The sequence below is a fragment of the Lepisma saccharinum genome, chromosome 23, assembly GCF_977018435.1.
Source record: "Lepisma saccharinum chromosome 23, izLepSacc3.1, whole genome shotgun sequence".
Taxonomy (NCBI): domain Eukaryota; kingdom Metazoa; phylum Arthropoda; class Insecta; order Zygentoma; family Lepismatidae; genus Lepisma; species Lepisma saccharinum.
Genome location: NC_139251.1, coordinates 27,427,818 through 27,499,906, shown reverse-complemented (window position 1 = coordinate 27,499,906; position 72,089 = coordinate 27,427,818). Strand labels below are relative to the sequence as shown.

General features: G+C 38.0%; 1 protein-coding gene across 1 annotated transcript; it reads left to right on the top strand.

Moving 5' to 3' along the window:
* The first annotated feature begins 33,876 nt into the window (after positions 1-33,876).
* Positions 33,877-69,341, top strand: mr (anaphase promoting complex subunit morula). Its single transcript, XM_083110048.1, has 15 exons — positions 33,877-33,958; positions 40,109-40,259; positions 41,676-42,120; positions 45,777-45,888; positions 47,696-47,834; positions 52,056-52,230; positions 53,022-53,247; positions 54,058-54,245; positions 55,128-55,302; positions 59,130-59,241; positions 61,176-61,304; positions 62,823-62,952; positions 63,741-63,826; positions 68,507-68,662; positions 69,059-69,341. Exons 2-15 carry the CDS (start codon positions 40,167-40,169, stop codon positions 69,263-69,265), a joined length of 2,373 nt encoding a protein of 790 aa, XP_082966174.1. The 5' UTR covers positions 33,877-33,958; positions 40,109-40,166; the 3' UTR covers positions 69,266-69,341.
* The last annotated feature ends 2,748 nt before the right edge of the window (positions 69,342-72,089 follow it).

Below are 72,089 nucleotides of genomic sequence, written 5' to 3'. Positions count from 1 at the left end.
TGTTACCATTTCTACATGACGAGCATATTTTGATAGATTTTTGGTCATATTCAGCATATTTTTCCTTTTTCAAGGAATATACAGCCATTTTTTAAGTGGATTCGCCCTTACTCCCATGTTCACTCAAGTTGTTATACTTCTCACAATTTTATTATCTTAAAAATAGTGGGGAAAAAATCTCTTGGAACTACAGAACTTGAGCCAAATAACATTTTTACTTTAAATATGCTCTTCTTGTGTCAGCCGAAGAGAAAGAAGCTTTTCTTAGTACAAGGCTCTTTGCTGGCTGACAATAGGCAATCAATTTTATTTGAAAATTTACAAAAAGTATTCATTGTACATTGCAACTTAGGGCTCATAAAGTGAAGTGAAAATATCGGAGCAAACGTTAAATATATTGATGTTTGAAACAGTTCAGTTGTAAGGTTATATTTTTCAAATTGTGCACTTTTTTTAAATTGTAGGTTGTAAGATCATTTCTTATTTTGCATATTTTTGTGATTTTTGTCTCAGAAAAATCCTATCCCTATGTATTAACATATTTGTACAAAGACAAATTGCCCTTTTCAGATTAGTGGTCTGTGCCTTTGGGAGCCAGAAATTCAGTTTGGTAAAAATGGACGATCCTGGGATGCTCGACATTGCTGGGTTGCTACTCCTAACACCGCAGTGTTGCCATACCAAAAACAAATGCTATGAACTTAGGCATCAACCCAATACGTACATCTCTAACATGAACCATCTGGATAACTTTATACACATGAGGTTGTCACATTCAGGGATCAAGTGTTAACGGAATTCACACCTCTGCACCTGGTCATTGTGGAGTGGTCACCATCAGACAATGTGTTGCACAAGTGTTTCTATTATAACTGTGCCTCCTAATATTTATTTGTACGGAGCATGTGTTCAAAATATTGATATATATTTACTATTAAATGGCTCTGTTAGCAATTATTTTATGTATTTAGCATGGAGCTTTTAAATTGCATGCATTTCATATTAGACTTCTTTTATTGTCTGTTATCAAAATAATGCAGTAGAAATTGTAGTCTGTGTATGAATGAGACAAACTGTGTGGCCTAGGATTAGCATAATATTATCTTGTGTCATAATCATGCATACTGAAATAATAATTCACAATTAAACTGATTTAAAGATATTTGACATTAAATGTACTATAGTTGTAATAATATTCTACATAATGCTATAGAAGAAACTGTGTTACATTTGATGACTGTTATTGTATGCATACAACAATAACTGAAAATATTTTTTTTTTACCACAGTCTATCTCTTTTAAGACTACAGTACTTTGTTTCTTTTATAACATAATGCAAAAATTACTGACTACATACTTTTTGTTTTGTCGCTCCAAAAGGCCTACTTTTTTAAGATTTTGCAATACACAAAACACTTTTAAGATTTAGAATATTTATATTTTTTGCTGTGGTTTTATACTATTGGGTCCATTGGGTATATTTCCTATGTGCAGTAATTTATTTTTAATATTCATTTACATATTTAATGTTGTAGAATGTTTTCATTCTATGATGAACTGGGTTAATATATTGTTTGATGATGTTTTCACTTTCACACATGGGCATATTTAAGGGGGGGTTCAATGGGTCCAAGCCCCCCCTTTATGGTTCAGAAAAATTGCCAGATTACCTTTATCCGCTTGTTTATAAAAATTTCTTCGGACTTATTGTATTCTCCTAAATTCGAGACGTATAGGACGGGATACGATGGGAAGAAAATTACGTAATTCCACACACCAGATGGGACTGCAGACCAAATGTCTCCAATTTCCTGATAGTTTCGGAATTTCTGCGACAAGAAACTGCCTTGGGACGGTCAAATCAGTTGTAATTTTTCACCTCCAGTCTTTGGAAAGAAATTTGGTTTTTAAAAATGCAGTGCAAGAAAACCAGGGATACACCGTAACATTCTCAAGTTGTTTGACACGAGATGAACAGAAAAGTATCAATACTAAGTAGTGTGACTTTTGGTAACCTGTGCGGAGTTTGAAACATCTCCACTTGTTCTAACCAAATTATTTTCATGCAGTGCAAGATTATGTTGGGCACCTCAAAAGGTGGACTGTTCTGTTCAGTAAAAAAAAAACACTAAGAGAGAGTTCTGAGAACTTTAATGAAATTTAATGCAAAGCAGAGAAACTTCTCAGACACTATGATGAAGAAACTAAGACCTAGAACAACAAAGCCATTAAATCTGAGGGAATAATGCACCAGCTGAGAGCACAAAAGAATATTACAAGGTAAACCTTTCCTTGTCCATTGTTGGACCATTTTGTAGTAGAATTGAACTCACGTTTCTCTGAACACAGCAAACACATTGCAAAATTGCAACAACTTATTCCAAAAATGTAAAATGGCTATCCCTCATTCATTGGAACAGTGTGTCAAAATGTTTTTTTACGGCCTGGTTGATAGATTGGACCTGATCATACTTAGGCCTGCTATACGTCCCGAATTTTCCATGACAATCCCGAAATGATATAATTTGCCCTGATGTTCCGAATAGTTTCTTCGGGATACACAAATGTCCTCAAATCGAGTAGGAAAGAAGAAATGATTAAAACTATACTTTCCTCAACTTTATTTATATTTAAATGCGTAATATTAAAATTCTCATTTTATGAGGCTCAGCCAATAAATAACAAGGCAGAGGATATTTCACAGTACTTACGTAATGAACCTCAGAAGTATTGTCCATCACTGTTTAGGCATTTATCCCATTGTGACACCAGTTGCAAAATGACATGCTCGTAGAACTCCTTTGGCTGCTGTTGGAACCAATTGCGCACGTACTCCTTGACGTCATTGTCCGATTGAAACCACAGTGCTTTTTTGCGCTCACCGAAGATGTGGAAGTCACATGGGGACAGATCTGGAATATATGGGAAGTGGCTCAGGACTTCCCACTTGATGTTTTCAGACATTCCATTGTTGTGTTGGCTGTGTGTGGTTTAGCGTTGTTGTGCAATAGGATGACACCACGAGAAAGGTGACCGGCACGTTTTCATTTGATTACTTTCCTGAGGGTCGTTAATGTTTCAGAATTCCGCTGGGCATTGACCGGAGCTCCATGCTCCAGGAAGTCGGCGAGGAGCGGTCCCTTGCGATCGAAGAAGAATGGAAGCATGACCTTGCCGACACTAGTGTGGAGAGTCTTGAACTTTTTTGGTGGAGGGGAATCTGCGTGCTTCCAAACACAGAATGACTGGACACGGATGCTGCTCTGTTAGCAGCCTTTGTGCATACCTTTCCCGACACATAACGCCATCTAGCAGGAAATGGCGCACAAATCAGTTTCGTCACACCTGCACCTCCATTTTGGGCCCGTTGACCCATTTCTAACTAACATAGTTTTGGTGTAATATTCTCTGCCTCGTTATTTATTGACCCAGCCTAATACTAAACAATCTAAATGTACATTGAACTTCTCCCTCTCAATAATACAAGAGTTATCGAGATACAAGAAGATGCTGCAAAGATATTTGACTTCACGATAGCGCCGCCGTCTGCTAGCAGCACTGAATTTTCAGTTGCAAATCTCTTCCATTGCATAGTAAGCTGTTTACTGCAAACAGGCAGTGCTTGAGTGTCCACACTGCTCAATCCGCAGTTCTCAAATAAAGTTTCGACATTGTGAGATAGCAGTTCATTATGGCACAGAAAAGGAATTGCAAGATTAATGATATACATCAAAGTAGATTTCTGTTTCTTTTTAAGAAGTGTAAAGAATATGATAATAGACATGTACATACACACAACTTTGTCGGGTCCAGCACTGCCCCCCCCCCCCCTGCTCCCCAACAAGCTACCAGTCAGCAGTGTCCTGAAATATAGCAACCCTTTTCGTACCAAAAGTTGAACCCCCCCCCAAGTGAACTATATATACACCCATGCTTGCACACATACCAAAATGAACAATGTATTTACACAGGGAATTCCATCATATATATGTATATGTGTGTGCGTGCACGCCCCCCATTCTCATCACCTCTCTCACCCTCCAGGTGCACAAGGCCACTGGCAAATTCACCCTCCACCCCAAAGGAACCTGCCACACCTCAAACCTGATTTACATTCTCATCTGCAACACCTGTGGTGACTTTTACTTGAGAGAAACATCAACTGTCAACAACCACAGCTCCTCCACCCACAACCTGGACTTCACTGTCACCATCCATACCAACCACCACAATATCCCTTTTAACAACTGCTTCCGGGTTGTGATCCTCAATCTCTTACCCCAATCAGCCAACACCTCAGTTTGCAAGAGATGGGCGAGGGCCTACATATCAGCCATGAGTGCAAGCACACCACCTGGCCTGAAGAAGGCCACCCAGTGATTTCCCCACCACATCCCCACCCCTGCCCAATCTTCACCCTACCCCCACCTCGTTCCCCCAGTCACAGTATTCGACGAGAAGAAAATTACACTGCCTAATACTCATACAGCACAAATCTCCAAGGAATATCTATAGGATATCCACAAATGTCCAGATCAGATTCATGGATCTTACGGATATCTATTAGACATCTACCGGATAGCCTGTCATGTTTATCTTACACAAGTACCGACTTGGATTGGTTGTGGTGGAATGATTCCATGGCCACTTCGTCGACGTTGATGGGAAGAGGGGGAACAAACACACATTCTTTAACCCCCAGATAGAGAAATCCATGGATCCAATCAGGTGAACAAGGTGGCCACAGAATCGTTCCACCACGACCAATCCAAGTGTAAGATAAACAAACGCTCACGCCTCCTGTGGCAGAATCTGAAACCAACAACGTTACAATAAACTTGAAGATCTGCTGGATTCATTGATATATATATATATCATGGTGTATGCTACGAAAATCAGAGATCTGGCCCATTTGCGCACACGCATTGTGGATGCCTGTACTGCAATAACTCCTGAGGTTCTTCAGAATGTGGTAAGGTCATGGGAGAGACGATTACACGTGTGTGTTGCGCAAGAGGAACGTCATATTGAGCATGTGTTATAACTTTGTGGTATTGTTAACTCTGCAACAATTAAAGTTAGGTGAAAAAACAAATGTCACAGTTGTTTTCCTGGTGAAATTCTAGCCCATTTTGATATGTCGCACGACCCCCTTCCCATTTAAATTTCTGAAGTTGAATTCAAGATGGCGGACATCAAGATGGCTGCCAACCATGCGGGTGACGTCAATGTGGTTCCCCCTTGGCCTGATAATGATTGGTCATCGCCATTTTCACGTTCCATGCTGCAGTGGCCTTGTACTGGGGGTGTTAGGTGACTTATTGAGCCATAATTTTGTGGTATTGTTAACTCTGCAACAATTAAAGTTAGGTGAAAACAAATGTCACAGATTCCCTGATAAGAATATCATGTGATCTTCATGTCAGCCACGGTGCTCAAAAAAAGTAGCTGAGGAGGTAAGAGAGGGTGGAGAGATGCAGCCAATATAATGTAACGTGTAAAATGTACACTCGTGGCAAGAGCTGGTCTATGTGGGCTGGAGCCAGTGATTGCATCATAGGGCAGGGGCCACAGTTCACATCCAAATGAATGCATGAAAGAGCTAAGTCTCCAACAGTACTCTGCAGCTGCCATGAGGAAGATCCTCGTAGAAACTATTCCTCATGTCCTTAAAATGACTTGACAACAGGGTGTCTACCAAAATAACAAATCCAAAATTCTTGACTTTTCATGACTTTCTCTTAACCCTTTTTACCTTTTTCTTAACATTTCTTTACTTGCCCCTTACTTAGATACAGTTGGAAATTAAAAATATATATATATTTTCATTGAATGAAAACCTCCTACTTCAAGGCTGGTTAAGTTGAAAACTGAAGCTGTACTTTAACATTATTAACACATTCACTGCCGGTCCTTTTTGCATTGCATATGGCACAGGCCGTTACCTGGATGTATTATGCACGTCAAAATCCATCTCCTTGATTTTGTTTATATCACAAGTGTTTGTTATATTTTGTCAATGTACAATTAATTTTTGTAATTTTGGAGGAAGTCACACGGTGTGTGTCACCGGCCTTTCATATATTTTCCGTGTGCTATGGTATTATATCACTTCTAACTGCAAATCGTCTGACAAGAATATATCGCTAATGATAAACAAGAAACTTTACTGAAAAATTATATATCTTCTATGAAATAAACTTGCTTTTGTAAATTCAGACAAAACTTTCATTTCTTGCACACATAAGAGTGCAAAGAGAGTGAAGAAGACTTCCAGAGCAATGAACGTGAAAAACCACTTTACAAATGGTAACCATATACACCTACTCACAACACTGCATAGGCAATAGCACAACTCTTCAATTGTTGTGGAATTGTGCAAGACAGTTTTCAAAACAGATACACAACATATAATACTCGAATGTTCAAAATATAAGAGAGATAAATATCTTGTATAAAACTTTAAATAATCTAAATGTTCAGTTTCCAACAAATTTGTTATGTTTAGTTGTTAATCCAGATGTGCGGATTGGTTATAGTTTGTTATCATTTTTAAGGAAGTGTAACATAACAAATGATAATTGTTCTTTAAAAAAAAACTAATATCTGTAAAATAGGGGAGAAAGACTGATAATTTTAATGTAAAACAATTGTGTACATTTTATATGTGTATTGTTATGGACAAAAAACGGCATAAAAGCTGTTAGGTTCCAAATAAAGGAATGAATGAATGAATAGGTTGATCTTTAGAGTCGGCGCAGTAATATTGTGTTGTCTTCTGAATTGTTTTTTTGTTGCAAACCCTGCATCTTCTTCTGTATGTTCTGTAAAGCTTAGATGAAAGCTGATCCATAAGCCTCGGCATTGCTACAGCAGGTAAAGCTTTTTTTGATAATACCATCATCACTAGAAACATTTCCAGTATCACCGACACCATCATTATCTTGACCATCTGAGTCATTTGTCATATCCAATACATCATACGTTCTATGCCAAGAGTCGCTGATCAATCAAGGGATTCCTATTTGTTTGTCAGGTGTCAAACACATGTATTTCAACAACACAATATTTTGCAAAATGGTTAATGTAGGCAAAGATTGTCTGAAGTGATGCAAGAGTCTTTCATTTGAAGCAAATAGAATCCATGGTGGAGTAAGGGACCCATGTTTTAATGTTTTAGCAAGTAGGCCTAAAAAAATATTATAAATGTTTACACAATTCATCAAAGTGTAGATAATATGTAACCATTATTATTTAATTAATTCTATTTTTCTTGCCTAACACAACACAATGGTGTTCTTGGATTCTCGTTAGATTCCTTTGTGCGTAAAAATCTTGCATACTGGAAACTAGAGGGAAAAATTATGAAGCACGATTTATAAACGTCTTCCTTAATCAGTTCTGCAGAGAAGCCCAAAGCTGTTGGTACATATTAATCGTCTATTAACATTATTGACCTGTAAATATAACGTAGATACTGTCCCGATTAGCCTATTTATGTTAAACTTTATCTTTGTATTCTTTGGTAGTCCGGAAAGGTCATTATCGAAATATTGTTATTTGATGTTGCTCAAACTTTTTTTGTTCGTTGGAGTTTCAAGTATCATCCCTTTCCTGTTACTTATCACTTTTGGAGGAGGGGGCATCTTCCAATGCAACACAATATATTAAAAATTTGCCCCCTCTAGGATAGACTTTGCCCCCCTACTAAAAATTCCTGGCTCTGCAGGGTTGTAAACACGAGAGCTAGAAAAAAAAAGCCTGTAGGACCTTCAAAAGCGGGCCAAACCTGAATCAGATCCACGAGCAGTTTGGGCATCGGGGTAATGGTTGTGGTCGTAAACTTGGGAACATTATGATAGTGAGTGAGTCCTAACTCAAGATTACCCCCCCCCCTCCTCCTCGAAGCCAATGCGTCGCTATTTTTCCACAGAAGATTTGAAACTGAAACCTGCGAAGATTGACATAACAGCTACTGAAGTGAGCCACGAAAGCTCAATTGATCATGATAATTAGAGACAGTGGCGTAGTGGCCGCCCAGCAATGCAGGGTGTGGCGAGGTGTAGAACCAGCCCTGCAATATTATTTCTCTCTCTCTGCTTCTCAAATTTTATATAGCTTAGAAATTCAACAGGAAGTGTCGCTTATGAAATAATTTAATTTACGAGACAGAAATCTGGTTACCAGTAATATATGATACGACATCTTCGATAATAAGCAGGGGCATTCTGGTTCGGCCAGAGGGGCCCGGCTAACTTAACATGTGTGTCCCCTCCGAAATGCAGAATTAACTTCCTTGCTCGCAGATGGACATCTATAGGAAAAATCCCATATCTCATAACTAGACCTCGGATTTTTAGGTTCTAAAAATTGTGATTTTAGGTTCCTAAAATAGGCTCTAAAAATCCTAAAATAGGTTTGAAAAACTGTAAAATAGGTTCTAAAAAAATCCTGAAATAGGTTCTAAAAATCTTAAGTTAGGCTCGAAAAATCCTGAAGTAGGTTAAAAAAAACTTAAAATAGTTCAAAATTTCTGAATACTGCTGATTAGGTATAGTCACCGGCAATGAAAATGGGACACACATATCCTGAAATATGCACTATCTTGCATAATGTTATGTGTGTTGCCTAACCCTACGGCGATGGCAGAACTTAACATTGGAAATTTGCTATTAAAATCCACTCATCGCCGTATAGTTAGGCACCAATCTGTTTTCATATTATCCACAGTCAAACTGCACAATTTTGTCTGTGAGGATCATCTTATATTCTGAAAATCTTTCAACAAAAATATAGTGAGTGGTGCAAACTTCAATGCTGAAATGGTAGTTTGAAAGGTGTGAATGCCACAAATCATGGAAGTGACGCGAAAGATCAGACCACTTTGTATTGCACAGGTAACAGTGGAACCAGAAATTTTGCTTTGTTTATAGTTATGAAAAATCACCATGGACTTGGAGGAAGGGAAATTGACAGAGAGTATGTTTCAAACACGTTTGTCATTGAATTTTCTCGTGACGAAACAAAGCAAATGCCTCTGTGTGACATAAAAAGTCTGTAAAACCTTTAATAATACATAAAAACCTAAAAAAGGTTTCATTTAACCTAAAATAGGTTCTAACAAGCAAAATAGGTTTTTTAGGCACTATAAAACTTCAGTTGAGTTTTTTTAATGAAACGCTGACATAACTTATTATTTCTTGCATACCTGTGAAGGAAAAATAGGTTAAAAACCTAAAATCCGAGGTCTACTCATAACTTTGTAGCTACTCAGTTTGTGGTGAGCGTATGCATAAAATGTCTACAGTTATGAATCCAGTATAGAAAGATTCAGTTACTCAACCAGTCGTTGCTTTGTTGCTGCACAATATAAAGAATTAAATTTGATAAATCATGAACTTTTATCACTAATTTTAATTTTACGTGTGGTATTTGAATGTAACTTCACATCAAATATTTTCAAGATGGCTAAACTCATTCCCATGTACTCGCATGTATTATTACTGGGTGATCTGAACTTTCATTTAGAAACTGACAAACCTGAAGTAAATAAATTCCACGCTGCTATCTCTTCTTACAATCTAAATATTTTGAAGCTCGATCCTACCTTCCACACGGCCACCTTGCATTCTTGGCTAGATAATCTTAACAGGAGACTGCTCTCGAATCATCAAACATGGACAAACGAGCGCCTGCAGTCTCTCGTTCCACGACCTTATTTACGTTGCTTACCCGCTCAATGTTCCGAAATCCAAGCCAAACATAATTGAATACCGCCATTTAAAGAAAATTTAGCTCGCTTCTCTAAACGAAGATGCTACAAGAACCCAATGGAATTCAATATACAGCTTCACTAATATTAACGATAAGCTTAATGAATTAAATAGTCTAATCTTACACCTTTTCGACAAACATGCTCCACTAAAGAAAAAACGCGTCACGCGGCCTGCTTCTCCATGGATGACCGACAGCATTCTCGCACTTATGGCGGAGCGCGATTCGGCTCACCGCAGGTTTAAATCTGACAAGTGTCCCAAATGTCCAAATACTTTAAATAGTTTTAATAACTACCGCGTGTTGAGGAATTAATGTAATCAGGCCGTTGCAACGTCCACCCACGCAGTGCTCAGCACCATGGCGCAGGAGTACTGGTACTGGCTGCGTTCAACATGCTAAACACTGCAGTTGGGTGGTCGGCGAAAGTTTACCCATATGTGCTAACTGATTTAGTCGTAGTACAAAGACTCAGAAATATCTCAGGGCTTGCTGGGTGTAATGAAAGACTAAACCAGGTTTATATATTGATGTAACAGTTTATTATAATCCTATCACAAGAATGTCCGTTAGCACACTTACACACATGACTTTACCTTTACCCTTACCACTCACGTGCATTTACCTGTACCACCTTTAGACTCGAAGAGATAAGGGGGGAGCTGGGAACATCCAATTCATTCCTTGCAGTGAGGTGCCAATGGGGAGTATGGGGACCTAATTTTATTTAGGGCCTGGTCGCCGCAGTCGTCATGGGTTCCCCTGAAAGAGAGAGTAGGTTGTCTGGAAACCCAACACCACACTACCCTGGCGGGGTGCCGCAGGTTGATATGGGAAGGAAACCTCTCGCAGCGGAGCGGAGCGGGTCCTCTCACTCTAAAGTGGAGTTGTTCTCTCTCGCCAATAAGCGGAGTGAGGTATCTCTCACTCGAAAGTGGAGTGGGTTCTATTGCCAAAGGCAGAGTTCAACCTCTCTTGGTGGAAAGCGGAGTGCGGCTTCTCTCGGGTGCTTGGCCTCTCGCAAGAGCAGAGTGCAACTTCCTTCCTTCCTTCCTTAGGATGCTTGGACTCTCGCAAGAGCGGAGTGATCCTTCTTCCAGGTCCGTTGGTAAGAGAGATCTTATCGTTAGCCGACCTGAAAGCCAACTGAACTCCGGGCCTCGCTGCGCTAGCTTTATACTCGCGGTGGTGCATGGGTGGTGAAAATTTTAACTACAAGTACGCGTTGCTAACTCATTTTTTTACATATAGCAAACTTTGTACTGTGAAACATCCATGAAGTAACATTAATAAAACACTAGTGGGAAAATCACTAGTTGCACGTGTCAATATAAACTAAAACTGTGTGCATTCAGGCAATACAATTGATATTGAGCCTCGCAGGACTCTTCAACGAATTGAACAGTATAAATGACAACAAATGATAACATTCACCGAATACAGTGACCACGTGGGGTCGAAGCTATTAAACGTAGAGGTGGATCCATTAGCGTTTACAGAATACAGCGACCACACAGGGTCAAATAATATGTAGAGGTGGATCCATTAACACATTTAAACTAAAAGCATACGCTTTGCAGGGACTTTTAGCATGCACTCTTTATCCAAACCTTCTTAACAAAATATAATATTGCGACCGCGCAGGGTCGTTAAATGTGGCGACCACCCAGGGTCGTTACATACGCCCCTCCCTGGGGCAAAAATTTTGGTAGAAATTTAAAACTTACAATTTCTGGAAAAGATTAAACTAATGAGAGTCTCTGTCTCTTCTACACTTCAATCACTTGGTCCACTTCTTCCCCTACTTCTTCGTTCTTCCTTCTGGGATGGTTGCTTGGCTATGGAAAATGGGGGAGACAGTTGGTTTGGCAACTTTGTGACCTCTGGTTACTGGTAAACTCTTGAACTGTCCCCAGAGGGTCTAGTTGCTCCACAGTCTGCACTTCTCCAGGATCAGGGGGTTCACTACTGCGATCTGAGTTTCTAGAAAAGTACCTTCTGGACCTATGTTGGACTGGACTTCCTTCTCTTCCGACCGAGGATCTCCAATTTCTGTCTTGGTCTCTGGAAATTTCCCCTGGGAAAGTCTCTTCTTGAACGCCCTTGATTTGGTTGATAAGGTTCCCATCGACCATTCGGGTTACGGTTCAGTCCTCTGTTACCTCCACCTCTATTAACATTTTGAGTTCTCCAAGAGTTTTCTTGTTTAGTGTCACCCTTGGTCTCAATGCTTCGCACTTTGAAATTCTTATTGGGAAGTTCTTTACCTTTGAAGTCCTCTTTATTTCTCCAGAAGTCGGGGTCATCGTATATTTCAAATTCCTTGAGGAAGCTGGTCAATTCATCGACTGTTCTGGGAGAGTGCGCAAGGCAGAGATTTCGAGTTCTATAAGGTAACTGACCTATGATTAAATTCAGCACCTCGCTCTCGCTGAAGTTGTCCATATTTTCATGTACGGGATGGGAATATCTTCTATTTCTTATTGCAGCTAATTGTCTCTGCTTAGCCTTCTCGGAGGCAAACTCTTCTTTAAACTTTATGCAGAAATCAGCATAGCTAGCAAAACTGTCTATGTTAGCTGCCAGCCAATGTTCAGCTTTACCTGTGAATACTCTAGGTAGCAATTCGAGTCTGTAATTGTCAGGTACTTGCATGAGCTCGAAGCTTACATTGAGCTCACGAAGATATTTCTCGGCTGACTGAGCTTCGATATCGCCCTTGAACTTGGGGATGTGTGTGATGTCAGCCATTCTAGGCATCTTAAATTCGGTTCTTCGCCGAGGAAATGTCCCATCCGAACTATCTGCTTCTCTAGGCCGCTTACGTTTATCTGATTGAATGGTTTCCAGATAGAAAGGATTCTGCACCACTCTAGGAGGTTCATAAGAGGCTGCTTCAGGTTTCAAACTTCTATCCCGTTCAATGGAATCTGGGAGAACATCAGAAGGCACTCCCAGTTGTAGCTGCAACCGTTCAATTTTATCTTGCAGTTCACCTACTCTTCTGACTATAGACCCAGTCTGCTCATGTATTTCTTGCCGAAGAGATACTTCCAATTTCTGTGTCTCTCCGCGAAGAGAGTTCACCTTTTCGCCAGTTGCTTTGGCCATCGTTTCTGCAGCTACTTTTTGTTCTTGGACCGCCTTCTGCATAACTACGGCCTGCTCACTCAGAGTCTTTACTGCTGCTTCAATCTGCTTTACTCTCTCTGGTTCTTCACTTCCACTTTCAGTCGTAAAATGGGCTACCAATTGCAGACAGACATCTAAATTTTTCTTCATTTGTTCCTGCTCTTGCTCCATTTCACCACGCCAGACAGCTAAAGGTTCTAATTGTTCTTCCACTACTTTCACTACTTCCAGCTGACAAGAGATTCTAATTTTCTCTAATTCCTCCCTAAGACTTTCTAACTGGTCTGTCTTATGTTGGGAGAAAAGAGTCTGTAATTCTGCTCTGCTTCTTTCAGCTTCTTGCTGTCTTCTCTCATTTTCCTCTTCTTTTTCTTTCATTCTCTTTTCTTCCTGACTTTCAACCAACGCACCGTATCGTACCCAAGGTATTGGGTAAGAAGTATAAAGTCTTAGCATAGCAGGTATCAGAGAAATGAATGCTGAATAAGTAATCAGGCAAAGGTCGGGTGATTGACTTGGAAGGCGTATGTGGCATGAGTGTTGGAATTGTCAGGAGGTGTGATCAGTTGGCGAGAATACGAGAGAGAGTAAGGACTACGCATTGTGAGAGAGGAGCAAAGTGGGGAACGACTATTGGACGATGGTGTGTGACAAGAGACAAGTGATAGTTGAGAGGACAAGCGTGGGAACAATCTTCATATATTTGTAAGGCAAATAATATCCTTTTCTTAACCAATCCATATCGGTTCAGTCATGGAGAGTATAAAACCCATATCTAATCTAAGCTAATTTCTATCGCCATTCCTTTAAAAGGTAACCTCTTGCATTTGTCACGTTTAGGCCAAGCGAGTGATAACCATCTGAGAGATGAATGAGGAATAGCTACATCACCCAATTAAATCTAGAGGTTCTTGGTTCGATCCCAAACGCAGCATGGGAGTTGCGTTACGTGGTGGAGTCTACTTAGGGCTTCTCATCAATTTTTTTGCAAATGTGATGAGAAAACACTGCAGTACGTGAAATACTGCGATTTTCATCTATTTCATTCCGAAATATGATGAAAATAATAGAGCCTTCTAGCTTTTCAAATTACGTACGGGAGATATGGTGCCGGAATTTTCACTTGTTAGCGCTTCACGTTGTGTTAATTATCAATTGTTACCGAAGATCAAGAAAATAAAGCAAAAGGTGGGCCTAGCAATATGCTACGCGGTAAGGCGCAAATAAATAAGAGTAGAGTTTTAACTAGGTTATTCGGCGATTGGCTTGTGAAAAGATGAGAATTAACATTAGGATGTTGCATAAAGGTTGGTTAAATATTTTAAAGATGTGTTCGGTACTGTCGTCACTCTGTTACGCGATTTTTGAACCTAACTTATCAAATTTCCGGGAGAGTAAACAATTGAATTGCTGATAATGTCCTGTCAAAGCCAGGGGGGATGAGAAAAGAAAACAAGCAACTTAGTGCTACTTTTAAGCTAATCAAGCATTTTTCCTGCACATAGGCTATTCATAGAATCATGGCGCAATCTAGATTTATCCACCCCAACATTCTCGAAACTATCCAGTTTCAAGGTAACATTCACGAGAATGTATTAAAATTCATTGACAAATTTGAAAGTTTAGCTATTCTTAATGAGTGGAATGACTCAAGGAAAAGGCAAATGCTACCGGCATTTTTGGCTGATTCAGCATTGGAATGGTTCAATACTTGGAGTCGAACTCAGGAAGCACAGGATATAGATTTTGTAACTTTAAAAACTAAAATTGTGGAAGAATTTACGGAACCGGGTGATACTTTTCAATTAGAAGAACAAATCAGATTACGCTTCCATCAGGAAAATGAACCTGTTTCAAAATATGTGAGAGAAAAACAGTTATTGTTATTAAAATTAGATCCTGCCATGGACATTAGTAAGCAAATAAGCGGGGGTTTACAACCTAACTTTATGAAGGAAGTTTATAACAGGGAATATGATTCAGTGCATGAAATGTTACGAGACCTGAAAAATGTTGAACAATTCAAATATCTTGTGCAAAAACGGCAAATTCTACAAACTGAATGTGAGACAATGAAAGCTCTGTCGTATTCTGAATCGAGTCGAGCCTACATGCCGACTCAGCAAGCTATCACGTTGCAGCGCACGGTCAATGGTCATGTTGACATAAGTTATTCTCAGTCTAATCGAGAGATCGAGGAAAGATTAAATGCACTGCAACAAGACTTTGATCAATTACAGTCGAACACGGGACTCCAATCTCATGAGTCAGATTTAGTTTCGCAATTTCAGAATCTTGAGGCTAAAGTAAATGCACTTGCAGAACATCGGAAAAAACATTCATTCACTGAGTCATCATTCTCATATACAGTTAGAGAAAATGAACATAGAGATAGAAACAATAGGAGAACCTATTATCATAATAGTAATCATAGAGCTCAGAATAGAAATACTTGGCATAACAACCACAATAATAATCTCGACACACAGTCGCAAAGCTCGCATAGGGGGCGATGGCGCAATGGCGGTAACCCTCGATTTCAGCGTTAAAATTTTTCATCTTCATCGCCGCGAACATTTTTGGAGCAACAACAGGGGCGCGAAGATCCAAATAACCATACTAATCAGGTTCTTAATGCAACTTACTCTACTTTTCGTAAGAACAGAAGCAATTTTAAACGAGTAAGACCTGCATATGACGGGGACCTAGGTGTAGGACCTACGGGGAAAACTCTAACGGTCTCTACTTTTCCTTCTGAAGATCTGATTTACATCAATGTGAAAGTAGATGGGGAAATTCGACAGTTCATCCTGGATAGTGGAAGTCAAATTTCGGTAACTGGAGATAAGAACATACCAGTCAATGCCAAGCGATTTAATATAAATACTGCGATTAGAGGGGTCACTAATAGTCAACTGACAGTTAAGGAAATTGTGTTGCTACCATTTTTTATACATAATCAAACATTTGTTCATCCATTTAGAATCGTTAAGGATTTTAATCAAGTTACCATATTAGGAAATGATTTCTTGAAGGAACAAAAGGCTAAGTTAGATTTTGAGGAAAATAAGCTTACCTTGCATAGATTTGGCACACCTCCTAGAAACCAAATTAAAAATGAGAATAAGAAAGCTTTTGACGTGTCAATCAAAGTTTCCCATTTGTTACAGCATGTTTTGCAACCAGAATTTGTAGCTGCTAAAAAGATAAAAGTGAAACCTAGGACGCATTTGTGCATTCCATTGGAATTGGCTAATTCATATGACAAAGATAGGACACTCTTGGAACCGGACCTACAGTTTCAAGAGAAAACGGGATTGATGGTTGCCAGAGCAATTATTAATCCGGATTCGAATCTTATTTGGGTCACAAATCCTTTAAATTATAATGTTACAATTAAGAAAGGCACTATTATCGGGAAAGCTGAAACATGGGATAGGCCAATCATGAGTAACAATAATGATGAGAATAAAAATGAGATTGGTGAACAGGCACAGGTTTTTGCGACGGAAGAGTCAGGGAACGTCAGTGACGCACGGGCGGACCCTAGTCGGTTTGATGTGAATCCGAATTTAGAACCCCAGCAAAAGGAGTAACTTTTGGCTGTTTTAATGAAATATCCACATGTTTTTGCGTGGTCAAAGGATGATATAGGTAGAGCCACGAATTATAAACATAGAATTCAACTAAAAGATGACACAGAATTTCACTTAAAATCCTACCCGATTCCAGTTCACCTTCGTGATGAAATTAAAGATCAGATTGAGACTTTATTAAAGCAAGGTGTTATTTCTCCTACAAAATCACCCTTTAACTCTCCAGTTATCCTTGTAAAGAAGGCAAAGGGGGGTTATAGATTATGCCAGGATTATCGCAGATTGAATGTATCGTCTGTATTTGACGCTCTGGGTGTGAATAACATCAATGAAATATTATACAATATTGGGGGGCAAGAAATATTACTGTACGGCAGACTTGAAGAGCGGATTCTTTAATATTCCTCTCACCGAGGACAGTAAAAAATATACAGCATTTACAATACCAGGAACGTCACAGTATCAAATGAACGTCGTGCCACAGGGCCACGTCAGTTCATCAAGTGCAATGACTCGTTGCATTCACCTAGCGTGCTCAAATTTAGATCCCAATCACTTTGCCCATTATGTGGACGATTTATTTTGCTTTGGAAATACCTTTGAAGAAATGCTCGTAACTCTGGAGAAAATGTTACAATGTTTACAGGCCGCGGGATTGAAACTTGCAATAGAAAAATGTCACTTCGGCTACACTGAGATAATTGCTTTAGGACATAAAATTTCAAAATTTGGCTATCGGATCAATGATAAAATCATTGATTCTATCAAGAAATATAAGACACCGACAACTGTGAAACAAGTTCGCACATTTCTCGGATTAACATCTTATGTCAGGAAGTTTTTAAAATCATATTCCGAGATGGCACTTCCCTTGCAAAAATTGGAAGGAAAAAAGAAGAAATTTCTCTGGGGGGAAGAACAGCAAACTGCGTTTGAGAGGTTGAAGGAAGCTTTCCTTACAGCTCCTGTATTAATGGCATATGATCCATCAAAAGAAGTAAGGGTATATACGGATGCAAGCAGTAAGGCTATTGGCGCGGTGATTTTACAACCGAATGCGAACGGTGATTTTCAGCCTATTTCCTATTGCAGTAGAGTTTTAAAAGACCATGAAACTCGACTTTCAACCATCGAGCAAGAATTGTTGGTAATCATATACGCATTTAAGTCATTTAGATTCTTTTTACTTGGGAGACATTTCGAATTATTTACCGACAACCAAGCAATCACATTCATTCGCTCCTCAACGCAACTTTCAAACAAATTATTTAGATGGTACACGTTGATGGCCGAGTTCGATTTTACGCCAATTCACTGCAAAAGTACACAAAATATGGCGGATGCTATCAGCAGAGAAACAGAACATGATCCAAAGGATGAAGACGAGGAGCTTCCAGAGCCACGTACATTGTTATTGTTAGATGAGACAATTGATGTTGCTATACACCAACGAGAGGATTCTTATTTTGGAAATATCATAAATATTTTGGAAGGAAAAGAAGACGAGGGGGGCAACAACCCACCCAACCCCTCCCTGCAAAGGCAAGCTTGCTATTATGTTATGGAAAATGGATTTCTTTATAGACAACATAAACTGGGGGCTACGACTAAGAAATTATTATGCATACCGAAGTCACTTCGCAACACTCTCATTGAGACATTGCATAGTTTACCAGCTGGAGGAGCACATTATGGCTTCACTAAAACATACAAGAATGCGTTGGATAGGATTTACTTTCCATTCATGAAGAACCATATTCAGAAAATGGTCAAGGAGTGTGTAATTTGTCAGCAGAATAAGCGCATAAAAGGAGCGCCATATGGAGAACTTTTAACGTTCAACTCACAGAAACCATTCGATAGAATCGCTTTAGATTTTAGCGGACCGTATCCACCAAGTGGTTTGCTTCGCCATAAATATATACTTAGTGCAATCGATCATGGTACTCGATTTTTAATTGCTCAATCAGTAGCAGATACTTCAAGTGAGACAGCAGCTAACTTCCTTTTTGAAAATGTAATTTTACGCTTTGGACGTCCTTCTCATATAGATACGGACAGAGGTACTTCATTCACAGCTAGTTTATTTAAAGAACTATCGGAGAAATGTGGAATCCAACTTAAATTCGCACCAGCAGCTAATCACAATTTAATTGGATTATTGGAAAGATCACATGCTATTTTACAGGGACTTATGAAAAACTTCGTGAACTCAAAACACGCAGATTGGCTTTTATACTTGCAATCGGCCGTGTGGTCATACAATGTTAATTACCAGGAGAATTTGAAGAACAGTCCATTTTTTCTTCTTCATGGATTTACGCCTAGATTAGTCTGGGAGAGCGGACTACATTTAACGCCCAGTGTGAATGTAAACAACGAGATGAGATTCAAGATTCTCGAAAAAGCACGAGCAGCAGCTTATGAGTCTCTACCTCTACACATACCGACATATTAAGTTCTCTCACATACAACATTACACTAACGATCAGGAGGAAATGCCTGTTCGGTATATGATGCAAATTTCCTTCCCAAAACCTACCTGAATTGCCTCACAGATAATTCAAATTTTAACGGTGAAATGAACATGTTAACAATATTATGAAACCATGTTAACAGTCCTCAGTTCAGCTTTTTCACAGATGTCAACGTCTAGAGATGGTCACCAGCTAAAATCTTGGAGAAATAAGAAATCAACACGATTTACACCTGAAGGACGCAGATAAATTATTTGTCCTACGATTTTTTTGAGAATTTCTCAAGATTTTTATTTCTGAGATTTTTCTTTTATTTTTTCGACACGTGGAAACATGAATTACAATTAGACCTTTCATCAATTTTAATTACGCAGTTCAGCGAAATCACCAAATCGTTTAACACGGATCTCCTTCATTCTATTCTGATTAACTCCTACTGAAGTCAAGTAGTAGTAAGACCTGATATTCAACGCTGATAATACAAACATTGATTTGAAGGAATATTTACATACAACTAAATACTTCACATTCACAATTCGACGATATGCAGTTCTCTACTGTACGTTTTTCATCAATGACAATATTTGATGCTGCAAAGTTAATGCATCAAAGTGAAAAATATTTTTCACGGCCACAAGGAACTAATATATAGCCTTCATATATACATGGTTTGGTTCAAGAAGAAACTTCATTGCTATACGCAGAGACTATTAAGTGATGATAACAAGAGTAAAATTATGGTATTTTACTTGAACTCTTTATGAGAATCAGGATAACTCAAGGATTATTTTATGGACAAATGTTAGTGCTGTGATTTTATCTATCGAACACTATTATATTCTTATTTTCAAATACATAAATTCATGTACATATATTATTATTCAAGGACAGTTATTGATACAGTATATATATTTTGATTAACTTCAAATTTTCTAATTAAATATTTATTGTGATAGTTGACATATATTATAAATAAAAACGACAGCGATATTTAAATGATACAATAAAGTAAGAGACGGTGAAATTTACATCGATAATGACATATGTGTGCAAGTGTAACTCGGATGAGTATCACAAACGTTGCGGATTTTGTAAATATTAACTTCCAAATACATAACAGTGTTGTACAGTGTCAGTGCTTGCAGGATCGATTACACTACTTCGCTAGTGTGTCATTGAGACATATATTTTGACAAGATCCATTCTTGTGGTACAATGCTTTTATAATTTTCTCACGTGGTGTCAGAGTGTTGGATGCTTATGCACGGACTTCGCTACTTCATCATGTAGTATTGGAACTCAGATGTATAGCGTAAGCCTCTCAATAAATACGCGCACGAGCACATTGTCAAGTTAGCATAACAAACTCACGTGCCAGTGTTTACCTTTTATATGCTTTACGCAGACATGTATTTTTTTCTTCTCTTTTTTTTTTCTATCGAGACTTGTGATATATCTATATTTTCAGGACCTATATTATTCCATTTACATATATTTTTGGTTATGGTATGTTAATTCAATAATTTTGGGACTATATTTTATAATAAAAAAAATCTCTCCATAGAAAGGATCGATATGGAATACAACTTTAAATCTTTCATCTTTAGGTGAAAATCAAAAGATTTTCTTTAGGGGGTAGAGGAGCGTATCGTACCCAAGGTATTGGGTAAGAAGTATAAAGTCTTAGCATAGCAGGTATCAGAGAAAGGAATGCTGAATAAGTAATCAGGCAAAGGTCGGGTGATTGACTTGGAAGGCGTATGTGGCATGAGTGTTGGAATTGTCAGGAGGTGTGATCAGTTGGCGAGAATACGAGAGAGAGTAAGGACTACGCATTGTGAGAGAGGAGCAAAGTGGGGAACGACTATTGGACGATGGTGTGTGACAAGAGACAAGTGATAGTTGAGAGGACAAGCGTGGGAACAATCTTCATATATTTGTAAGGCAAGTAATATCCTTTTCTTAACCAATCCATATCGGTTCAGTCATGGAGAGTATAAAACCCATATCTAATCTAAGCTAATTTCTATCGCCATTCCTTTAAAAGGTAACCTCTTGCATTTGTCACGTTTAGGCCAAGCGAGTGATAACCATCTGAGAGATGAATGAGGAATAGCTACATCACCCAATTAAATCTAGAGGTTCTTGGTTCGATCCCAAACGCAGCATGGGAGTTGCGTTACGGCACGGAGAATTTCTAGCTCCCTTTCTCTCTTTTGCTCTGCTTCTAGTTTTTCAATTTCTCTTTTCTCTTCTGCTTCTCGTTTTTCAATTTCTCTTTTCCTTTCAAGAGACTCTATTAGCGACCTCAATTCTTGTGTCTCTAGTTTTCTTTTAGCTTCTTCTTCTGCTTTTTCAAGTGCCTTTTTAGCTTCTTCTTCAGCTTTTTCATGAAACCTTTTCTCCTCCATGGACTCCACTACTTGTCTTAGCTCCATTACCTCTTTCTTTCTAGCTCTCTCTATTTGAGCCATATCTTTCTTTCTCTGCTTCTCTTCCTCTGCTTTCTCTTTCTTTCTTTCTTCTTTATCTTTCATCAGCCATTCTAATAACCAATGGTCTGATGGGGTCTTACTAGGAGCACTTGGTTCTTGCCCGGAAATCATCAAGGGTACTGATGACAGGGTGGCTACAAACAAGCAGAAATGAAATTCCCTGACTTTTCCAGGTTTTCCAGGACAAAATTTACATTTTTCCCTGACAATTACAACCTAAACTAAATCGATGTTTTTGCAAATGGAAATAATAAACTCATACAGATCCATGTATGGTTCTGTTAAGTACCAATATTATCTTCTATGAAATTGACTTAATTTCTCTATTCTCTACGATTTGAATTCAAACTTCAAAATAGTGAATTTGTAAAATTATTACAATTCACAAGCTAGGGAAGGATTACGGAATTTTGTCATACGCAGTAAGTTTAAACTAAAATACTTGATTATTTTTAAAGTTACGACTAAATGAGATATGAGTGAAGAGTGACTAATTAAGAAATACAATTTGTAATTTATCAATCTCCTTATACATTCTCGGTATTATATGTTGATATTTCCACTGAGGTTTGGAACTCTGCTTGCAAGAACCATGAGTGCGGACTCATTTTTCAATGCATAAAGCTACTTCTCTCTTCTCTGTAAAGCAAACAACCTAACTCTTGCATATAAGTAAAACAATTGAATCGAACAAAATAAAGTGTCATATTTCCTTACATTATCAATGGGATTTCTGCTTCAGTACAGTATATCCAAATGAAGTACTGTGAAACTGACAACATGCAGTTATACCATTAATGCTGACAAAAATGGTATGTAAATATTAGAAATTTCACGCAAGGAATTTATAGAATTGCATTGTATAGGTACCTGATTTAGCTAACCACACATTAAAACAGGAATACTCTAATAATAAAAGCTTCTGAAAGTTCATATACGAGGGGCATCCTGAAAAAAGCTCCAATGATACGCAGCACTAGTGGTCGGAGAGCGACACACACACATGCAGGCAGGAAGAAGTGCCATGTAGCTGTAATCTGGTACAGTTGCAATGCAGCCGTTTTAGGACAGTTCTAGTTTAAAGATTGCAGCTCTCACACAGTCTCCCACCGACTGCGATGTAGCCTTCATTGCACGCTTAGAATTTGGCACAGAGCCACCAGCAATCGTGTGAGGTGTGCAGACCGGACGTCGCGAGTGATAGTATGGTCAGACGATGGTGCAGACAATTCACGGATGACCAATCGAATGTGCACAACCCCATACAGCTGAGTACACACGGGCCCTTTGCATCACTTCAGGTGAGAGATCTTGGACTACTCCCTGTACAGCCCTGGCCTTGAATGTACCGACTTTCATATCTTTGTTTAACTGAAGAGGTTTCTGGCAGGGCACGAATTTGACCGCTACACTGCGGTAGAGATACTTCCAGTCTTTGCTGTCAGACACATATACCATGGGCATACAAAATTTAGTGCCATGCTACGACAAATGCCAGAACAACGGTGGTGATTATGCCAAAAATTAGGTTAGGACTCTCTATTACTAATGCAACAAATTACATCTGATATTCTTGTTTTATTTATGCCTAATCAGTAGGGACCTCGATATTTTGTTATTTTTTTTCAAATTGGTGTATTTTATTTTTTTTATTTTTTACTATACTGTGTCATTTTCCCCAAAATTCACAATTTCATTTTAGCGCATTTTCTGGCAAATATCTGAAATTATACCTTCATTGTGTTTTTAAACTACTGTTTCAAATTGTAAGTCACATGGCTTACGCCTCTTCGTGACAGTTTAATATCTTGAAAGTTATTTTCCATAACCCTTTTTTAATTTTAAGGTAAGGATTTTAGATAATGGAATTTTCCTCGTATATACTGAAGGGTGCATAATGACCATAAGTGGCGACGCACCCAAAAAATTTAAATCAATCAATCTCACGTGACAGATACTGATATATTATGGCACCAAAAATTGGCATTATCTTTTACTTTTTATCCTTACTCAGATATGACCATCTCTCACGAGTTTAAACAGACAGGACAGAGAGTGGCGTTAATTTCATTGCAATACTAGTGTTGCAGTAAATTTGAGGTTGGGAGCATGCACTTGCCAATTTTTATAACGTTCACCAATGCAATTTATGTTTCACTTTTTCGTGATAGTATTGAATATATATCCCGTTTGGTTGGATTCTTCTTGATATCTAAGAATAGTGCAATTTCATTGTAAACGTATGTTAACTTGTGCGAAACAAGTAATACATCAGAGTGATGAAAGAAAACCTTTGTAAGCACTGCACATTAAATAAGGTGAAGTGAGCCAGAAGAGTAATAAATTACCAGCAGTATATTTGCAGTCTAAAGCTCTTCTTGTTTATGCATTCGATTTTTGTTGGATGTTGCAGTCCATGCAATTTCTGTCGCATGTTGTAGTGAGATACTTTGTCGGGTGGCGATATTCGACAAAAATCGTATGCATCAATGGAACCTATTTGTTTCCATGTTCCTTCAGTTTGTCCAACAAAATGCCTTACTATGACGTCTGACAACTATCGGACGGCGCAATCCGCTTTTATCCCCTCCATCTGTTGACAAGTCCCCTTACTACTCCCATATGGATAAGAAAAAATGATAATTCAATGCATTTTCCACTTAATATTTAGAGGATTAACCTTTACTCCCCCCGATGATACCATATGGTATTATCAGAGTACGGTCGTACTGGCCCGATGATACCATATAGTATCATGGTGCTGATTACGAAATTAATGTGCTTTTCGGACCTTTATACTCTTATGTTTGGGTGGAAACTCTGACACAGATCTGGAGCAAGCCTGGGAAATTCATATTGATGACCAACCTTTCCCCTCTCAGCAATCCATGGCACATTTCCGAACAGAGTTTCACATTTTCGTTCATTATTCAACTTGTATGGCACCCACGAACATGAAACATGTTTCAATCTCTTTGGAAACGTCCATTCCTTGAAGAGAATACTAAGGTTTGAGCCTTCTCCCCAAAATAGTGGGAGAAGAGGGCGCAAACTCCAGATTTTTATGTTGTTTCCTTTCATTGAAATTTGGTGGTCGCTCCCCCAGACCCCCCTTCCTCGGTTCGGCTTTCTGAATTGTACACGTATGCATGCTCTGATGTTCTAGCTGCAAAACAAAAATTATCCGAAGTAGATTGCTCCCATAGTGCCAGAGTTATAACTATTTTCCTCCAAAAATGCAAATTAACTATTTTTCGTTTAAAAAAATCACATTTTGGCTTATTATTCAACTTGTATGGCACCCAAAAACATGAAACATGTTTCATTCTCTTTGGAAACGTCCATTCTTTGAAGGAAATACTAAGGTTTGCGAATTCTCCACAAAGTAGCAGGAGAAGAGAGGGCAAACTCCAGATTTTTGTTTTTTCTTTCATTGAAATTCGGGGGTCGCACCCCCAAGCCCCTCTTCCTCGCTCCGGCGTTCTGAACTGTACACGGTTGCATGCTCTGATGTTCTAGCTGCAAAACAAAACTTATCCGAAGTAGATTGCTTCCATAGTGCCCGAGTTATAACAATTTACCTCCAAAAATGCAAATCACAGATTTTTCGTAAAAAAAAAATCACATTTTGGCTTATTATTCAACTTGTATGGCACACAAGAACATGAAACATGTTTCATTCTCTTGAGAAATGTCCATTCTTTAAAAAGAATACTAAAGTTTGCGCCTTCTCCCAAAATAGTGGCAGAAGAGGGGACAAATTCCAGATTTTTATGTTCCTTTCCATTAAAATTCGTGGGTCGCGCCCCCAAAAACCCCCTTCCTCGGTTCGGCGTTCTGAATTGTACACGGTTGCATGCTCTGATGCTCTAGCTGCACAACAAAACTTATCCGAAGTAGATTGCTCCCATAGTGCCAGAGTTTTAACAATTTTCTGAGCAATATGCAAATTACCTATTTTTCGTAAAAAAACAGGACAGAGTTTAACATTTTGGCTTATTATTCAACTTGCATGGCACACAAGAACATGAAACATATTTAATTCTCTTGAGAAATGTCCATTCTTTGAAAAGAATACTAAAGTTCGCGCCTTCTCCCCAACATAGCGGGAGAAGAGGGGGCAAACTCCAGAGTTTTATGTTTTTTCCATTGAAATTCGGGGGACTTGCCTCCAAGCCCCCCTTCCTCGGTCCGGTGTTCTAAATAGTACACGGTTGCATGCGCTGATATTTTAGCTGCAAAACAAAACTTATCCGAAGTAGATTGCTCCCATAGTGCTCGAGTTATAACAATATTCTTCCCAAGAGTGTTAGAATTTAAAATTCCCGCTGAGAAGCCCGGGCGAGAGAAATCTCTCCCTCTCTCCTCCTCCTGCCATACTGGTTTCTGGTGGCGTGGTTGTGTTGCGCATAAAAGGGGCCTAAAAGTTGAGGCCGAAACTTACGAACGAGATTTCCTGTTCCCGTGCAGAGTTCCATAAAGATATCTTTAAATAAATAAATAATTAAAAAAAAAAAAAAAGTCAATGAAGACGAAATTACCTGACATTTCCCTGACTTTTTTGACACCTCAAATTACCTGACTTTTCCCGGTTTTCCAGGTCTGTCGCCACCCTGGATGAGCAAGTCTTGCATCTGGACTCTGCAGCGGACACTGAGGTCTCTTACTGCCCCTCACATCTCCAATGGAACTTCTGGAGACATTGGCAACACTGGAAATACTCCATCTCTCCTCCGGTATCCTCACAGCATCCGAACCCAGTCTCTTCATCTACGGTTTTCCTCCCTCTGCTTCTTAAGTTCATACTTGACGCGTCCCTTTACATTTTGGCACACCGTCTATGGTTTCTTCCACTACACAACACTATATCTTCTCCTTCGTGAATTCTTTGGACGAACACTAACACTGACACTTATGAGCCCTTTCTAGTCCTTGTAGCTAGTAGGCCCCCCTCTGGCTTGCTGGTTTCAGTCTTTACAATCGGGCCCCACGTTAAGGCGCCAAAAACGTTATGCAACGTCCACTCACGCAGTGCTCAGCACCACGGTGCAGGAGTACTGGTACTGGCTGTGTTCAACACGCTAAACACTGCAGTTGGGTGGTTGGCGAAAGTTTACCCATATGTGCTAACTGATTCAGTCGTAGTACAAAGACTCAGAATATCTCAATGCTTGCTGGGTGTAAAGAAAGATTAAACCAGGTTTATATATTGATGTAACAGTTTATTATAATCCTATCACAAGAATGTCCGTTAGCACACTTACACACATGACTTTACCTTTACCCTTACCACTCACGTGCATTTACCTGTACCACCTTTAGACTCGAAGAGATAAGGGGGGAGCTGGGAACATCCAATTCATTCCTCGCAGTGAGGCGCCAATGGGGAGAATGGGGACCTAATTTTATTTAGGGCCTGGTCGCCGCAGTCATCACGGCTTCCCCTGAAAGAGAGAGTAGGTTGTCTGGAAACCCAACGCCACACTACCCTGGCGGGGTGCTGCAGGTTGATATGGGAAGGAAACCTCTCGCAGCGGAGCAGAGTGGGTCCTCTCACTCTAAAGTGGAGTTGTTCTCTCTCGGCAATAAGCGGAGTGAGGTATCTCTCACTCGAAAGTGGAGTGGGTTCTCTTGCCAAAGGCAGAGTTCAACCTCTCTTGCTGGAAAGTGGAGTGCCGCTTCTCTCAGGTGCTTCCTTCCTTCCTTCCTTAGGATGCTTGGCCTCTCGCAAGAGCGGAGTGCAACTTCCTTCCTTCCTTCCTTAGGATGCTTGGACTCTCGCAAGAGCGGAGTGATCCTTCTTCCAGGTCCGTTGGTAAGAGAGATCTTATCGTGAGCCGACCTGAAAGCCAACTGAACTCCGGGCCTCGCTGCGCTGGCTTTATACACGCGGTGGTGCATGGGTGGTGAAAATTTTAACTACAAGTACGCGTTGCTAACTCATTTTTTTACATATAGCAAAGTTCGTACTGTGAAACATCCAAGAAGTAACATTAAGAAAACAGTAGTGGGAAAATCACTAGTTGCACGTGTCAATATAAACTAAAACTGTGTGCATTCAGGCAATACAATTGATATTGAGCCTCGCAGGACTCTTCAACGAATTGAACAGTATAAATGACAACAAATGATAACATTCACCGAATACAGTGACCACGCGGGGTCGAAGCTAATAAATGTAGAGGTGGATCCGTTAGCGTTTACATAATACAGCGACCACACAGAGTCGAATAATATGTAGAGGTGGATCCGTTAACACATTTAAACTAAAAGCGTACGCTTTGCAGGGACTTTTAGCATGCACTCTTTATCCAAACCTTCTTAACAAAATATAATATTGCGACCGCGCAGGGTCGTTAAATGTGGCGACCATGCAGGGTCGTTACACCGTGCGCAACGCAAAGAGGAGGCTTTCTTACGAATTATTAAATATGCAAGGCAACACCCGAATGTTGTGGAATAACTTAAGAAATCTAGGGCTAGGAGTGAAACGTAATGTAGATCCTACTCGTTTTTCGTCCCTTGATGAATTAAATACACATCTCTCTCTCTCTAATTCAATGAATAACGATGCTAAAAATTTTACTATTAGAGCTATAGCAAACCACAAAACAGAAATGATAGAGTTTAATTTTAACCCAGTATATGAGTTCCAAGTTGCAACCGCAATCAGTCGGATCAAATCTGGTTCTGAAGGAGCCGACAACCTCCCATTGCGACTAATAAAGATGATTTTACCTCATGTATTGCCATACATCACTGACATTTTTAATCTTTCTCTCTGCTCTGGTATTTTTCCAGATAAGTGGAAAATTGCACACGTTCTTCTTCCTCTCGCCAAGACTGACCCCGCCACTTCCATCGACAATTTCCGACCTATCAGTATTCTTCCCGCGCTATCGAAAGCTTTAGAATACATTGCTCACGACCAAATCAGCCGACATACAAATGAAGTTCTGGCTCCGTTTCAGTCGGGATTTAGACCTAATCACAGCACTAGCACCGCCATGACTCACATAACCGACAACGTCAGACAAGCTATGGACTGCAGGCAGGCGACAGTTTTAGTTTTATTGGACTACACAAAAGCTTTCCAGTCACTCGACCATGATATTCTCATTTTCAAGCTAAAATCATTTTTTAATTTCACCACCTCTGCAACCGACTGGGTCAAATCCTACTTAACTGGACGTAAACAAAGGGTGGTTTATGATGGCAAGTGCTCGGCGCTATCTGAGATCACCTGTGGCGTTCCGCAAGGAAGCGTACTCAGGTCCTTTATTATTTTCTTTATACATTAATGATCTGCCAAATATCTTAAAACACTGCCGTTATCACCTGTATGCCGATGACCTCCAGTTGTACTATTCTGCACCCCCAGTAATGTTAAGCGATGGCATTTCCAAGGTTAATGAAGATATAGAGAGGATTGTTAACTGGTCGCTAGACAATGGCATGTATATTAACCCTAATAAAACACAAGCGATTTTGATTGCTTCTGATAAACTGAAACGTTACGTAGATCTTAACATTCAGCCTTCCATTCTTGTAGATTCGACTCACATTCCATTTAACCAAACTGTTAAAGATCTGGGAATTGTATTAGACGGAAATTTATCATGGTCACATCACACAAGTTCGGCATGTAGAAAAGCCTTCGCATCTCTGTATTCTATAAGACGCATGGGCAAGTTCCTCCCCAACTCTATGAAGGCCAAACTATGTCAGTCCCTAGTTTTATGCCATTTAGATTATTGTGACGTAGCGTATTCCGGCTTAACAGGTGAGTCAGCTAGACGTCTGCAGAGTGTTCAAAATGCCTGCGTATGATACATTTTTAATTTAAAATATTGGGACCACCTATCACCTTATTATCTCAAATTGGGGTGGCTACGTATGCAAGAAAGACGAACGCTGCACACTCTGATTTTACTTTACAAAGTTCTCAACCTCAAGTCACCTTCCTATCTCCTCTCTCGCTTCCAATTTCTTCACGAATTTCACGATCGCGACACCAGATCACGCAGCTCCTCAGTTCTCTCTATCCCCGTCCACAGATCAAACTTCTTCTCCAACTCTTTCTCCGTATCGGCTGTAAGACTATGGAATCAGTTGCCAGAAAGCTCTAGAACAGTAAGCTCCGTTGCTTCCTTTAGCAGACGTGTTCGCCAATCTCTTCAGAATTCTCGTTAGATCTTCCCCTGTCAAGCAGACCAAAGGGCATATGCAAGTGCATTAATTCTTAAAATACTTTGTAATTACTTCTATACAATTGTAAATTTTGCATTCCAATATCGTATTTTGTGTATTATATATTTTGTATTTTGAGTGTTATATTCAGGGCGTTAAGACTTGTGTGTATGAGTATAATGTGTGTGTGTGTGGACTTATGTGAAATGACTTAATGTACTTTGTGTATAATATAATAATGTGTAATTTTATGTGTATGGTTGAGTGGAAGAAAAGCCTTTGTATGGCCTTAACTCCGCCATTTAAAACAAGGCGTTAATAAATAAATAATAAATAAATAAATAAGCCTTTTTATATTCAAATAAGAGCTGAAAAAAATTCTCAAATAGTTTACACCTGTTCCATGTTACTTCAAAGTGATCCCAAAACTCAGTAGGATGTGGTGTCGAATTATCCCTTTGCCCTAAGGGTTCACAGCATATGGGTTAAATGTTATCATTATTTGGGGGCATTTTGTGAAGTTCATTTTTCTTCCATATTGAAATTCTGTGGACATTTACTTCTTTCCAGTCTGTTTTTATTTTATGATCTACAGTGCTCGAAGTGGAAACTCCTATAGCTGGTATGCTTGGTCGAGGAGGGTCTTTGTGTAGATCAGCATGGAGACAATGAAGAAATGGGGGATGCTTACGCAAATTATCCTAGCAGGAGGAGATGGTTCATGGAAATTTACATAACTGGGGGAAAAGCACCCCTCTGCACTCCTTCTCCACACCCACAACTCCAGCACTGATGATCTATTAATATAAAAAGGTCTTGTTTCATGAAATATATCGAAAAGAAATGCTATTGTTGAAATTATTATTAATAATGTCCACTATTATTAAAATTAAAATCCTTTTCGGAATTCAGTCTTTCCGATCGACTTTCATTGAGTGACGAATTTTCTGTGAATAAAGTCCCATCACTGCCCTATTACCCATCTTTCAAAGCTGGAGTCCGCCATATTTCCGTCTACTAGATTCCAATTGATCTTGGGATGCTGAGTTAACACTGGAAATCTAGAGGTCCAGTTCAACCCCCAAAACTGAAATGAGCACTTTGTTGAATACATTAGTTACTATTAGTATTAGAAGGCTAATGTGAGGGGATTACTTTATATCATACATTTTAGTCCGATGAGAAGGTCCGGAAAAAATGCAGATAGATACCTCAAAAATGTTTAGATCCAATTTGTGCAATTGAAAACAATTTTGATTTAATAGTGCGCAATTAATTTCACTGGACGCTATGGCATTCTCTCTTTTACAACTTTTTTTAGATCATTCGGCCCCAATGGCTGACTCCTGCCGCCCCTCTGAACTTTATGAGAACAAGAAAAGCAGATAATGTGAGCGAAACAAGCAAGAAAATTTTACAAAATGAATTTTTATTTGCATAAAATTTGAAATCGAAGGGGTAATTGCTCGCAATGATCCCCCCCCCCCCTGTAGTTGAGTCACTGTATAATGCAAACATATTTAAGCAATATATGTTTACTTTGGATACTATAGGCTCACTGCCATTGTTAGTCAACCTTAATCTGCACATTTGCTCGACTAACCTTGTGTTAATGCGAATACCACAGACCCTTCCCCCTTCCATCCAAACCGATTCTAAAGGCATAAGAGGTAATGTTTTATTTCAACCCTATCGCTGCGATCACCCACAGGTAGGTAGAAAACCTATACATAATAACCAAAACTAAAAATCAATAAGTCAATCAAACGATACTTTAAAGTGGGATCCGAACCACTATGTGCGTCCACCAGGTATCGAACCCGGGGCTACTTGATTACAAGGCAAAAACGTATTCACTGCGGAATCGAGAAGGCAATTATAAATATCTGATACATAAAAAATATGAAATAAATTCCCTTATATGTATTTAATACTAATGTATTTTTACATATTTAGTAATTTACTTTTATATTTAATAACATTATAAATATTAATCATATAGGCTCTTTCTTCTCAGTTGCTTGGTAGAAAATTTGAAAAAATATAACCTGTTTAACTCTACTATCCTCTAATTTTCATGCACATACATAATGTATTAATGTATATGTATAGTTTGTGTATGTCTGTGTAGACCGCAATCTTGTTGCCCCCCCCAAAAAAAACACCAATCTTCAATGATTTCGCACCCTGGTAGGGTATGTAGCTGCCTGGCAAAGTCCTCATTCCGTAAATTCACGAACTGCATGAAATCAGAAAACGAAATACAGTAAAATCTGTTTATCGCGGAACATGATGGTTTGGAGCAAAATTTTCCGTCTTAACAGTTTTCCTTCTTATACAGGGTTGACTTTAAATACAGTATAGAGAGCGCTGCAGTAAATAATGGAAAGACAGATTTACATTTTGCATTACTTATAATGTAGAGTACTAATGCATGTACATACATGAATAAAAAGGCGATACATTCATCATTCATCCACATCTTCGGAAATTAGCCAAAAGTGGCACAAAAAGCGAAGTAAAATGGACACTTACATCCATGCCCATGCCAGGATTCGAACCCGGGATCCCTGGCATCGTAGCGCAATGTGCATAGAGCGAAAGAGAAGGATTGAAAGATGGAATAAGAGAGGTGAAGAAAGATTGAGATAAAAGTGAAGAAACAAAGAGAGATAACAAGAAAAATAGAAAGATGACGAAAGAACAGAGGAGAAATACACAAAGAAAGGTGGAGAAAGAGGGTAAGAGATGGAAGAAAGAAACGGAATCGTAACAGCTATGAGTATTTTTGCGCATTCTTTCATATCGACCATAGGCGTAGGTACGGGGTGTGCCTAGGCACATCCTAATGGGCTGCTTTATCAAAAACAATAAGAGAGAAAATAAGCGGCAGTTTATAAGAAGTTGAAAATGTCATTACTTGTTAGAAACGTGTGCATTATCGCTAATGAAACAAGTGTCTATAGATTTTCGATTTTTTGATGTCATTGGAGAAAGAAGATATTTACTGCATTCTACTCTGTACTGCATCGCCTTTCTTCTATACCTGTCACAAGCTGCACGTGTGAGAGAGAGCTTTCTCCAAGCTTACTTAAGTTAAAACTAAATTAAGAGCAACTCAGAAGCAGGATAGATTGGAATGTATCGCTCTTGCTATTTGTGGAACATGAAAAAAGCTTAGTCTATTGATGTAAATGAAGTTATTGATGAATTTAAGAACATTGTACCTTTTGACAGACATCTCTTGTTATAGATGACGTGTATTTTGATGTATTTGTTTGTAACATTTATGAACATTTTGTGTGTGTGTAATTTCTATGCAATTTGATTTTTTCTACTACATATATTCAGAAATTTTCAACACTGTCATTTAGTGAATTTATATTCCTTTACAAACATCAGTGCAGTTAAAGAGCCAAGTGACTGACTGTGTTGCAAAATATGCTATTAAAAAGGTACAAGACCTCATTTTTTTTCATTGTGCACACCCAAATATAAAGTTCTAGCTACGCCTATGATATCGACAATGTTACCGATAAGCGAGTGGCAACAGAGGCGTGTTCCAATTACAGTATTGCATTGTTTTCTTGCGAGCGAAAAAAATAAAGGAAGACATTTCCGTCTTACTGAGAATAAAAACATCTCGTTAGTCTTTAAATGATGTTCCGTTTCCGCGTTAAGCAGGTCATTTTCAGGTATAAAATCGGCCCGTTCTGGGGACTTTTTTCCCCCCGTATTTACAGGTTTCCTTCTTATAGAGGTGCCGGGATATCCAGTTTTTATTGTATATTCCCCCCTCGTTTTCAGAAAACCTGTTTCACAACTCACCCTCGTCCTTTCTGTGGTGAAGGAAACTCCAGTGGGACAATGAATCTCCTCCCCCCCTATTGACTGCGAGCAGCAAAAGAAGACGGCCGCGCCATCTATTGACCACCGACGGAAATGTAATTTCAAGCTCAGCGAGGTTTAAATGTAACTTCCACTTCTATAACTAACTTTTCTATGGTAATTTCTCCCTTTGTTTAGGGCAAAATTTCTCTTTCTCGCCCATTTTCCCCTTTTTGAATTGTTTTCGTGTGAGAAAGGTCGGTTGGATGTTGGATACAAACAAGATCAGTAGCCAACAAGAAAGACCTTCATCGCTGGTGGTGGCTACGAACTTCTCGAAAATTTAAAATAATCGATTATAAGATTTCGATTATTTTCGATCACTAGATCAACGCAGTTGTCCATCATGAGAGAGTAAAAGTAAAGAAAACAAATGGTGTGGATATGTGATATACGAAGCGTTTGGTATGATATTGAGACGTAGAGATTTTAATTCAATGTGATATATTTTTTAATTTCTTAATTCAAGAAATCACTGCTTAGTTGAGTTTGAGCAACTCTGAAAACTATATTTTTTGCACTTTTTCGGTACCGTCATCACAGTATTTATCCCGTCAAAATGCCTATTTGGTAACAATTTCATAGATCGAAGACACATTAAAATCGGATATTTTGTGTTTCGCATGGTTCGTACTTACCAATTGTGTATTGCGGAACATAGTTCAAGGTACCATTATGCTTTTTACACGAAAAAACCCACAATTTTTCACATACTTTTTCGGTACTTGTTTATTATCCTTCGAACACATTTATTTATTTTTACAGAAGAAACTACTTACCATAATAAGTTCCTGTAGCATTGTCGAACATCGGGAGGGTGTTTTGTGGGTAAATATTTACTATTCTTCGGACACCTCTAATATTTTCGTTTAGTCAATTTTTGACATTCGTACTTACGTATCTGCTTCGCGGAACATTCCTGAAGGTGTATCAACGTTGTTTTGATGAAATTAAGGTAAATATGCGATAACGCCCGGACACCTTTAACTCATTTATTTCCTTAATTTTACCGCTGGTACTTGCCTTTTCTGCATTGCGGAACATTCTTTAAGGTGAAGTTATGCCTTTTTCCATAAAATAGTGTCAACTTTTCATATTACGAGTCATTATTTCTCTTCCTTGTTCCACTTGGGTAACAGACAATATGGTGTGCACTAGTCATGGATCATCGCGCCGTGCTTGTGTTTTGTCGTTTTGGAGTGGGTATGCAGTGTTTCAACCTTCTTAACCGAAAAATACCTACTTTCGTGTTCGTTATGTCATCACAAACCACTGACGGATAGCCCCAAAAAAACATTCACGATAGCCCCAAAAAACATTCACGATAGCCCCAAAAAACATTCACGATAGCCACAAAAACCATTTCTGGCAAGGTTAGGTTAGGTAAGCATAGTTTAAAAAAAAAATCTCGTAAAAAAATGTACGTTTGGAAACACTGACGAGACCATGTAACTTTCGACGCTCTCTCCATCTGCACGCACACAATGGAAACAACGGCATAATATGGCAGGCAATGCAAGTTTCTTACGTAAAAAGTGATTAATTCTTGTTCGGCAGCATTCAAATACAAAGAAAATACCTCCAAGAACATCCAGAATGCTAAAGAAACTCATTTCAGTAAGTACTTTCTCCTGTAAATTTGAAGAAATCCATCCGGCCGATATCGCATATTTACCGAAATTAATTGCAATTTTTCACATTAGCAATGGTTTGCAATTATTTCCAATTTCTAGATCCTGATACTAACATGACACCAAATTTTAACTATGTTTCCTAACCTAACAGAACTAACCTAACCACGTGCCAATGGTTCACAATTATTTCCAATTTCTAGATCCTGATACTAACACGACACCAAATTTTAACTATGTTTCCTAGCCTAACAGAACTAACCTATCCACACGCCAATGGTTCGTTGGGCTAGTGCCAATGGTTTCCTTTCTTCACGACCCCGTGTTCAATTAGAAAATCCACTGGATCCTCCACACCCGGTACAAACTTCACCACGCATCCAGGACACGTCATCCTTCTAACTCTCGTTGCAAACGCAGACAGTTCGAAACACTGGATACCCAATGAACAAAACACAATCACGACGCGTGATGGTGTACGCGCCAAACGCTATTCTCCATCGGAGAATTAATTTTCAACGAACAACATGAATTTCAGCTATGAAACATTCCCATATCACACAAAACGGTAATTATGCGATATCGCCCGAACACCTCTCACTCGTTTATTTAGTTAATTTTGGCATTGATACTTACCTATTCTGAATTGCGGAAGATTCTTTAAGGTGAAGTTATGGCTTTTTCCATAAAACTTTTCATATTACGAGTCATTATTTGTCTTCCTTGTTCTGCTTGGCTAACAGACAATATGGCATGCACTCGTCATGGATCATCACGGGTCGTGCTTGTGGTTTGTCGATTTGGAGTGGGTATGCAGTGTTTCAACCTTCTTAACCGAAAAATACCTACTTTCATGAAGCCCCAAAAAAATATTCACGATAGCCCCGCAAACCATTGACAGATAGCCCCAAAAATTTATTTACAATAGCCCCACGAACCATTGACGGATAGCCCCAAAACTATTCACGATAGCCCCAAAAACCATTCATGATAGCCCCACGAACCATTGACGGATAGCCCCAAAAACCATTCACGATAGCCCCACGGACCATTTCCGGCAAGGTTAGGTTAGGTAATGTAAGCATAGTTAAAAAAAGAAAAAAATTCTTGTAAAAAAAAAGGCACGTTTGGAAACACTGGCGAGACTGCATGACTTTCGACGCTCGCTCCATCTGCAGGTACATAATGGAAACAACGGCATAACGTTGTTGTTTTACAAAAAATGCAAGTTCCTTACATAAAAAGTGATTATTTCTTGTTCTGCAGCATTCTATGGTGAAGTTTTCAGTTTCCACGAAAGAAAATACCTCGAAGAACTTCGACTATGGTACAGAAACTGATTTCAGTAAGTAGTTTCTCCTGTAAATTTGAAGAAATCCGTTCGGGCGATATCGCATATTTACCAAATATATTCCACTATTAAAGAAAATACCTCGACGAACGTTGTAAACCTTGGAGAAACTCATTTCCGTAAGTAGTTTCTTGTGTAAAATTGAAGAAATGTGTCTCCGATGTATGAAACTGTTGCCAAAATTTCTACACGTGAGCAGATTCGTGATTAGGAGGCCAAAATTAGTGAGTATGCCGAATTTCAAACAAATTGGAGAAACTTCCGGTATTGTAAATTCACTTCACAATGTGCAACACTGAGTTGTCTACTTCATTGCTCTGGTTGTCTGCACCATTTCCACTACGTTCAGGATTGATGTAAACAGTGGTGTATGATCACATAGTCCTTGCTAACCAATCAAATGAACGTATAAATGTGCAGACATTTGCTGAATCTTCTGAAGTTGAACACCGCTAATCTTATGTACAGGGACTTCTTGGTTGGGCACGATTTCCTTGTATGACAATGGGTACACATACACCACATGGGACCTGGGTTCGATACCCGGTGGAGGCACATAGTGGTTTGGATCCCACTTTAAACTGGTCCAGTCCCGATTAGCCTTTCTGTACATAAAGTTGACTTAAAACAACAATTCAATCAACGTACACCACACCTAGTATCAAATAGTGCAGCAAACTAGACAAGGCCATTTACATTCTCAAACAACCTTCCCCCCCCTCCCACCCAAAGAAATGAAAACCAGAAAAATATGTTTGAAGCAGGACACTTATGTAACACTGAAAAAAGTCTATGCACATTTACAAATTACAGCATTTAGCAAAGAACAAAGATGCCATATTTATTAGTAGTAGATTATCCTGAAAGCTATCTACTTGTAATCTAGTGGTCCCAGGTTCGATACCTAATGGAGGCACATAGTGGTTCGGATCCCACTTTAAACTTTAGTTCCAGTTCCGATTAGCCTTACTGTGCATAAAGTGGACTTAGAACACCAACTCAAACCAATCAATCAATTATGAAAGAAGTAAGTGCTTATTTATTTAACAGATTATTCCAAATACAGCATTAGCCATTTTACATTGGAATGTACCAACAAGACATTGACATACAAGAGTTAATGAAGGTAATGAAGTGCAGTTTCGCCTAAGATAAACTTTTATTTAAAGTCTGTCAGAATGCATGCGGGTATTGGTAAAAGAATCAAGTTAAGTTATTATTAAGATAGATTTCATTAAAAATATCATTCATTAATGATGAAGGCTATTTCCCGTTATGCTTATTTTTGGGCTGACATGGTTAGTGATTTATCCACACACATCAACCCCCAACCCCATTTTTTCAGAACACTTCCCTGGAAATTTCCACAAAACCCTAATTTTGGAACTAAATTTAACCTTACACCCCTTAAAAATGAAGTTACACTACACCAAATTAAAAATTCTGGATAAATCCCTGGGCCCGGTATTTTCTTTGCTATGCTGTATATCTCCTACATTTCAACTGATAATTAAGTCAGTCTTATTCCTATCACAATGAGTAATGTAACGATAAAAAATATGCAAAGTTAGATAAAATGAAAAATAATTTTAAAACAGAAGGAAACAGAAAAGAGCTGAATACTTTTTTACAACCACATAACCAAGTATCAGCTTCATACCATGAATCACAAAATCGGCACATTTTTATTTTTCGTTTCTGTTACTGTGCTGGCTAGAGAAGGGGTGGGTCTACCTACAATCACAAAGTTTCTTCTTGGCAGCAAAATCCTTGCTAAACAACGGCATTGGGCCCCCAATCACCTGTTTTGACTGCAAGTTTCTTCATAAGTAAATGTGGCAAGAGCAGGTCACTGCCATAATGGCATGTACCGGACAGGTTGGCTTGACTAGTTTCAAACTGGCCCTTAACTCTTGTACAAATGAATCTTTTGTATCACAGTTTAAACCATTGAATTGTATTTTTTGATTTGATGATGATAATATAAAACCCACAAAATTTCATTACACAATGTACTGTAACTAACAATGAGAAGAAGACTGAAGATGTAAAGCTAATATAATTACTGTGTTACATCTTGTGAGAACATGTACGTATGTATATCTTTTGTTGACCTTTTTAAAAAAATGAAGGTAATGACAGCGATAGAGAAAACTACAACTAATTCAGGTGTCATCCCCACTTTTTTTTTTCAAATATGGTTTAAGAAAACCATGAATCTAACTAAGATAAAGCTACACATTTTGAAATATGATCTTAAAACATTTAATTTAATAATTAATACATGACTGTCTGTTATATCGGAGACACATTTCTTCATTTTTACAGAAGCAACTGCTTACGGAAAGAGTTTCTGTAGCATTTTGAAAGTTCGTGGAGGTATTTTCTCACCGTAGAATGCTGCACAACAAGAAATAAGCACTTTTGATATAATAAACTTGCATTTTGTGCAAAGCGACAATATTATGCCGTTGTTTCCATTATGTACCTGCAGATGACGCGAGCATCGAAAGTCACGCGGTCTCGCCACTGTTTCGAAATGTGCCTTTTTTACGAGATTTTTTTTTTAACTATGCTTACCTAACCTAACCTTGCCGGAAATGGTCTGTGGGGCTATCGTGAATGGTTTTAGGGGCTGTCGTGAATGGTTTTTGGGGCTATCCGTCAATGGTTCGTGGGGTTATCGTGAATGGTTTGTGGGGCTATCGTGGATGGTTTTTGGGGCTATCTGTTAATGGTTTGTGATGACATAATGAACACGAAAGTAGGTATTTTTCAGGTTAAGAAGGTTGAAACACAGCATACCCACTCCAAATCGACAAAACACAAGCATGACACGCGATGATCCACAGCTGTGCGTGCCATGTTGTTTGTTCCACAACGGAAGAAAGGAACCAAAAGAATTACTCATAATGTGTCGATGTTATTTTCATGTAAAAATCATAATGGCACCTTCAACTATGTTCCGCTACACATATTTGGTAAGTACGAACCATCCGAAACACAAAATATCTGATTTTAATGTGTCTCCGATATAACAGACATTTACCAATTTTTGCACCAGAGTGGCATTTCTAAAGAATGCCCATGCCTTAATGCTGTACATTTTAATATGTGGCAGACTACCTTATTGCTGAAGATTTTAAAGTTCAGCTAGCAACAATGAAAAAAAATTATCATGGCATGTTTATTATTCTGATTTTATAATACAGAAAACACACAAACATTAAATGGCACATAATGTACTGTTTCAAAAATATATTTTTTTAGCACTGAATCGAAAATTCCACGTAAAAATTGTGACCAGGCACCTGTTTTTTCCCCCCTAGGTAATGAGATGATATTCTGTACCTTAACGCACATTAACACATTACTGTTTTATTATTATGTGGTGTTTTATTTTGTTGTGGGTAGATTTAAAAAGTAATCATGAAAAGTCTTCAAGTTATATGTTTTTGAATAGACTGCAATGCATTTGCAGTTTCAAAGCTTTCAGAATTGCAGAGCAAATTGTTTACATGTAATTATTAACAACTGCTATTTTGCACCATGTTTTTATTTCTTTTATATCAGTGTTCTAAGAGTCCAGAGAATCTGACTACTTCTTTTCTTGTGAGGCACTGAAGCATTCATGGTGTACACAATGGAGAGGGAAGCATCAGATTCAGAACTGAACGAGGCCTGGGAGAAGTTGTGTTATGCTTTTCCAATTATTGAAGAGAAGGTGAGTATTATGAAATTGAAAAAGTAATTCAGTGTAACATTGTTTCAGATAGTGCATTCAATTTTTTATGCAACTGAAAAGTTGCTAGAACATTTGTTTTTTTTAAAGATGGTTCAGAAACCAGTCTCGATTAGTATATCTGAGCAGAAAAAACACAAGCTTAAGAAAAAGGGCATGATATTTGTGAAATGTCTTCAGTTTTAGTATGTTTCTGTCCTGTTCATGCTTATGGTGTATTGCACAGGATGTCCTGTATTCTGCAAACCGTTTTTGTGTCCTATGAAAGTTTATACTATATCTTATTTTAATGTAATGTATAATATAATGTACATTAGAATATAAAAAAAGCAAAGTGCTCCACTGTGCTTGCACCATGTCATGAAGCTGTATAGGGGGTCTGGAGTTAGAGCCCCACACTTTGTTGATCACAGTCGAAGGTGGGGGTGATGTGATCAGCACCATGCCCCAGGCTGCCTTTACCCTCCAGAGGTACACACTTTATACGATGCTGGGTGGGTGCCAGAGCTGCTTGAACAGATGTAAAAAATCCTAGTTCTCCCACGCCAGGGATCGAACCCAGGTCTCTTGCATGGTAGAATATATACAATATATCACTGTTAGGTTAGGTGGTACTGTATAAAAGTTATTTTTTACAATCCTGTTCAGTGCATGTCCTGTATTGAAAAGGCTAAATATGGCAACCCAAAAGACGTTTTGGTTGCTGGAACATGCTGCTGATCACATGACCTCTAAAAATAGCCAAAATAAAGCTGTCCTCTGACCCTATATCCACATCCCCCTGTATGTGCCCTCATGGCATGGTGCAAAGTGCATGGTGAACTTTAATTAAAAAATTACTTTCTTTAATTACCTAGTTTATTTTATATGTAGACAGTAGCAGCATGCAAAATCGTAGGTGGGGGAAACAGGGAAGATTCCCCCCCCACCAAAAAAATTAAGGAGTTAGAGTTTTGCCTTTAGTTTTGACTAAGGATAATATCGAAAACACACTCAAAGAATGAAGGCTATTCCATATCAAGATGTGAGTGCTGTGTGGTCTCTCTTTCTTTCATAGACTTTTAAGATAATTACACAATAACAATATATGCACAATAAAAGTAAAACAAGAATATTACTATATCTATTTGGTTTATATTAATAGAAAGCAAAAACTAAACAAAAACTTATGCACAATAAAATCATTCAAACTACGTATTTTGTAATTTATTGACATTTTTAACCAGTTGTAAAAGGAATTAGTTTGCTACACTTGTAAATATCGGACATATATAAAAGTAGGAAATTAATTTCTTTATGTATATTTTATAAAATATATTTTTAAAATTATTTCACACCCTGACTAATAGAGAAAAAGAAATTTAGTAAATCTTGAAAAATATTCTTATCCTTTTGTAGGAATGGGGCTCTGGAATTTACCCAGTCGAAAGTGCAACTGAAACACTGGACCTTGTACAGAAGTTAGACCTTGGAGAATTCGTCGAGGAATTGGTCCTGAATAAAGTACAGCAGAATCTACGCCACAAAGTGGTTCCGTCGTTCTGGAACAGTTTCCGTGAGAGGGAGAATGAGGCTAATGGATTCGAAAAGTTCAGGACTGCAGTCGACAATTTATACAATTCACTGTCGTTGTTTTTACCCACTCTGGAGAGACTCGAAACACTGCGGAACAAGTGCAAAGTGAGAAAGTGCATCTACGGTGAAGAAAGCCTACTTGGAACATTCAAGGTTATCGTGAGAGCGTGCTTACATTCGCAGCTTCCGTTGGAGTATCAAAACATTGTGGAAGACTTCTATAGAATATCGTTCAAGGTGTTTTGCAATGCTGACAAATCGCAAGCAGGCAAGGGTGATAGTTTTTTCGTAGTACATAGTCACATTTTATGTTACTTGTTAAGTAGCTACATTAGTATTTACAGTAATGGTATTGGGAATAACGTTTTATATCCAAGATCTAAATAACACATAAGTATAAATATTATTTTGGCTAAAGTAATTGAATATCTATCTTTTCCTGTCAAATAGCCTCTTTTCACCTTAAACCCAAGACGAGTGTTTTCCAGCACTACAATATAAGTTATACATATAAAGCTCCATGTGCAGGAATTGATGGTTATTTGATTGACTCGCGTACTTTTGACGTGGCCTCTGGCTACGTCTTGCACGCTCGCATGCGTGACCTTCGGCCACGTTGTGGGCGTAATCATCTTATAGATGGGGTAAAATGTCTGCATGTTGTATTGGATGAAGGGGAACAAGAGTATATGTTCGCTAATTTGAAAAGTTTCGAAAGTTACTTTATGTGTGTATGAGCTCTAATAAGGTACAAATATTCAAAAGAGTATTGTCTAATTTCTTAATAATAAACTGAGTAAGTAATAACCGTTTCAAGTTGGATGTTGGATGTTTTCGCATAAACGAATTCAATAGCGACGCTAAATTGAAAATGCAATATTTACGTCTTTTGTCATTTCCACATTTTTGAGCGTTATTTGATAATAATTGTTTTCCGTCATTCCCCCCAAATTCCTACCTTGCGTCTGTAATAAATTCTGACGCTCATATTTTGAAATACGAAATGTCTAGTATAATTCACTTACAGTAGTTTTTGGGGTGAAAGTAAACTTTCTTTAAGTTCCCTAGAAACGTCCGTTTCCATGGTGAACAACAAGCACAGCAAACTCTCTAAATAAGTGTTTGTTATTATACCTCTAAACATTTAGTTAAAACAACCACGATGTAGATAATAATTTCGCATTCAGTTTACCAATATATACGTAATTGTATCTGGGCTGAAACTCCTTACTATGTAGATGTCACCCTTGTTTGAGCCACCTTTTCAAAGCCAGGAGTTGATTCATCTGTGTGTTGTAGATCTGTGAGCAATATAATGTATCTCGACAATTAAGAATTGAAGGAAACAATGTGTGCTGCAAAAAATGCCCGTGGCAACGGTTGCTAAGGACGTGAAAAAAGGGTATTTTCACCCTTAAGGAAGGGCCGATTGAGCGATTTTTGAATTTTCTCGGCCTTTTGGGACAATTTCATGGGGGGTCGTAATCGGGCATTTTTCGCCTCCGGGGCTTCCTTCATGGAGAACATTTATGTCAGTGAGTCAGTCAGTGGTGGGATTGGGGCTATATATATATTGGATTGACTTACTTTATTTTACTTTGCTTTTTGTGCCACTTTTGGCTAATTTGCGAAGATGGGCATGATGATATGAAATTGATGAATGGACACTCACAAATATCCATTCCCAGGCCAGGATTCGAACCTGGACCCCTGGCATCGTGCAATCTGCTAATCACTCTGACACGCGGGCCGGCTGATGATTATTAGTTGATATTGCTTCCAGAAGGAAATTTCTGTTTTTACTTGTAACTTTTCATTAGAGGCACATATTTTTGGTAAATGAAAGAGCAAAAATCAAGTCAATTTCAGGTTCAAAAGCGGTAAATACGAGGTGTGACACAAAAAAAACGGGATTGTACATATAATTCAGTCTACTTGCAGAATTAGTTCTCCGCGATGTTATCACCTTCAAAGTAGTCCCCTTCTGCATTCGATGCTGCCATTGTTGGTAACATTTTTGAAAGTCAGTTTCAGTAAGGTTCAGGAGCTTTTCCGTTTTTGCCTTAACATCTTCAACTAAGGAAAAATGGGTTCCCTTAATGTCAGATTTAACCCTAGGAAATAAAAGAAAGTCACATAGGGGCTAAGTGTGGGGAATAAGGAGGATGCTCCATCACAGTAATGTTTTTGCTGGTCAGAAACTGCTTGACAGATAGCGCCTTGTGAGCGGGTGCGTTCTCTTTATGCAAAATCCATCCATCACTCCACAACTGGGGCCTTTTTTCCCTAATTTTTTCATGAAGTTTTTTCAGTACCTCAATGTAGAAGTGCTGATTTAAGTTTGACCACTGGGAACCCACTCAATCATTACAATTCCATGAATGTCGAAAAAGACAATCAACATTGCCTTGAATTTTGAACGTGACATGCGAGCTTTTTTGGGTCTTGGGGATTCTGGACACTTCCACTGCATAGACTGGTGTTTACTTTCAGGGTCATAGGTAAAAAATCCATGTCTCATCACAAGTATCATACCCATAAACCTCACTTAACATTTGGAATGTTTCTGTTGCCGATTTCTTAAGTTTCACAAGGAATTTGATGTTGTTTCTTTGTTCACTTTTCACACTAGACATTTTTTCGGCAGAACATGATTGCAGGTGTTCACTAAATGATGCAATACTCCCAACTGGCGAGACCGGGAGAGTCCAAACTTGCAGCACAGATAGACTAGGGGTGTCGCATGACATCACCAAAACTGTTGTTGCCAACTTTTTGTTTTTCACTTATGAAATCAATCCTGTTATTTTTGTGTCACACCTCGTATAATAAAATTTCGCTGTTATAGCGATGAAAAAGTGGTATATAAAATGACATTTTGGTTTTAAAATTGTGAATATAATCCCAATTTGATTTAAAAACTGCACTTATTACACAAAATAAACATATTCCTTCTAATAACACATTTATGTCATTACCAGAATATTAAGTTTATTCCTGTATAAAGGGGCTCCATTTTAGCTTCTGAAATATTTACAGCAGAATTAATCCATTTTCCATGAATTGCATCGGTAAATAAACTCTAAATTCCGTGTTTAAGAGTCTATTTCGCATTTTGTAGTTCATTTCAAATTATTTCGTGACAAAACAGGGTAGAAAAATGCACCTTACACCTTTCAGAAACATGAAAAATTAACATTACAATGTGTTATTCCACATTTCGTGTTTTCGTCAGAAACGAAATATGCATGCCTCTACTTATTATAATTAAAAATCATTATGAGTAAATGAACTTTTTGCTAATCCATTTGCAAGAGTTCAAATGCAGCCTAGTTATCTAAGCACATTGAGTGATCACCCGACATTCTTGCTACAAAGGTCCCAGGTTTGAGTCCTGACCTGAGCATGTGCATTTCTTTTTTGAATATCCCTTCTTCATGGTTCACTATTATCATCACTATACGTGAAAAGTGGCGGAAAATGTATGCTTAATGACAAATACCAAAGTTCAAACAGATGTCCGTGGGTGTTCAGCCATGTTAGGTCATAGTTTCAATTAGTGACAGTCACAGGTCTTATCCTGAGAGAAATAAAAAGTCTGGATGTATCAGAATTTGTGCTATTTGCACCCATCACATTATACAGATCAAACCCCTTACGATTACTAAAAGCAACATGTGCCTCCGAGGCTTTTAACATGGGTAAGGAAATTTTAGTTCTAAGAGACAGATATTGATTTTATCTCCTGTATGGGGCCTTGCCCCGTATAATGTGACAAGTGCAAATAGCCTAAGTCTTAGGTACCTACTATTTTAATTTCAGTCAATCAATCAAGCTCTTTCAGTACTGTACACTGAATGCCTGTGAAAGTTTATTGAGCATTTTAGTCTTTATGTTTTGATTTCATGTTGTTTGACTCAACAGCTGCTGATGGAGATGAGTCGTCCGAAGATGTTGTTCAATGCGAAGGATGCTCCCATGACATAGAGCAGTGCCAATGTCAGAATATTATCCAGACTTTTCATGATGTAAACAGGTAAATAAAAATGAACACTGCTATGGACCCAACCCCTCATGTTAGATGATGAACTTTTCAATAAATATGTGTATTGATAATGAGTTCCAAGTAAATTTTGACATTTCTTTAGTATTTCTGCACTTTCTTTTCTTTATTGCAAATGTTTACAATGTTATTGAACGTAAGTAAAAGATCATGAACAATAGTTACAATAATTTTAAGAATAACTTCCACAAATTAGTATTTGGGACAAACTATCATCACTAGTAATGTTTTTTGTAACTTGAAACACACCTGAACTATCTTCCCAAAGAATAATTTATGTAGGGCTGGGCTGACACCATACTGATGCTTATTGTAACAATTAAAAGTTGATCAAAATATTGATTTAATATTAGTGGGTGAGTGTTCCACTATTTGACAGAGTTTTGCTTCAAAATTTTCAAGAATTACATGAATTTTAAAATACCTGTTATGAAATCACAAAACAATGTTTCCCGCAATATTTGGCATAATTTTCAGGATAATTAGACTGAAAATGTTGTGCAGCATTTTTGCTGACCATGAAAAAGACCGCTGCGGCAGCTCAGTCGTTAGAACATCTGACTACCATGCGAGAGACCCGGGTTTGATCCCTAATGGGGGAGAATCTGGATTTTTTCCACCTGTTCAAGCAACTCTGGTGCCCACCCAGCGTCGTATAAAGTGGGTACCTGGAGGAAACTTTGGGGGATCACATCGCCCCCATCTTCGGCCATGATCAAGAAAGTGTGGGACCCTAACTCCACACCCCCTATACACCTTCATGGCAAAGCACAGGGGAGCACTTTACACACTTTATGCAAAAGGTCAAAGTGCTTGAAAAATATCGGCTGGTATTGGTAAATCAAACAACCGATACTTTCCATACCAATTCATCGGCATGCGTATTGGCCCAGCTCTAATCCTATGTCTATTTAATCTATTCCAATAATACAAATACTTTTCTCTCTCCCTGTAATGTTAAAAAAAATCATGGTACATGTTTGTTCAGGAGATTATGTTATTCAAAAGAACAGAAAGAAATGGGCAACAATGAACCATACCTTCTCCTAAACCTTCATTGATTGAGTATGTAACGACTGTCATTATGCAGCTAATAGTAATAATATTTTTTTATTTATACAGGGTTAACCTAAAAGAAATAAGATACTTTCAAAGTTTTACAGAAAGAAGAGTTTTGATAACATGTCTGAAATACTTACATGGTTTGAAGAGTACATCCTGAAGCTTACATTGGTAAGTTACAAGTGTTCTATGTGTGACCCTTTTGTAACATGACAGATATCAATGCGAGGGTCCAGTTCTCCTCTCTCAGGACTTTTCCCCTTCCACAGGCAACCAGTTTTCTTAAATTTCTTGCTCCAATCGTAGATTGACTACCTTGTGGGTGGTTGCTTACCATACCGTGTTCTAAAACGACGCTGCACGATAGTAACAGAATTTGTTTTTGCAAATTCAATCACGCAGAAAGCCTTCTCCACCTGGCTAGTGGCCATACTGCTCGACTTACGTCAAGGGTGCTCATGTGATGCTGACGTCATGAAGACAAACTAAAAGTGGAGGTCGTAAACTTGAAGTCTTTCTCTATACAACAGTACTAAATGCTTTCTGATGTAACGAACAAATTTCCATTTAAAGGGTTTAAACTGTCTTATTTATTTTAGGCTAACCCTGTATTGGACTCAAAAACTGCTAGTTACAGTGTTTGCATTGTAATCTTGATGTGATGATGAACTATAATTTGCACTAGGAAGAAATGATTTGTTATTTTTCTAATCTGCAGGAAACTTCTTGAACTTGAATTGCTGGAAAGACTGGCTGGAAATGTTCTCACAAATTTGATTCATGTTCGAATTGAGAACTATGTCCAAGAATCATGTAAAGGGAGTTTTGATGTCTCCCATATTGGATCTTTAGAAAGGGTAAGAGCTTGTACATTGATGTTGGTCATACGTAAGTTCACTTCGTACTCAGAAAGCCACTCAGGGTGGACCTGAATTTAAAGCAGAAACCAAAACACTGAAATGTGCCTCCACTGGAAATTGAATTGATCGATTTGGTCTATTTTACTTTGTTTTTATGTTTCTTTTGGCTAATTGCGAAGATGATGTGATTGAATTGATGAAGAAACATTCACAAAGAACACCCATATCCAGGCCAGGATTTGAACCCCCCTGGTGTCATAGTGTGCTGTGCTAACCACTCTGCTATGGAGGTTTGATGGTTCTTTATATGTGAGGCAGCAGATAAGAAGTATATATTGTGTCCCAAGGTAAAAACACTGTCAAACAAGAAAATCACTGATACTTTCAGTTATTCTCAACTGACTAGCTTGGTTAATATTTCTAATGTTAACCAAAGCTCCATTTTCACCAAACGTGGATGTAGGGCATTTTTTTCTTGTAATAGCAGATAAAGGTAAAGAAGACAATGGTATGTTATATTTTAAACTGTAGTAAATTAATTTGGAACAAGGATTTAATTTTCCCATCAGATTCAGTGAATTTATTAATGTAGTAAATATAGTATGCTATAAGCTAATTGTAACTTGTCATAAAAAATGTAGCTCTAACACATCTGAGAATTGTGTTTCACTTAAATTTAACATTCACACTGAAGTGACAATTGACACATGAGTCATTCCATGCCAAATCAACACAGATATGTGCAATTTTTAACCTGACCATCTCCGATTTTTCAATTTGGGGAGTTGAAACTATGCATAGAACTTAGTAACTATGAAAATTTTTAGTCTCGTGCGTCTTGTAATTGTTAAATTATTCAAGGTCAAAGTTTGCAGAAATTGCCTTTTTTGAGCCCGCTTAGCTATACTAAATGTGCTGTAACTCCGCCCCTATTTCGCCTAGGAAGCTCAAATAAAGCTTATTGTACAGGGAATTGAATAAGCTTTCCAGTGATATATAACAAGCCTACCTTTGGATAAAAATATAATTTTGTCACGTGACCTTGACATTTGACCTTGAATATCTCAAAACATGTCATCACCAAAAATCATGAAAAAAATATATTTGGTCCCTCATACCATACCCTAAAACATACCAAAAAATCATTCTGGGACTGCAATGAGATCAGAAGATACAAAATAATATGTGTAACTATGTGACTGATAAAAGCCCCATTACATGAACTATGAAGAGTCAAATGTCCCTTAACACCCCCTACAAAATGTGAAGGAGTTATCCTGGGTATAATTGGTCATAAAAGAAATAGGTTAAGCACAGGGAGATCCCTAGCCGTGTGTGTCAAGCCCAGGTCCGGCATATTGTTGACCGCCATATTGAATTCAACGCAAAAAATTTCAAAGGAAAGGGGGTGATGTGATATATCAAATCAGGCTAGAATTTCACGAAAAATGAAGTGACGAAGGTTTATCCAACATACAGGGTGGCTCAATAAGTCACTTAACACCCCCAGTACAACGCCACTGCGGCATGGGACGTGAAAATGGCGATGACCAATTAAAGTTAGGTGAAAACAAATGTCACAGTTGTTTTCCTGGTGAAATTCTAGCCCATTTTGATATGTCGCACGACCCCCTTCCCATTTAAATTTCTGAAGTTGAATTTAAGATGGCTGCCGACCATGCGGGTGACGTCAATGTGGTTCCCCCTTGGCCAGGCAACGATTGGTCATCGCCATTTTCACGTTCCATGCCGCAGTGGCCTTGTACTGGTGTTAAGTGACTTATTGAGCCATAACTTTGTGGTATTCTTAACTCTGCAACAATTAAAGTTAGGTGAAAACAAATGTCACAGTTGTTTTCCTGGTGAAATTCTAGCCCATTTTGATATGTCGCACGACCCCTTTCCCATTTAAATTTCTGAAGTTGAATTTAAGATGGCGGACATCAAGATGGCTGCCGACCATGCGGGTGACGTCAATGTGGTTCCCCCTTGGCCTGATAACAATTGGTCATCGCCATTTTCACGTTCCATGCCGCAGTGGCGTTGTACTGGGGGTGTTAAGTGACTTATTGAGCCACCCTGTATATTTAACCAGCAAAAATTTATTACTGCATGCTTGTAACCATTTTCTCCTTTTCGAGGTGTTAAAAGCAAAGCATTGGAATGCTCCTAACGTGTTAGGAACTCATCCAGATCACGCTGACATCTATGGAGAGAAAGAAGTATACGCACCATTGCATATGATTTTAATCAGCTACATTCACCAAATAGTTGAATAGTGAAGAATATTGGGAAAAGTATCTCAAACAATTACGTGACACTTCCTTTGGAATGAAAAATTCTTCAGTGACGAGGCAAATTTTTATGTTCACGGTGAAGTTAATAAAAATAATATGCAATACCTGTGATTTGCTCAGTCGAATGGTTGTTGCTGGTAAGCTAATTATGTGGTATAATGTATGGCGAACGGAAATGGTCGGTCCATATTCAACAACGGAACCTTAAATGGTGAGGGCTTCTTGGATTTGTTAAGTGAACAGTTTTTTTTCACCCTTGCTTACGGGATATGGCACTTTTCGAGAGTTTTGAAACAGGACAGAGTGTGACCACACTATGTAGACATTTTCGCAATTTCTTCATGGTAATTTTCTAGGTAGATTGATGGGCACACGGGGATCTATTAAAAGGCCTGCACATTCCCCAGATCTAACATCTTAGGAGGACTTTTACCTTCAGAAACATTTGAAGAGAATGGTGCATGCACTAAAAGTCCCTGATATTGACCATCTGAGAGAAGGCATAGTTGCTGCTTGCGATGTTGTTGCACATGCTACATTACCAAATGTTCTATGCGAGTGTGAGAGACGTCAACGAGTGTGCTCACAGGAACATTGACAACATTATAATGTGCATATATCGTAAGTGAAAGATATGTGTATAACTTTTTGCTGGCGTAAGATACGTTGGAAAATCCTTCGTCACTTCATTTCTCGTGAAATTCTAGCCTCATTTGATGTATCACATCACCCCCTTTCCTTTGAAATTTTTGCGTTGAATTCAATATGGCGGTCAACAATATGCCGGACCTGCGCTTGACACACACGGCTAGGGATCTCCCTGTGCCTAACCTATTTCTTTCATGACCAATTATATGCAGGATAACTCCTTCACATTTTGTAGGGAGTGTTAAGGGACATTTGACTCTTCATAGTTCATGTAATGGGGATTTATCAGTCACATAGTTACACATATCATTTTGTATCTTCTGATCCCATTGCAGTCCCAGAATGATTTTTTGGTATGTTTTATGGTATGGAATGAGGGACTAAATATATTTTTTTCATGATTTTTGGTGATGACATGTTTTGAGATATTCAAGGTCAAAAGTCAAGGTCACGTGACAAAATTATATTTTTATCCAAAGGTAGGCTTGTTATATATCACTGGAAAGCTTATTCAATTCCCTGTACAATAAACTTTATTTGAGCTTCCTAGGCAAAATAGGGGCGGAGTTACAGCAGATTTAGTATAGCTAAGCGGGCTCAAAAAGGGCAATTTATGCTAACTTTGACCTTGAATAATTTAACAATTACAAGACGCACGAAACTAAAAATGTTTATACTTACTAAGTTACATGCATAGTTTCAATTCCCCAAATTTCATGAAAATCGGAGATGGTCAGGTCAAAGGCTGTGTTGATTTCGCATGGAATGACTCACATGCCACTTGACAAAGAACAAGCCAACAGCAACATTATACACTGTCCTGCATGGCACACTGCACAAGCCTGCATTCTAGTGGTGAAAGTCCCAACTGACACACAACATGTGTAGCTTGTTGCTTTGATGTGAAGTTTCCGATACAGTCGGTACAAAATGCTGTTCAATTCAAATTCATCTCGAAGTCTCTATTTACATTACTAAGTTTGAAACAATATAGTATTTGAGAGTAAAATTTAGTTTCTTTTGAGCTATGTCCGGCTTTGTGAAGACAGAGCTACGTTGAAGAAATAATAGTGGACTCAGGTCTCAAATGCTAGAAAACAGTGGTGATTGGATACAATGCACTGACCGTGTGTCACCCAATGAAACCACTTGGCAGTATTTGGCCCTTGAACAGATGTTTAGTGCCCCAGAGAGATTTTGTATAGAGAGAGAGACTGAGTGGATAGTAACTATTGTTGTAATTATTTTGTAAACACTTTGTTTCTCTGTTTAGTGGTTGGATACTGTTGTAATGGATTGGCTGACAGGCATATACTGCGGAGGGGACAATCAACATGCAAGACCAAATGCACATGAAGCAGTCGATAAGTTCAAGCAGAAGCTCACTCATTATCTGTACGAGACCTACACCCGAACAAGGATAGATCAACTTTTTAATATCATTATAGGTATGAAGAAATGTAGTGTATTAGTTCCTTACTGTTAAGCAGAATTTGTAATGCAGTACTAGTTTGTACCTTGAAGTAAATGGAAGAAATGCCAAAAACTGCAAGTTTCATTCAAGTAATTTATTATGTTTTAATCTGTCCTAAGAATTAGTGATAAGTAAAACTTATGCCGGGTATTTGAGAAATAACTGAGGGGCAAAAAAAATGTATTGCAAGTAAAATATTGAACGTACGTTAATGAAACCAGTCCAGAACGATCAAGGGAAGCAGATAGTTTGTGCATGTGTATCTTTTGTTAAGCTGAGAGTTCACTTGCCTGCCGCTAGGTGACACTCAAATCGCCCACATCACTCGCATTGTTTTGGTTCCCAAGATCACCGGATCTTACACCGTGCAACTTCTTTTTGTGGGGTTTCATCAAAGACAGACACTATCCACAGGTCCATTTTTATGCGAGTGTGGCAAGAACTAGACTATTGTGTCGATGTGGGTCGTGCCACCTGTGGTGCACACATTGAACATTTGTAGGTGTAAATAAAAACTGCTGGAGTTCTTCATTCATTCTGGACTGGGTTCATTAACGTAAGTTCAGTATTTTACTTGTAATAAATTTTTGTAACTCCTCAATTATTTATGAAATGCCGGGTATACTGCTTGCATAAAGATTAAACATAAAATAATACATTAATACTAACATTGGCCAACATAATTTTAATAAAATGAAAGCAGTAACAAAGCTATTTTAATGTAACTTGTATTGATTTTTGGAGATGGATGTTTTTGTATTTTAGAATATCCAGATTCTCAACCTGCTGTAGAAGATTTGAGAATCTGCTTGCAGAAGACTGACCTGAGGCCTTACTTGACACAGAAACTCCAGAGAGCTCTGGAAACACGTCTCCTGCACCCAGGCGTGAATACACCTGATATTCTCACGGCATATGTGGCTGCCATAAGGGCATTGAGGCAGTTGGATCCAACGGGAGTGTTACTTGAAACTGTTACACAACCAGTGAGGTACGCTTGCATGTGTTTTCTCAGCTCTCCTCTCATTGACTTAAAATGTTAAATGTCAACTCATGATACATGCACTGAAAGTTTTGGGTTTGGGGTTCAGGAAGAGTCTCTTCTATTGTGTTGGTTCTCTTCTTTTGTTGATCATTCCTTCTCATTCTTAAATAGAGAAATTGTAATGCTTTTTATTTTAACTGCCTGAGCAAAATGTCCCACCCCAAATGTCACCAGTAACCAATATTCTGTAATTTTGAAGTGTATGCTTATGCTTTGGGTGTATAGGGTGACATTTTGAGAAGGCTCTGGCATCTCAGTCAGCATAATCCTCTGTCAGGCTGTGTGTTGTCTTTACGTTTGCTGAGTGCCCCTTTACAGCCTCAGCTTTTAACCTAGATAAGGAGAGTTTAGTCCTCAGGGACATGTATTATATCATTTATGCTAAGGGGCACGTTCCCGTATAATGTGATGGGCGCAAATAGCCTAAGTGCTGATGCACCCACAATTTTAATTTCAGTCAAGTGTCTACTCAGATTTGAACCTGATACAATTGCTGTTATTTAATAATAACAGTAGGGCCCTCCCCAATAGCATATTGATAATGCCATCACCTTGCAATCAAGAGGTCCTGGGTTCGATTCTTCATTGACACTTTAAACTGTAGGTCCAGTACCAATAAGCCTATCTGTACATAAAAGTCTACTTAAAAACAAACTCAACTAATAACCCCATGGTCATCTTTAATGGACTTGTTCTTGTATCCATCCAGGAAACCTCTATAGGTTTGACACTTTCCATCATTCTGAATTCTTTCAGGCAATACTTAAGATGCCGAGATGACACTGTGAGATGTGTTGTCAGTAGCCTCACAGAAGAGGGCCCAAGTGAGTTGGCTGATGAGTTAGTGCGAGGGGAAGGTCTTCAGCTGGACGAAGGGACCCCGTCGGATGACGACACCGAAAACTGGGAGAACTGGAATCCAGATCCGGTTGATGCTGATCCTTGTATGTTGCTTGATTTAAATTGTATTTTGAGGAATATATATTATAGGGGAGCCCTGATTGTATATTTCCTTGCATTATACAGTGAATTTTCATATCGCAATATAGCAAAATGCTATAAAAGTTTCCCTATTTTATATTTTTCTGCATTTTAAGATTATTCACCTTGGTCCTCTAAAAAACATAAAATCGAATTTCCACTGTATTTGAAATAGGCGAGATCCAATCTGTGCTCTGTGTCTTATCGACTAATATGGAGGAAAATCATTGGTCGTTTTGCTGATCCGATATATCTTAGTCTGTAGTTTAGTGCAAAATTTTACATTTTGTTAGTATTTTTATTTTTATTAATGTAAAGGTCTTTGATATAGTCCTAACATCAATGGTTTTTAATTTCTCTATTACGATTGTAAGTTCACAAATCACAGATTTATACCAATTGTTATTGAAGCCGTTTGCCCTCCTAATAATATTTGATTCGTTAATTTAATATCAAATAGGGATGTTAATAAGTATCCTACTAGTGTTGTAAAGTAAATGCCAAAATACGTAGTATCTCTTTTAAGGCAAAATGTGGGTTGAATTTTCATATTGGTCAATTCGTACATTTTTCATGTAGCAGAATATATTTTTCTAGTCATATTCACTTCATTGATTTTCTTAATTGAATTTGCTCACTTCTAATATTAGCAATACGAACACTAATCGTAATGTTTCCCTGAAAAGCAGTGAGTGAATGTGAGCTTAGTCTCACAAAGAAAAGTTTAAAATTACTTTGAAATAATGCCTTCGTTAAAATTTTAGAAGCTTGTATAGTCAATTTTAGGGAATCAATTAACGCAAGGCAATTCCTAACTTTGGATTTAATTTTTTTTACTTTTGCAGCGAAAACATCCAAAAGCAGAAGAACATCTGACATAATTTCAATTCTCGTTAATGTGTATGGCAGCAAGGAATTGTTCGTCAATGAATACCGCACCCTTCTTGCTGACCGTCTCCTGTCCCAGTTCAGCTACAATACTGAGAAGGAAATTCGGTACTTGGAGCTGCTCAAACTCAGGTGAGAAATACATTCCGTTATCTAGTTTTGTTGTGTGTTGCTTTTTTATTGAAAGAAAAATGTCATGTAATTGATCTATCCTCTTTTGCCAGCATTAAAGATGAAAAAAAAGACAGTATTGCTGTAAATTCGTCTGCAAAATGGGTCACAAGTGCAATGTCTGCTATACTACCCAGGTATTACAGAAACCTTGTTGGTTTTCCAAATTAATCCGCAAAAATTACAACTAGAACTACCATATTTACTCATGTATAACGTGCACTTTTTTCCAAAATGTTTCCTCCCAAAAACTGTGGTGCGCATTATGCACGGAATAATTCCGACAGCCAAGATGAAACCGTACAGGGTATTTCCATGATTTTGGGACACTTGCATTTATTTTTCGTGTTTACGGAACCCTATCATGTTATATATATATCGTTGTAAAGCTTAAAACCTGCAGTTTTTGAATATGGCATCAGTTTTCCATTCAAGATAATCACACTAATGTGAAATGCAATTGACACAAAATGAAGGAACGTTCTGATTTCTATGGTGCTTTGGATGAAAGAAAACATAAGGAAAAAGAAAACAATAATTAAAATGTATTACTGGCTAAATAATAATATATATATGGAGTGTGTAAATTCCTTACTGGAAGAAATCTTGTGCTCCTAACTGCTAGTTTGAAGGTCCTGAATGTGCCTCGTATAAAACTTTGAAGGAAGGCCATTTCATACGATTTTTCACTTTGTAATGTAATGTTCTGCGACACCAAGGAAAGCAGTGCAACTCTTGCGAATTTCGTCTCATGGGATGCATACAGCAGGATTTGTTGGGCGAGAAATAATACAAAATAACTTCCTGAGCACTGCAAATCCATAACATAATTTTCATCTTGCTTTCTAGTATTACAGAATAAATAAGGTGGTTAAAGAGTTAAAGCTTTGAAATGCTAAACACAGTGGAGGGAGAGAGGGGAGGTGGCATGGGTTGGAGATTTATTGTTTACACAAGAGGATATTCTCCTCTTGGTCCACATAGCATCAGGTGATTTATTGAATAGGTATGATGTCATTCACTTTTGATCGGCATAGCAACAGCTTTATGACCTACAACTAAGAAAGCCATTTCTTGAAACTGGATTGTACTGTGCATTATATACAAGATATAAATTTTTGTAACGTTTACCCATCAAAAACCAGGATGCGCCTTATACACGATTGCGCACTATACACGTGTAAATATGGTATTTCATTTTTTTCACAATGCTTTCATGCCTTTACTGGTGGAATAAGAAACTTTTACGTGCATTTGTATACCGTATGAAAATTTCATGGGAAAACTTTGATGTTGCACTTAAAATTTGTTGTCATTAACACTTTGCTTACATATTTTTCCAACATGATTTATGATAAATAATATAATATAAACAATAAAATAATGTTACACTCACTTTGTTTTGTTGTAATTTCTGGGACATATGCAGTATTTTCACCTGTTTATTCATGCAGTCTTCATAAAGTATGTAATCTATCTATCTATATAAAAATGGATGTATGTTTATTTGTTCCGGCATAACACTTGAACACCTGGAGCAATTTCAACCAAAGTTGGTACACGTATCACTTGCAATCTGGAAAGAATACTTTGGGGGGTAAGACACTGCTGGCACCCCTAGGTGTGGGGTGGGAAGGGGTGACATGTAGAAATAATAAAAAACGACCGATATTAAATTCCGCACAAACAGACATCCCTGACTATGCAATCGTGCACAACGATAGTGTTTCTCGGGTTGTCTAACATTCAGGTTGTGTTGCGAAAACGACCCATAAAAGTGTGGAATCCATAGTTTTCATGACACTCCCAATACGGTTCAGCTTCAAGTTCATCACCTATCGCATGGGGGGTGAAAAATAAAATGCCACAAATGACCTAGATTAGTGTCGAATCCATAGTTTTCGGAGTCGCTAAGCTAATTGGTGACATTCACGATCGCATTTATAATTAGTTACATTTTACACTATAGTTAGAATTCATTATTTTCCTGTCTAATACAAGATTGGGATAAATAAATACCCGGGCAACGCCAAGTAATCAGCTAGTAGAAAATATGCAAAATCTATTGAAAACTGAAAAAAAAAGCAAGTACCAGGTGTGCCGGTTAATAATTCTTAATTGATCCGAAAGAAAACAAGTGTATCTGGGGAGAAAGGTAACAAATGCTTTATTCAAAGTATGTGCCATCGCTAGCTATGCATTGTGTCCATCTGTCCATCAAATTGTGGATGCTCTTCCAGAAAAATCGTTCACATTTTCAGGTGATCCAGTCAGCAAGCCATTGTTCGACATCTTCGTAATTGTTGAAGTGTTGCTGGGAAAGTGAGTGAGACATCGATGAAAACAAATGGTAGTCCGAAGGGGCTAAGTCTGATGAGTATGGCGGGTGGGGCAAGAATTCCCAGCCAAGTGCAGAAATGGTGTGTCTGACGCCTTTCGCTGTGTGTGATGAGGCGTTGTCGTGCTGCAAAATCACTTTTCCATGTCTTGTCACCCAATCTGGGTGCTTTTCGATCAATGCATAGTTTAAATTGATGAGTTGTTGACGGTAGCGAATGGCATTCACTGTTTCACCTGGTTTCAGAAGCTCATGGTACACCACACACTTCTGATCCCACCAAATGCACAGCATTGTCTTCCTTCCGAAGCGATTCGGTTTAGCGGTCGATGTTGAAGGTTGTCCTGGGTCAACCCATGAGTTTTTGCATTTTGGGTTCTCGAAGTAGATCCATTTTTTGTCCCCAGTCACTCACTATCCGATGCAAGAAAGACTTTCTTTCATGCCGAGAAAGCAACACTTCACACACCGTTTTTCGCTTTTCCATTTGTCTGTCGTTCAGATGATGTGGAACCCATTTTCCTGCCTTCTGGATGTTTCCCATGGCATGAAGACGATCAGATATGGTTTGGCGACCAACATTTAACTTCTCTGCCAGTTGTTGTTGCGTTTGCGTATCGTCTTTGTCCAACAGTGCTTGCAATTTGGCATCTTGGAATTTTTTTGTCTTTCAAGTCGAAATCACCACTTTTGAATCATCGTAACCAACGCACACAAGCATCTTGCGTTACGACATTGTCACCGTACGTTTCCACAAGGATATGATGGCTTTCACTCGCGTTTTCTTTTGGATTGAACGAGAAAAGCAGGACGTGCCGCACATGCTCCTTATTTGGTTTGAAGGTCAACCTGTTTCCCACACAAACCCAATATCACAATCACTTGCACTTGGTCCAAGTGCATCCACGTGCAATCCACGGCATTTTGACAGATACTGTCCTGGCAACACACTGACGTAACATTTGCTTCCAGCAACGAAATTGAGAATTATTAACTGGCATGCCTGAAATACCAACGAAACAAAGTGACTGTCAGAAATTTCATAAACATTTATTTTCTTTCTAAATTCGTGAATTAATTCCTGAAAGCTAATAATAAGGCAATGGACATTCTGAAAAATTATTCAATTCTATTGTTCAATATAATTAGCTTTTTCTTATTTATCTTAGTAATTTGCTTGCATGTAACTAAATTGTTGTATTTGATCCCATTGAAAAAAAATAATTATTTATATGCATGGCAGAAACATGGTTAGAAATTAATTTCTGTGTTGATAGGTTGCAAACAAATGTATTAATTGCCCATCAGTTTTACTGAGTCAATCAACTGTTTATTTTTTGGTCCATATTACAGATCACACACAATCTGCGTAATATGTCATTGTTAATGTGTAAAAAATTTCAAGTGATAATTGTAAGAGATGCAGAATTTATTATTGTTGCCTTTCCAGGTTTGGGGAAGCCCAACTCCATTATTGTGAGGTTATGCTGAAAGACGTTTATGACTCGAAGAGAATAAATGCTCACTTGCACTCAGATCCTAACTTCAACTTGGACAGACAGGTAATAACACTCTTTCATGATAAAACCCTACAATAAAATACTACATGAAAGAACCTCGTGTGAACAGTATTTTATATATGTACAATTTAGAAGAATGAGTCCATTTTCTTACAGTGTATGAAAACTGCAAAAGTGATTCTGAATCATATTTGATGACTGAAATGAAGCAGCATCTTATGAAACACAGACATGATGTGATTTTTATTTTTTTTACATTTGAAGAATTTTGTGCAAACAAATGTTACATACCAGGAAGAGAAAGAATGTGGTCAATTCCTGAACTAAAGTGGACAGTCATTTGTTTATCCTTTCACAGTCATGGCATACATAAATTTTCCCCCTTGGAAGTGCCCATATATTCCTAACTTCCTTTCGTGACTTTGTTGTCAAAAAGTTCAATAACGTTAAATATTATGTCTGCTTTCACAGTGTGCTGTATTCCCTTTTGTGATGATACAAACAAGTGGCACTGAATAGATGTGACACATTTTGATGACATAAAGGTCATATTGTAGTTTCTCAACAGTAATCTCACATTGTATTGATCTATGAAAAGGCTTCTAAAATGGTAAATTTTGTTTTAAAATTCGTTTTGTTTCACTTTTGCTCTCTTGAATTATTTTGTGCTAGCATAATTGTTCTAGAGATAGAAATTATGTTATTATGTGTAAACCCAGACTTTTCTACCAAATAGTTTGTTTTTTAAGTCCACTTTATACACAGGCTAATCGAGACTGGACCTACAGGGTGGGAAGTAACCTTTTGCTAGGGGTCTGCAGGAAAAAGTAACAACAATTAAGAAATTATGGTAATACCAAATGTTTACTACGACAATTGTGGTTACAAAAACAAAATTAAAAGTTAGTTCACGACAAAGCCCCTTGCTTCAAGGCAAATACTAAAACCAAGACCTTCTTCGGCAAAGTGGCATTGACTTCTTCAGCAGTTCTTAATGGCCAGGTGCATCACCAGACCTGAATGCAGCAGAGCACTTTTTGGCTATTCTGAAGGATGCAGTTGAGTCCTTGATGATAGTGGAACGCGGACCGGACCGCTATTCTCGGCCAACACTCCATGCACATCTGGAACAAGTCCTCCGTGACATGGAATGGAATACGGACTGTTTGCGAATCTTCTGAGCTCCTACCCTGATCGTCTTCGTGCTGTGAGAGAAGCAAACGGCGGACATACTAACTTTTAATTTTGTTTTTACAACCACAATTGTCGTAGTAAACATTTGGTATTACCATAATTTCTTAATTGTTGTTACTTTTTACTGTGGACCCCTAGCAAAAGGTTATTTCCCACCCTGTACAGTTTAAAGTGGGATCCAAATCAATATGTGCTTTCATCTGATATAAAACCCATGATCCCTTGATTACAAGGCTACAACCAGTGTCGTGCCCAAGGGGTTGGCGGGTCTTATACCCCCCCTTCCTTTTGGCCCAGTATTCCTTAAAAAAAAAGAACGTCAAAGGTAGGGAAAGATGGCAAAATGAGAGCAGAGAAAGTGTACGTAACCCCTCCCTTTTGAAAATCCTGGACACGCCACTGTCTACAACATAACCACAACACCATCGGGGAGGCCCTCCTTTTCTACTAAAGTATGCAGTATTGAGGTTTGAACTATGAAATCAATCAAATACTTTTGATTTTCCTGTTTGTAGTCATTAAGGAAACACGTTACAGTGGAACCTGACAGCGTGTTTTCAGGCTACAAAGATGTATAAAACATGCAGGAAAACGTAAAATATGGGAAATTTTTGACACATGTGGCTTTATTAGGTCCATGAAGATTGAATGTATAATGCCGGAAAATCTAATATCGAGTTTCCACTCTTTTTTTTTAATTAACCTTTGTGCTTTTGGTCCTCATATCACAAACTCCTAAACTCTGTTTCATTAACATTATCTTTCTGTTTTATTGTTTTCAGCAATTCCCAGCATCAGCATTAATACTTTCTGCACAGTTTTGGCCCCCATTTAAAGAAGAAACTCTAGAACTACCCAATTTTGTGCTTGAGCATCTTCAAAACTACACAAGGGCATTTGAAACACTCAAGGTAAGATTTTTATAATGAATAGTTTAATATATTTTTTACTGTTAATGTGCATGAAAAGAAACAGCAAGCATATGTGTGTTGTATAGGGTGTTCCGTGTAGGACGACGAATTAGAAAATTAAATAAAAATAGGGAAAATATCATTAAAATAGTTATATTTCACATATATCTAAGCAGTAACATCTACCATTTACGTATGAAAGACAATGTCAGGCATATATCCACCCCTACTGAGTCTGCATTCATTTATACACTCCACATAATTATTGATAACCTTCTCGCAGATGTCTGTCCAGATGCCTCCAATCACCCGTATGATTTCCACCTTCAGTTCCAAAAGGGTTCATGATTTGTTGCCGTACACCTGTGATTTCACAAACCCCCATAAGAAGAAATCATGGGGTGTAAGATCGCATGACCTTGCTGGCCATTCCTGGTCACCGTGCAAAGAGATCACTCTTTGCGGGCATTTTTCATGGCGTCCCATATCGTAACCACAACAAACGAGTCAAAACAATTGAGGCTACATTAATCGGCATGGCAACAGATACCAACAGTTCTGCCAACCTCGAAACAAAACAAAAGCACTCAATTCAAATTCGGCATCCATTACGGAACACCCTTTACTACTGTAAAAGAAGGAAGGCCTTTCAGCTTCAATGCTGCAGGTTACGTACAAGGTGTGACATAAAGTTTTGGACAGAATACTGAGAGGGTATATTTATTTTTTATTCTTCAAAGTAATCCTACGTGGCACTAGTGTACTTGATATATCTTTGATGTAAAGCATCACTGTAAGATTACAAATTATGGATACTCAAGTTTGGACTCCAATGAAAAATTAACCAGTACACCCACGTAGAAAAGAGTTGAATCAAAATTTAGCTTATTCAGTTTTGCGATAATATATAGTAACAAATTTCTTTTTGAGTAATCCAATTTTTTATCATCTTAAAAAAAAGTTCCAGTTTGTTGGTGTTTTCCAAACATTCTCTTTGAAATTCTATAAATAAAAAAAGTGTGGTCTGATTGTGATGAAATTTAAGTACACTGCTGGTGAGATGTTTTATATATAATTCGGAAGTGCGAATACCAGTCAAAAACATATGAGTTTGGCATGATGTCGTTCCTGTATATAGTTTTGAACATTTCATACGTTTCTGTTGAGGTTTTCCCATGTTCACACATTGTCCCATTGTAAACTTACAAGTGGAGAAAAAAACAAGTTGAATTAGAGAAGCTGCTCTTACGTTGAATCAAACAATTGCTACTAATCAAATAAGTATTTCAGGTACTCACTGAGATGTGTGAAATGATGGATACATGGCCAACTTGTAACCTCAGCCTGGAAACTATATTGTCACACCTCGTAAGTTGAGATTTTCTATCTCGGCAACAAAGAACATTGAGTGTTTAGAAGGCATTCCGTGTGAAAGTTTTAGAAGGTAAAATAAAAACGGAATTTAATATTTACGTTCTCCCACATAATTCAGTTATTCACTTCTTCTTTTGTTTACAGGGAAATCGTACATTATGTTGGAAGCCCCACCTTGGATCTGTTAATCTGGATTTAGAACTGAAGGACAGGAAAATCAATCTCACAGTGTCCCCGATTCACGCAACTATAATCTGGCATTTTCAGTCTAAAAGTAGGTGGAAATTCTAGTTATGTTGTATGATTTTCTTGATGTGTTGCATAAAACTGGGATTTTAAATGTAGCATTTACTTGTAGCTTCTACCTCGTGTCAACATAATTCACACAACTCAAATTACTGTGAATAAGACATAACAAATGTGTATATAAGTTACTATGTAGAAATGTTTGTGTAACGAACAGAGTGCAATGTAAACTTTTCTGTTAATGCACGAGAAATGAAAGCAAACATCATCAGAGAGAAAGAAAGCTAGATATTAAACTGTAGGCCCAGTCCCAATTAGGCTATCTTCTCATAAAGTGAACTCAAAACAAAAATGCCAGCCTTTAAAATGAATTTCTAAGTTACTCTATCATGATGTGTCATCTAGTAGTCAATGCTCGAAGTGAGGAGGGATGCGGGGGGATGGTACCTCTCTGCAGCTACCTTATTGTCACCATGTTAAATCATATGAGCATCCTTCAGCTGCTATCCCCAAGGCAAGACCAAACACCCTCCCCCCTTCCCCAGCTAAGAATTTCCACATCAAGTGTTGCTAGTAATACTTTTAGAAGAAAAAATGCATAATGTTATTAATTGAATACATCACATTGGTTTTGCTATTTTCATAAAAAACTTATTGCATTTTTAATCAGTATTTGGTTAATGCAAATGAAAATCAGTTGTGTGCATTTTGTCCTCTAAATTACATTTATGCGTTGATGTGTTTTGTGCATTGCAGTATAACATTCATAATTATATGCATGTAGTCAATGTGAACAAAGAAACTTTTGATTTACAGGTCAATGGACAATTGATGAACTGAGTCAAGTCATGCATGTTCCACCTACATTGTTAAGAAGAAAGATAACTTTTTGGCAGTCTCAGGTGTGTATCATGAATTTAAATATTATATGAATAAAGATGAATATTAGCAGTGCACAATTATACATGTTGCCAAGGATAATGTGCGGTGTCTTTAATTTTATTGTGGTAGGAATAATGCTTTCAGGAAGAGACTAACTTGGATCGTATGGGCAGTAGCACACCCAATTGTGGAGGATATTGATGGGGGCTCATTCAGGGGCAGTATGTATTTATTAAATACCTTCATAATGATATCAAAATAACAGTAATCTCTTAGCTTAAATTGCTACATGAATTTGTAATTGCAGCAGTGGCTTCAATTAACAGATCCAACTCTATAAAACAAAGAGCCACACACCCAGTGGAGGCACATGGTGGTTTAGATCCTACTTTAAACTGTAGGTCCAGTCCTGATTAGCCTTTCTGTGTATAAAGTGCACTTAGAAATAAACTCAAACAAACAAATCACTGCACTTTTGTAATCAGCAGGGAACGGATTTATATGTATATACATATTTATGTATGAAGCTGAAATCAGTTATACGAGGCACATTTTTAAAGAAAGTTCCATTTTGATATTACATAAACACAAGGACACATGTTGTAATAATTTTATTTTTCAACACAATTTCCACCTACATTAAGGCACTTAGTGTATCGTACGACCAGCTTCTGAATGCCATCTTCATAGAAATCGGCTGCCTGGTTTTACGCACTTTTTCATCAACTTGCTGCACCAGGTCATCGTTATTGACGGATGGTCGCTCACTTCATCTCTCATCGTGCACGTTTCTACGGCCACCTTTAAATGCCCTCACCCATCTTCTTACCATGCAATCACTTATAGCATTGTCTCCGTACACTTCTGCAATCTGCCGATGGATTTCGGCCGCTTTCACGTCTCTTGCACTTAGAAAACGAATGACAGCGCAGTTCACACTCCACGGGACTTTCAATCGTCTGAGGTATTGTAACCAGACCTGAACAACTGTCTACTCGAGCAAATGGTTGCGTACTGCTGTCTGTGGCAAGCCCATAGATGCAGGTCCTCATCGTGCATGTGCAAAACTGCAAGTGCAGCGCTACAGCAGCCTAATTGCAAAACGGAACTTACTTAAAAATATGCCTCATATGTTGTATTATCTTTGCACATCATGGAATGTAGACACAAAAAAATCAGTTTTTATTTTCCTTATTTGTACATATAATAGGTTTTGGCTCATGTTTTACATATTTTAGTGATTTTTACATATTACATAGAACCCCGATTTTACGTTCCTTGATTTTACATATTTCCATATTATACATTCAACCTTGATGGTCCCAATGTTATGAAATTTTCCTCAATTTTAATTTTTTACAGCTTGGTTCCCTAAAAAACCGTAAAAACATGGTTCTACCGTATTTCCATATTTCAGAACATTTCTCAACATATACTCCATATTCGCACAATAACTACATGTTTCCATGTGACCAAAAGAGTTGGGTGAATTTCTTGTGAATAACTGGCAAAGTCTGAAACGACATTAAACACATGAAAGTTTACGACCTCTTTTATATCCTCTGATTGCGTTAATTACAAGTTTTTTCAACCTTGTCCTACTGTACAAAGCCCTAGAAATAAAAGAACTAAAATACCTATCCGGGCGGTTTCAATATCTTTCGGACTTTCACTCCCGCAACACCAGATCACGTGAAAAATCTCTGTTATCCATCCCTATCCACAGATCTAACTTCTACGCCAATTCGTTTACCGTTACCTCTGCAGGACACTGGAACAGACTGCCCCCCGAAATCAAAGCCTCCTCCTCAGTTGTAACATTCAAAAGACAATTAAAATTATACATGCTAAACAATTGGACCTAGATTAAATTCCCAGAAAGAAATACGTTATACATTTAGCCCACGAACTATGTTTTCTATGTAGGTACTTGTGTGTGAATGTGTGTGTGTGTGTGTGTGCATGTAGAAACTGTATTGCTTTTATTTTTAATTTCTTCTAAGCTACATTTTTTCATTGTGTTAGTAAAAATAATGAGCAATGTACGTAATTAATGGTTAATCCAGGGCTTGACTGCTCGTATTCAAACTCTATTGCTTTCATTTTTATTTTCATTTTACTTTCATTACTTTATTTTTCTTTTATTATTTTATTTTTCATTTATCTTTTTAAATTTTTTAATTGTATACAATTTACTGCAAAAAAATGATCCCTGTAATTAATGGTTAAGTGGAAGAGAAGGCATTAATGCCTTAACTTCGCCATGTAAACAAAGTCGTAAATAAAATAATAAATAAATAAATAAATGGATGTATGTGTGTATGTTTGTTCTGGCATAACTCTCGAATGCCTGGAGCGATTGCAACCAAACTTGGTACACGTATCACTTGCAATCTGGAAAGAAATACTATGGGGGTAAGACACCCTTGGCACACCTAGGGGTGGGAGTGGGAAGGGGGTGACATGTAAAAATAATCGAAAAAGACCGATATCAGTGTGCAATTCATAGTTTTCAGGGTCGCTAAGATGAATAGTGTCACTCCCAATGCCATTCAACTCCAAGTTCATCACCTATCGAGTTGGGTCAAAGAGGGGGTGAAAAATAAAATGTCAAAAATGACCTAGATTAGCCTTGAATCCATAGTTTTCGGAGTCACTAAGCTAATTGGTGACATTCACGATGACATTTACCTGTAAATAAAATTAGTTACATTGGCACCCCTAGGGGTAGGTTTGAGAAGGGGTACATGTAAAAATAATCTATAACGACCGATATTAGTGTGGAATCCATAGTTGTTGGCGTTGCTAAGATGAATAGTGACACTCCCAATACCATTCAACTCCAAGACACCCCTGGCACCCCTAGGGGTGAGGGTGGGAAGGGGGTGACATGTTAAATGACCGATATTAGTGTGGAATCCATAGTTTTCGGGCTCGCTAAGATGAATAGTGACACTCCAATGCCGTTCAACTCTAAGTTCGTTTTACACTACGAGGGTCACTATTTATATTTTGAGCCTAACAATGAAAAAACAGGAATTTTGCATTGAAAACTGCTTTATTGTTTTTCGAAGTATTCTCCTTTATGGTCAATACACTTTTGCATTCGTTCGAACCATTTGTCAAAGCAGTTTTTCCAATCTTCTTGAGACACCTCCATAATATGGTTTTTGAACGCATCAACAGCGTCTTGCGCTGACGAAAATCGTTGTCCACGCAATTTATTATTGACACTCGGGAACAAGAAGAAGTCATTGGGTGCCAAATCAGGACTGTACGGCGGATGACCCATCAATTCGATTTTTTGACTGTTCATAAAGTCGGTTGTTAGACGAGATGTTTGACAGCTGGCATTGTCTTGATGAACAATGATCCGATGGCGCTTGTTTGTTTTCCGTATTTGACCGAAGACCTCTGGCAAACAAATTGTTGTGTACCATTCAGAGTTGACCGTTCTACGTTCCTCTAAAGGCACAATTGCCACATGACCAGTTTTGCCGAAAAAACAGGCGACCATTTGTTTCAATGTGCTTCAAGCGCGAACAACTTTTGTTGGATCGGGATCATCTTGAAACACCCATACAGTCGACTGCTGTTTACGTTCCGGCTCATATGCATATATCCATGATTCGTCACCTGTTACAATCTTATATACGTCTTTTGAAGCACCACGATTGTATTTATTGAGCATTTGTTTGCACCAATTGACGCAAGCGTCTTTTTCAGTTTTTGTCAAATTGTGTGGGATCCAACGAGAACATACCTTTCTCACAGCTAAATAATCATGTAATATTTTATATATACTGGTGGAACTAATGCCTATGGTTGCCTCAATCTCACAGTATGTCACATGACGATCTTGCAGTATTATTTCATGGTGGTTGCGGTAAACGCGGTTTAAAATTACTTACGTGAAATTTAAAAGATTTCGTAATTCCGCGTTGCACAATTTAATGGTTCAATCCTATTAATTTCGAAGATCCACTGTCTTCATTCACAAAAGGGTACGGCGTTTGAAGCGGAGTATTAGGTTTTGCACAGCATCAATGTTTTCTTGAACAACAACTGATTTTGGACGACCTTCGCGAATCTCGTCGGTGAGCGAATGGCGGCCACGATTAAATTCGTTATACCAGTGTTTCACAGTGGCAAAGGATGGGGCTTCATCGCCAAACGTGGAAGTAAGTTGATCGATGCACTCTTGTCTTGATAATCCACGTCGAAAATCGTAAAAAATCATCGCACGAAAATGTTCACGAGTTAATTCCATTTTATTGTTGTCACGCAATCTCCAAGGCAACATAAACAACACAAATGAAGCTATTGACAAAACATTTGAAGTACGTTATAGCTAATAATGCCAGATGATTCCGTGCAAACGTCAAATCGCGCCTAACTTCAATCAGTGTTGCCAAGGCTCAAAATATAAATAGTGACCCTCGTATAGTTAGAATTCATTATTTTCCTGTATTGGGATAAATAAATACCCAAGCAACGCCAGGCAATCAGTTAGTCAGATATATGGTTTTGGTGCTTTGGGCAGTCACCCAGGTCACTTGGCCCTTAAGCTGCCCTATATCTTAAATTAATTAAAAAAATCAACTGTCTCTAGGTTATGCATTAGAAAAAAGAAGCTAAGTATCTAGACATTTACTTTACAAATACAGGACATATTTCATTTTTTCCTTTCTTTTTTGAAGGGTTTGTTGCGAGAAGTCAATACGGATACTTTCCTGTTGGTCGAAGAGAGTCCAATCAGAACTAAGTGCCCTGTTGCAACGGAAATGGTCTGCGAAGACGAGGAAACCGAAAGTGCCATGGCTTCTGCACATGACCAGAGAGAGGAAGAATTACAGGTACACAGTTAATGATTTTGCAGAGCTCTGTGCCCTAAACCAGATTTACATGGCCACTTTCTCGGTTGGCAAAAAGTTTCAAGTACTAAGAACAATTCTTAAAAATTGAACAAGCAATTAAAATTTAGAACTTCGGCAAACTTGTGTAGAATGAATAATTATATTCAGCAAAAGTACAAGCAGTGAATTTTCTGATTGTACATATGTCAATATGTTTTGCTGATACATTGATATGCCTATACTGGCAGATACCGATAGACTACTGATCAATTTGACACACCCCTAGAATAAACTTTCTTTATAACACAATAGGTTGCCACTTCTTCATTTAAAAAAAAAAATACAGAATATGTAAAGATTTATAATTTACTGAAAGTTTATATTTTTCTTCAATAGGTATTCTGGTCGTATATAGTTGGAATGTTAACTAATTTAGACTCGTTGCCTCTCGAGAGAATCCATCAGATGCTGAAGATGTTTGCCTCGCAAGGCCCAACTGCAGTGGAGTGCAGCCTGCAGGAACTGCGGCATTTCTTGGATAGGAAAGTACGAGAGCACAAGCTTCTCTTCAGTGGTGGCTTCTATAGGCTACCAAAAACATGATATTTATTCATTTAAGATTGTTATATGTGCATTTATGATTTATAAAATATGTATATAATAGTAATCATGGTTGTCTGCTGCATTTTCTTTGTATTAAAATTATTTGAAAAGAAAAATTATGGTTTTATATGTATATTTCTTCAAGTACTGTTTTCCCCCTCCCTTTAATATGGTATGTAATAATGTTATCACAATGGTAATGTTTTCTTAACATTTGTTATTTACTACAGTGGTTCCCAAACCTCTCTTCCGTTTCTTGATATATCAGATCTTCTCAATTATTCCTTATCTAACGTTATGAATAAATACAGTACTGCGTCAATTATGCGTTGTTCAGGCCCGGAGCCAGAATTGATCTCCAGGGGCGGGGGGGCTCATGGGTTATCAAGGGGGTCTTTGTAAATCAAGTCCATTTTTCAGAAGTTTAACAATGTTAAATGAAGGTAAATTAGGTGTGTGGGTGGTAGGGGGTCATTAAGTTACATAAAGTTTAGAAATATTGCACAAATACTACATTTTTCTATATCATTTAAAATATCACTTGAAGTGTTAATTGGCTGCTACTGAAATCATCCCTTGCTACACATTCCATACTACGTTTGATGATTCAGTACACAGAAAAAGATGGACAATATTCAATCATAGGGTCTACTGTACATTCCACTCCCCGGCCGAAACAGTAGAACTCCCCTTTGTTCCCAAAACTTGGGAGCTGTTAACCTTTGACGCAGATGTGGAGGTAATTTGCATAATGGCATCAAAGTCACAGATTTCTGTATAAATGGGAGGTTGCAACAGGGGCAACGAAGGTACAAATAAAGAAGCACCCCTGTGAGGAAACTTTCTGAAGTCTAGAGAAGAGAAATCTCCTAAATACTTGCCGCTACTTAAGACTTCTTCTTATAAATAAGATGAACAAATGTAATAGCTGCTGTTCATGCTCCCTGAATTTATCCTTCATCTAAGTTGTGAGGAAAATAATATCTGCTGTCTACATTTTCACTTTTCACTGCAAACAAATTACACAAAATAGTTTTACCTAATGTCAAGTGGGCTGACCTCAGTGCCAGGAGGGGCTGACGGTAGTTCCAGAGGGGGCTCAGCCCTCCCTGACCCCTGCCTGGCATTCTTCAGGGGACCAAGGTTGAAAAAAAAACTAGGGCTGAACCGATACCGATGTCGATGTATCGCATATCGGCCGATACCAGTGGTATCAATATCATAAAGTATCTGTTGGAATTCATTTACCGATACCAGTCAATACTTTTCTAGCATTTTGGTCTTTCACAGGAACCACAAAAATGGCACGCAACTCTTCACAGAGTCTAACTATCCTAGACATTTGCACAGCTCAAACTTTCTATTTATTTTGCGTACATTTTGCATGGAAAACTGGATGTTGTGGTTATATAACATCTATTTTAATATTCTGATGTAATTTTTGAATATTCCAAAGCAAATTTCATAGTAAAATGATTCATATACTTGGAAAAGAATATTTATGCACTAACACTGATCAATATTTTGAGCAACTTTTATTTATTGCAATTTTCAGGTATCAGCGGGAATCGGTAAGAGTATCGGCATCAGTATCGGTTCAAAGTGGTATCTGCTCCACCCTAAAAAAAAAACAACTTAAAATGCAGGAAAATGTAAATTCGAGGTTGTGTTGTATGTAATAATAGAACACTACAGTGGTAAAGTGGGACACATTAATGCTAAATGCCCATATGAGATAGATCATGAAGAAGTATAACAGATAATGAAGGGGAAATTTCCGTCCTGGTGTGTATAAAGTATATGAGCAATGCTAACCGAGCAAGGTTTTCACTTGTTCGAGTGGATGGTTCAATTAGTTAATGGCTTTGGTATATCCAAAAGCGTGGATTAATATGAAATTTTTACTGAAAAAAAACAAGCCAGAACAAATTTACCAGTACCATTAACCAATAATGTCCCTCACTGTGGTGTCAGGCTTTGAACTTTGGCTACAGGATGTGAATTATAAAAATCTACTTATTATTATCGCCTTCTTTAAATGCTGTGATACATATTTCTATGCATCTATTTTTTAAAAACATAAATATCATAATCATAATATTTACGTAAACTTCAGTAACTTTTACATTGAAGTTACATCTTCATTTCTCTTTTCCTTTAAACAATTACATTTTGAATTGTGTGCTGGTTTGAGTCTCCAGGGATAAGCATAATAACTAAATAACTAACTAACTCTCTAGCCTTCTTAAACCCGAAGGTTCATGGCTGCAGCAACACAGGCCTTCCATCTGTCCCTATCTTGAGCTAGATCTATATACTCTTTTCCATCCCTACCAATTTCCTTTAGGTCCATCTCAACGTTGTCCCTCCATCTTCGTCTTGGCCTTCCTACAGGTCTCTTACCTTCAGGTTTCCCAACAAGAATCCTGCCACATGGCCTGAATAATGCGTAATTACTAGGGCTTGGAAGTTGAGGAAAAATTCATTTTTTTCCTAGTGTCCGAAGACGAGGGCCCAACATAATATATGTTCATTTTGGGTCATTGTAGGCCAGAAAAAGAAAAAGGTGTTTTTTTTGTCCTTTTTCAGCATTTTTTGGCTTATTGGTCCTTTTTTAGCCTTTTTGTAGGTCTTAATGGCTTTCTTTTGCAACTTCACCTTATTTCGACTACGTTTTTATTGCCCATTCTCAATTCGAATCATCAGTTCATCACCTCTTAAACATCCTTTCTGTAGTAAAGAAATAAAAAAATATATATATATATATATATATTTGAACCATCAGTACAAGGTTCTTTAACCGTAATTTGTCTGGAAGATCGCG

What these genes read in the sequence shown, in the direction of transcription:
- mr (XM_083110048.1), top strand. Translation starts at nt 40,167, where the DNA reads ATGGTGTACACAATGGAGAGGGAAGCATCAGATTCAGAACTGAACGAG. An exon ending in TTGGAGCTGCTCAAACTCAG is followed by an intron (nt 55,303 to 59,129) that starts GTGAGAAATACA and finishes TTGCCTTTCCAG; the next exon opens with GTTTGGGGAAGCCCAACTCC. An exon ending in AGAGAGAGGAAGAATTACAG is followed by an intron (nt 68,663 to 69,058) that starts GTACACAGTTAA and finishes TTTCTTCAATAG; the next exon opens with GTATTCTGGTCGTATATAGT.